The sequence below is a fragment of the Hyaena hyaena genome, unplaced genomic scaffold (assembly GCF_003009895.1).
Source record: "Hyaena hyaena isolate Hyena2069 unplaced genomic scaffold, ASM300989v1 scaffold_304, whole genome shotgun sequence".
Classification (NCBI taxonomy): domain Eukaryota; kingdom Metazoa; phylum Chordata; class Mammalia; order Carnivora; family Hyaenidae; genus Hyaena; species Hyaena hyaena.
Window position 1 is genome coordinate 2,030,118 of NW_024080937.1, and position 72,089 is coordinate 2,102,206.

At 36.8% G+C, this 72,089-nt stretch overlaps 1 long non-coding RNA gene across 1 annotated transcript; it reads right to left on the reverse strand.

The window, feature by feature from the left end:
- Nucleotides 1–27,715: 27,715 nt before the first annotated feature.
- On the reverse strand, nt 27,716–40,202 carry LOC120242428. Its single transcript, XR_005531070.1, has 3 exons — nt 40,112–40,202; nt 32,480–32,564; nt 27,716–28,108 (listed from the first exon to the last, which is right to left on the reverse strand). It is a non-coding gene; the product is annotated as an uncharacterized LOC120242428 (long non-coding RNA).
- Between the last annotated feature and the right edge of the window lie 31,887 nt (nt 40,203–72,089).

A 72,089-nucleotide genomic window follows, 5' to 3' on the forward strand; every position in this document is an offset into this window, starting at 1 on the left:
ACCTGGGTGGCTTAGTCGGTTAAGCGTCCGACTTTCGCTTAGGTCATGATCTCGCGGTTCGTGGGTTCGAGCCCCGCGTCGGGCTCTGTGCTGACTGCCAGCTCAGAGCCTGGAGCCTGTTTCGGATTGTGTCTCCCTCTCTCTCTGACCCTCCCTTGCTCACGCTGTCTCTCTCTCTCCTAGAAATAAATAAAAATATTTAAAAAAATAAAAAAGTAGTACTGAACATCCTGGTCAAAGTGATTAAGCAAGAACAGAAATAAAAGACATCCAAGTCAGAAAGGAAAAAATAAAGTTGTCTTTGTTTACAGATGAAATGATCTTATATATAGAAAATTCTAAGACTCTACCAAAGATCATTAGAACTAATAAATTAACTCTATAAAGTCACAGGATACAAAATCAACATACAAAAATTAGTTATGTTTCTAAACACTAACAATGAACTATCTAAAAAAAAGAAAAGAAAAGAAAACAATCCCATTTACAGTATCATCAGAAACAATTAAATACTTAGGAATAAACTTAACCAAGGAGGGGGAAAGATCGTAGTCTGAAAACTATGAGACACTGACGAAGAATATGAAGACACAAATGCAAAGATACCCCATGGTCATAAATTGAAACCATAGTATTACTAAAAAGCCCATACTACCCACATCCATCTACATATTCAATATAATCCCTATTAAAATTCCTGAATTTTCACAGGAATAGAAAACACAATCCTAAAATTTGTATGGGACCACAGATGACCCTAAATAGCCAAAGCAATCCTGAGAAAAAAAACAAAGCTGGAGTCATCACACTTCCTAATTTCAAACTATATTATAAAACATAGTAATCAAAACAGTATGGTATTGGCATAAGAGCTGATACATAGACTAATGGAACATAATCAGGAACCCAGAAATAAAGCCATAATATACAATCAACTAATATTTGATTGATAAGGGAGCCAACAATATTCAACGGGAATATAATAGTCTCTATAATAAATGTTGTTGGGAAAACTGAACATTCATATGATTTTTTTCCATTTTACAAAGATAACTATTCAAGAATTTCTAAATGTTTATGGGAAATACTCAGTTAAGAGAAGAATTCAACTGTACCCCAGAGAAAAGATACAATCAATTGAGCACAGAGTCTGTAAAGTAGGGAGTGTTACTCTGTGTAATACTATAATGATGGATACATGCCATTATATTTTTATCCAAATCCATAGACTGTATAATATCATGGTAGACTATGGACTTTGGATGATTATAATGTATCAATGTTGGCTCATCAATTGTAACAAATGTGCCAATCTGGTGAAGGATGTTGATAACAGGGAGGCTCTGCATGTGTCAGAGAAGGAGATATATGAGAAATCTCTGTACTTTCCTCTCAATTTTGCTGTGAACCTAAAATTCTCTAAAACATAAAGTCTTTACTTTTTTTTTTAAGAGGGAGTGTTGGGAGGCCACTTTCCATGAACCTCTAGTGTACCTGCTCTTGCAATAGAGACATTGACTACCTTTGTTATGGACCATCTTTTCAAAGATATCTGTATAGGAAATAGCCTTGAAAGATAGAGCCAGTGTCAGCCTCTCTAGCCAATGGCAAGTTTATATACTGCCCAATGTAATAAAGATAATCTCTCCAGGCCAAATGTCAGTCAGGCTTACTACCCATTTTACAATATTCGGGTTCCATAAGCTCAGGGTTTATCCATCCATCTATCTACCTACCTATATATCTATACATCCATCCATACATACATACATTTTGTTTTCAGGAGTCCTCTCTTGAATGTAGTCCACCATATTTTTAAGAGTCTTCTGGTCTTTATAACATCGTTCTACAGAAACAGGTGCAGGAACAAGCACAAATGTTGATACTCTGACTACTGCTCTTGCTCGGAGTAATTAACTATCCTTTGTGTCTGATCTAAGAGTCTCACATCTTCTGCCAGAATCCATGAAAGAGTATCAGACTAATTTGTTAGCTTGGAAGTTAGGTAAACTCTCAGACTCTTCACAGTTTTTTTTTTTTTTTTAATGTTTGTTTTTTCATTTCTTTTTTTTTTAATATTTTTTTATTTATTTCTAGGGGAGAGAGAGAGACAGCGTGAGCAGGGGAGGGTCAGAGAGAGAGGGAGTCACAGACTGAAACAGGCTCCAGGCTCTGAGCTGGCAGTCAGCACAGAGCCCGATGCGGGGCTCGAACCCACGAACCGCGAGATCATGGCCTAAGCGAAAGTCGGACGCTTAACCGACTAAGCCACCCAGGGGCCCCTGTTTTTTCATTTCTTAAAGAGAGAGACAGCATGAGCAGGGGAGGGTCAGAGAGAGAGGGAGACACAGAATCTGAAGCAGGCTCCATGCTCTGAGCTGGCGGTCAGCACAGAGTCTGACGCGGGGCTTGAACCCATGAACCGTGAGATCATGATCCAGGTCAAGATCAGATGTGTAACCGACTAAGCCACCCAGGCACTCCTCTCCACAGTTTTTAATGGGCGAGGTGGAGTAATAAAACCCAAAGCACAGGAATCTGGATCATCTAGAACTGCTTTAGGTATGTTGCCACAATAGCTTTCAGTTTGGTATCTATATAAGGCACTGTGTAGTTTGTTTTATATGGGTTATTATAACTTAATCCTTACCAATGCTATTAGAATTCCCATCTTACAGGTGAGCAACATGAATGCAAGTTGAACAAGATCTGACATTATTGAGTACCCAAGACGAGATTCAGACAAGGGCCTCTTGGCCGATCACAGAGTTGTGGTTCTTGCTTTTCTGCCATGTTTCTTGAATTGTGGTTCATACACTCATGCCAGTGCCTGAGGAGGGCTTACAAAGCGTGAATACCACAAGTATGCATGAAGGAAATTAAGAAGGAAAAAAAAAGACAATAGAATGGGTTTTTTATTCAGCTAAGTATCATCAATTAAAAAGTCTAACTTTATTCTGAGAACTAGTCCTTCCTTTGTTGGGGTAGAGGATGTTTACACATGCTTTTGTTAAAGGAATGAAAGTGATAGAAATTGCAGTTTTGTTTGGGGATGTCTTTAATGTCTTTCCTTGACAACATAAATGGCTGGCAACCCCATATTGGTCCTTTCATTTTTCCCCCTTCCTTTTCTATGAAATACTAAATTCTTAGAATCACTAGCTACATAGTTTCTCTTCTAAGTAAATATCATTGAGGATTTATTGCTTCCTAAATGGGTTCATAGTCTAGTTCCCATCCCAATGTGGTTAAATATGCCCATGTGCTGGTGTGTAAGTGTGCTTAAGGTTGTGGAGGGCATTGCCTCGAATCGTCTTTGGAAAACTAAACATAAGACTTTCCTTAGGGTCTCTTCTTTTTGGCTTTTATAATATTTGAGAATTCAACAGCCAGTCCAAGGCCCAACGTATGGCAGGTACTGAGTAAGTATCTGTCAAATGAATGAATATGTGAATACATGTAAGAATGGATGGGTTAATGAATTTTGAGGTTCTTGATTGTTTGGGAAATTTAGTGGTGCATATAACTGAGTATCCCTTCTCCTTTCATGGCAACAGGCTTGATTCACCGAGAACACTGTTCCCCTGTTTAAAGAGAAAGTAAGACATAAGTGGCATGCCTACATAAGCGACAGGGAGCTTAATGACATTTGATTCTTTTTTACATGTGAAAATATGTTCAGGATAGTAAGAAATACAACAGTCTTCTGAAGGATGTCCAAACAGGCAGAGAACTGTACTGCGAACAATCTACTGCCTAAACTATGTTTGCCCCACTCAAGGAAGCAGTGACTACCTGTTAGCTTCTAAGAAGGAACAGAGACGTTGGGTATGTTTTGTGATTGGTATTGAAGATTTACATTTTTTTTTCATATTTGACTTGTAACATCTTTAAAACATTTTGTACTTCTTAATGATTTAAAAATAACACTGAATTTATTAATTCTCAAAGTATGCAAATGAATTAAAAAGATCATATTTAGTGTGTTGTTAAATTTCCTGAATTTGAGGATGATTTGTTTTGCTAAGTCAAATGATCAGTATTTCCTTTTGTCTCGATTAGGTGCGATCATCAAACTTCCCTTTACAGTATTCTTTCATTTTCCTTTAAACTGCCTCAGAACTGGTGATTAACAGATTATTTCTGTGTAACAGGAAGTTCTTTGTTCTCTGCTCTTCTTCCTACAGACTGATTTGGTTCGTGTTTGCAATATAATAGTTCATAGCCATGGAAATACTATAGCATGACAAATATTAGAGCCAGTAAATAGGAGGGGGCCGAGGAGAATGGAAGAAGGCTTGTGGCTGGAAAGAGATCTCAGTTCCTAACCTTACACTCTGTCTTCCAGGGGGTTCTGCCTGGGACGTGAGCCTCTCAGACCTACACAGAAACACACTTAAGTAGTCCTCTCACTCTAGAATCACTTTCATGATTTCCTCTCCTCATCGGCATAGATCCCTCTTTCTCACATTTCATGACTTTGCTTAATTACTATCTCTCACATAATTTATATGTAAATTGTATTCAAAGCAACTACCGAGCATTCAGGAATAAAACAGGAAATACATCATAGCCTGCTGACTCAATGAGGTAAATGGGGAAAGGGACAGATGAGAAGGTAGAGGACATGAGCATATTTTATCTTGGCTCTGCCACTTATAACTCTAAATGTCTTTATCAGAAATGAGATAATATGTAGGGGGAAAAAGACCTTAGCAAACAAAATCACATATAAAATGCTATACACTAATCTCAATAGAATACCAAAAAAATGATTAAGCTATATTGTTCTCAGTCACATACATTGGTCCTTAATAACCCGTTCTTTAATTATATCACCTTCAAGTATATTGACAGACCAGGTTTTCCAGGTATGTATGACCTTAATGCTTTAAAACATGAACTATGCAAAGTCCTGGAAAGAAAAGTACTAAAATTAATTTGGCTTTGGCAGAAAGATGTACTTGCTGGGTGAATAAACAGGGAATTTTTAATCTCTAATTTCTGAGGTAGCAGAAACAATAGCCTCCCAGCACCAGGCCATCATATGCCTTGTAATGTCTTACTGAGCTAATTCACATCAGGAGTGGGCAACTGTGACTTCTGCTGTGGGTTCTACAAAAGAATAAAAAAACAATTCTCTTTACTAGGAAACAAATGGTCTGAATTAAAAACTCCTGTAGGTTTAAAACAGCAGAAGCAATCTAATTTTAAAAGGACTCTAAAGACACATTATTCTTCAGTGAGTGGACATAAGATGTGAGTAATTATTAAACTCATAAACTAGCTACAATTGGGAAGATAATTCAGTAGATGGGAGCTCTGTGGTCAAGCTCAGACCAGATCTGAAGATAGAACCCAGAAGAGCTGAGCCTGCTTACAAATGAGAACTGTGGGCGATGTGACCTTCCTTCCAGAACCCTCTCCCTCTTCTGGCATCCCTTTCCCTTATGTATCCCCTTGCTCTTCCTTGCCTCCTTCCCCTTCCTTTATTCACTCTCTTTTTTTGTCCCACATTGTCCAAATTGATCACCCAGACTCTTGCAGGTTCAATCATGCCAAAAACCATGCTGTTTCTTTTGTTCTAAATGGTCAGTGTTTTCTTTCTAACTTAACCTAAATCCATCAGGTAATTTTGCCACACCATTTCACTTTTACTTTTTTTTTTTAAATGTTTTATTTATTTCTAGGAGAGAGAGAGAGAGAGCGTGAGCAGGGGTGGGTCAGAGAGAGAGGGAGTCACAGACTAAAACAGGCTCCTGGCTCTGAGCTGGCAGTCAGCACAGAGCCCGACACAGGGCCCGAACCCACAAACCGCGAGATCATGACCTAAGCGAAAGTCGGACGCCTCACCGACTAAGCCACCCAGGCGCCCCTCACTTTTACTTTTTAAACCTTGTTATGGGTTGTATTGTGTCCTCTTGGAAAAGAAAAAAAAATGTTAAAGCCCTAACTCCCAGTACCTCAGTGTGTAACTGAATTCGGGAACAGGGTCACTGTAGATGTATTTAGTTATAAAAGGAATGCCACGTGAAGAAGCACCCACACGCACAAAAGAAAACAATGGGGAGACACAGAAAATACCACATAAAGATGAAGGCAGAGACTGGATTATGGTGCCACAAACCAAGAAAAGTCCAAGATGGCCAGCCAAGTACCAGAAGCTAGGGAAGAGATTCTCTGTCACAGTCCTCCAAGAAACCAACCCTATAACACCCTGATTTCCAACAACTAGCCTTCAGAACTGTGAGACAATACATTCTTATTGTACAAAGCTACCTACAAAGTGTGGGACTTTGTTACCACAGTCCCAGTAAATATGGATCCGGGCCACAATCTTACTTTATTTTTCTTTTTTTGAAAAATGTATTTATATCATCGTACTTCCTTCTCTAGGACATGAATAGCCCAATCCATAAATGCCTGGAATTTCTTCAGCTCTTCCTTAGTAAGCCACATTCTAACTGCTTTATTATGCTAATGTATAAGCAACCAGGCTCCAACAAATTTAGTTGAAAACCTAATTTTTTTAGAACAAGAGCAATAAATTTAGAGCTCACAAGCTCATAACTCAAGAATAATGAAAAAAATCAATATTGACATTTTAATTCTAACTATACAATGATTTCTTAGTTCTGATTATAGCATATTTGGGTTGAATTATGAACTTACATGTAGGAAAGGGAGCCACAAAAGGGTTGATTTAGAAACAACTGGCAAACAGAAAAGAACACTGGTTTGTGAGTCCGATGTTGATTTTTTCTTAACCTTAGCTTACTTAGCCTTACACTTCATATAGGACTTTAGTCATAAAATTTAATTCTCTAAAAAGTCGGTTTTCCCTAGCAAGGTATCTACCTGGCACATAGACAGCACTCCTTAAAGTTTGCCTATTACTTAATAAAGCTTTCCTTTTCCTGAATATTAAGGCACCTATATCTACCAGGGCCTTGCTATACCCCAAATCTTTTCAGCCAGTTATTTACAGGAAAAAAAGTTTACTCTTAACTAATCTGAAAAATCTTTATTTACTTAATAACAAAGCCCACAAACATGGCACTTAGAAAATCTTCCTAGTTTATTTCAGCGTGGTGATTCCTGAATTTTAATACAAGTCACAGCCAAAAAGTGAGGACACCAGTCAGGACTTCAAAACAAGACCAAAGAGTATGCTATCACCTCAGATAATTTAGTGCCAAATCTAAAATTAAGCTCATAAGCTCTTGAAAATCACTGTGAGGTTGTATTTCAGAGTTTGGAATGGATAGACCCAAGTCAACATGAATGGTAAAAGCATGATTTACATGGCTTGGTAAATTCTTAAAGCTCAAATTCTTAAAGTTCTGGTGCTTACAGAAGCCTATAAATATCGATAGAAATCCTATAAAGGACTGACCAGTGGGAAGTTAAAATGGCTGGGAGGAACATTTGCTTCTCGGTTTTATCCTGCAGTGTTCCATGCCTGGGCACTTACTGTATGCTACTTCATTAGATCAATCTGCACTGTGCCCCATATGGTGAATCATTAATCCCATTTTATGAATGAAGAAATGAAGTAATTCTGGGTCGTTTGTCAAAATCAGAAATCAGACCTGGGATTGGCTAAGCCAATAGTCCACGGACCCTACTAACCAGAACCAGAATTTTTGGTTCTGAATCTCTATCTGCCAAGCGGGGTGACCTTGAATAATCTGCTGAATTTGTCTGCATCTCTCAGTCTCCCCCAGGGTAAAGCTGATGTTTCATAGTAGATGATTTTGTAGGTTCCTTCTAGCTAGAGAATTTCTACTTAGAAAAACTTGAGTGCAAACCAGAACAGTAAGGGCCAAATAGCTAATTGTTGATTCCATTATGATATCCCATATGATTGCATCATGATTGTTTAAATTTGTTTACATATTCAGTAGAAGCTGTAGTACTGTTATGCCTTTAAACACAAGTTTTAGCTACATATCAGAATATTGTGTGCATCACTTGAATTAATTTCCTTCCTTAAAACTACAAATGAAGAAACTGAATAACACACTGAAAGAAGAACAAAGATAGAGGTATAATATTAAAAACTATCAATTTTATTTTGCAGTAATTGTAGAATGATATATTATTTCATCAAATCCATTCTAAGTTAGTCCCTCAAAACATATAAGGTTTTATTATAGTTATTTTAAGAAAGTTCTCAAAGAGACAAAGATAAGTGAGTAATCTGTCCAAAAAGTCTATAAACTGAATAAAATACTGTCCTAAGATAACAGAGATAAAATCATGTACAGCTTTGGAAATAATGAAACAAACTACTACCACAACCCTTATTTTATGTAACTATTAAAGTAAAACTTGCTTGATGACACATTTTATATAATATACCTAAGAAAACAATTTGGATGTATACAGTATCCTTTTGGCACACAATTACAGTGTTTATATCTTTGGCCTCTGTTCATTTAACCAAGAGGCAAAAATATGTTGCTATGGCTACAAACAAGCAATTTACTGTTCAGTGTTGATTGATAGGGAATTAACACAGTACTGTGAGGGTGAATCTTGATGAAATGGGCCCTTCCAAGACGAACTGAAATAGTGCCATAATCACAGGCCAAGAAATCTTGGCCAGCATCTTTGGATCCTGTCATCCCACTCAGTAAAAATGTTGCAAAACCCTGCCCAAGACAAACAAACACGTATGTGCCACTTGCAGAGGAACCAAAGGAAATGTGGACATTGAGATTCATCGAGAAGAGCAAACTGCCATAAAAACTGGATGATTTTTACATGTTGTGGAACTAAATGTTTACTATGATCTGACAATGTACAGAATACAGTACCAAATAGCATGAGAGCTTGTATGAATTCATAATTGCTCTGTTCCTTAGCCTGTGCTCTTACTATAGGGCGTGACTCATCTCTATAATCTCTTAGACATTTTGTTTCAGAGAAGAGGCAGCACCTCACAAAATTGCTTTGTGTTAAGTGTTCAGTATTTGTGTTCTGTATTTGGTAAAGTTGTTCCAATATGTAGCTGTCTGAGTTTTGAACTGGCCATTGCCCCAGTCATACTAATTCTGATTTAATTTCTCACTTATATGTCATAAATAGTATAGATAATGATGGTGACGGTTAATAACATATTTATTCAATATGCTAAACTAAACAAAGCTTTAAAAAAAAGTATCTAACCAGAGGACATGAGCATTCTTCTCTGACCTCCCTAGGGAAGTTTTTTTATTTATTCTGATTAGGATTTCAACTTCCTTGCACTATAATTTTGTAATCATAGTCATAAAAAGGTGTCATAAAAAAACTACACACTGAGCTTGTTTGCTTAACTGACTAGAAGCTTCTCTTCCATATTAAGTGTGTAATTGGATGCCAAAGAATGATAAATCGGTCTTAGAAAGTATGGTACATACAACTGCATAATGGAAATAACTCATTTTAATTTTCTTAATAATTATCATGATAATTTCTAAAACATGTCATGTCTTCAGAGTCTTAACTAAATGAAGAGGGTATAAAATCACCCATATAGAAAGGAATGTGTTCAAAAAACATTGCTTTATCATTGGCATATATGGAGAAAGGAACAATCTAGATATCTTGTGTAGGCATTTTAATTTAAATGAAGGTTATGGAATTAGGAAAATCTCCCCTCCACCATCCTCTGCCAGAGAATGGGGACCTTGTCCCTATCATCTGTGATGCCTTTCTTGTTAGATGGTTCTATGAAAACAATTCAAGGAGTTTGTCAGCTAACATATCTGATAACACCTGAGATCAGACATCCCTAAGGCCAAATGCAAATTTTACTTTGTGAAATAACCAATGACGAAGCTTTCAGTTTAAATACAGAATAACAATTGACTGACATGAACCATTTAGAACGCAATCAGAACAGTAAATTATTATTTTTTCTCTGAGTAGTTCAGACTGACAAGTGAAAGGGCATTTCAGTCTTGCTGGCCTAAGTTCAGATTCTGATGGGTTTTTAAAAATTTATTGGGCCATTAGGACTGAGAAAAATTTACTTGAAATTCAAGCTTTTTAAGAGAAAATTGTTCATGCTACAGGTGCAAAGCTGGGCTGCTGTACTGTACATGACTGAATCTCTGTCTTTCTGTTTCTGCTCACCATCCATAATTCTGTCTCCCTGTCCATCTGTAAGTGTTCAAAAGTAACACTATTTTTTATTGGGAGTAATAGAAATCATAGGATATAAAGTCCTTTTCCCTCACACACACACACACACACACATACACACACACACACACACACACACACACACAATTAAGGATTTGTTTTCTTTGCACTTGAGTTTTCTCCTTCCTAGAATCTAATAATAATTAGGGGGAAAAATTTGGCCATAGCTTGTTTTCCATAAAAGATATGTAAAAATTAGGGGGATATTTTAAGGAATAAAAATATTATATTTACATTTTCTCAAGAAATACTCAAGGTTTTATTTCCCAAACTTTAGTTACTTTCACACCACCTTTAAAATATTGGGCCTTTCCAGGGTACTTGGGTGGCTCAGTCAGTTGAGCATCCAACTTCGGCTCAGTGAGTTCAAGGCCCACATCAGGCCCTCTGCTGTCAGCACCCAGTCTGCTTTGGATCCTCTGTCCCTCTCTCTGTCTGCCCTTCCCTCGCTCGTCCTCTCTCTCTCAAAAATAAATAAGCCTTTTTTAAAAAAATGGGCATTTCCATGTATCACTTCTATTCTTATTTTTATGTTAAAATATCTCATTTAAATTCTTAAGTATATTTATTAGAGATGGAAATACATCATATACACAAAACATCAGTATCACTTGCCAGAAGTTATAGAAGAAAAGCATAAGAAGGAAAACAATTCTTTAAAGTGGTTACCACACTCTGAAATAATGCTGCTATGATTTAGATCTACATAATAAATGCAAATGGAAAGTTGAGACTACCAGAAGAGAAACCCTCACCTGGCTAGTGCACAGGTGTGCACATAGACACACACCAATTCGGGCACATACCCCACCTCTGGACTGGAACTGCAACTTTATCCAGAGACTGGGGAGCTGAGCTATAGGGCACATGTACCCTGCTCTCCCCACCTACCCGGATTTACTCAATAAATTAACACAAAACAATTTCTCACATACCAGAGTACAAATTCCTCTGCTGGGCACAAAAGCCTTTAAAAGCTTTTCTCTGCCAGAGCTGTTCTCCCCAGTGTCTTAAATACCTGAGTCTTTCCCTCACTCCAACAAATACATATCGTGTGCTTGCTGCATGAAAAGCACTGGGCTCCGTGTTGGGAATTGAGGGGAAACATGAAAGAATGCCTCCTTCCAAGAAGTTTATGGCTTGTGATAAATAAAGAGAAGTAAACAGAAAGGACAGATTAATATGAGGTATAAATTGAATGTGGAGCCCAGGCTTGAGGCTTATATTCAGCACAGTACAGAAGATAATCGAAAATCAGAAAGGGAGACTCGGATATCGCAAGAGCCAAGCAAAACATAACAAGCTAACAGGACTTTATGACAATACAGAGCTTAGAAGAAAAAGCCCTATGTGCAGGATTATTTCCATTAATAGATAAATCTGGCCTCATTGTCCACAATATTAAAAATAGTTAAAGTTTGCAGGGGCACCTGGAGGGCTCAGTCAAGTTAAGCATCCATCTTCGGCTCAGGTCACGATCTCACAGTTCATGGGTTCGAGCCCCATGTCAGGTTCTGTGCTGACAGCTCAGAGCCTGGAGCCTGCTTTGGATTCTGTGTCTCCCTCTCTCTCTGCTCCTCCTCCATTCATGCTTTGTCTCAAAAATAAATAAACATTAAAAAAAATTTAATAAAGTTTGCTAATCAATTACCATGTATCAAGCACTTAGCTAATTTCTACTTTAGAGCCACTTCCTACTATTCCTCAGACATGAGAAACAAGCATGTTTTCACCCCCAGAGTCTTTAAACCATTTCTTTTCTCTTCCTGGAATGCTCTTTTCAGATTTTACATGGATCATGCCAACACCTGATTCAGACTTCTGCTTACCTAAAAGAGTTTCATGTTATCCAATCTCAACCTCCACTCCATGCCCCTTTTTATCCTCTGGCCCTGATTTGTTTTTCTACATAGCACTTAATACTATTCCAACTCTTTTGCTTTTTTGTATTTACTTCTTTGTTTATTCTGTCTCCCTAGATAGTGTGTGAGCTCCATCAGGAGAGACATGTTGCTGTTGTTTCCGCCATCATGTCGCTAGGACCTGGCCACTGCTCATTGTGTCACATCAAAGGCTCTCAGTAAACATTGCTGATTAAACAAACAAATCTAATCTTAAAACAACTCAAAGAAGTTGAGAAAACTGAGAATTGGAGTGGATAAGCATATGTCTTAAAGGTAGTAAATGAAAGAGCTGGAATTTGAACACAAGTGAATCTGTGGATTTAAACAATTACACTATTGCCTTTGGAAGGAGTAAGAGTAATCCAAAGAGAAGTGTTCAGGTTGAATAAAGAACGTATAATCAGCTTAAAAATGGTCTATATGTGAGGGGCACCGGGGTGGCTCAGTCAGTTAAGCGTCTGACTTCAGCTCAGGTCATGATCTCGCAGTCCATGAGTTCAAGCCCCGGTTGGGCTCTGTGCTGACAGCTCAGAGCCTGGAGCCTGCTTTGGATTCTGTGTCTCCCTCTCTCTGCTCCTTCTCTGCTCACACTCTCTCTGTCTCTCTCTCTCTTAAAAATAAATAAACATTAAAAAAAATTTTAATTGGTCTATGTGTGCACAGACCATTGCAGGAATGGGTTCAGTTTTGTTGAGAGAAAGTGGAAAAGAAAAATGAAGGGTAATTGTGAGGTAAATGGTTAAATGTGCAAATAGGAGTCTCTAACTGCCTCAACATTAGAGAAAAAACAAAAAACAAACAACAAAGAACAACAAACAACAAAGGACAACAACAACACTAGAGCCATCAATCTTCTAACTTTCAGACACCAGAATTCTATGACTATCTTCTGCTATGACTGGTTGAAGAGGGAGAGAAAGACATTGAATCAGATCATACATACCTTTCTGAAATGGTTACATGCTCCCACTTGGGGTCACCGTCATCAAGTTGGAATGCAGACCTGCCTGCTCTGTCAACCTGAAGACTGAGCCACACTGCCCCTGGCCCTGGCCTGGCCTGCATTACCTTGAAGCATCCCTGCTATGATTATATTATGTCTTTTCTCTTCACCATGATAAAATATGCCCCTTTTTCCCAAGCTTGAAGCATATGTGAAGTTACTGAAAGCAGATTCTCCAAGCACCTTTTCTAATCAAGTTTTAAATTTCATAAATTATCTAAGTTTCACCTTCAGTGGAAGAACTATTTCACAGTTTGGTGAGTCACCATGAGCATAGTTTTCTCATGGTTAGAAAAAGAGGCACTTCCAACCCACCTTGAGACACACTGAGTAAAACTACTTTCCTATTAAACCCATAGAGTCTTTCGTACAAGGCCTAAGTTCACTGTCCCCTCACCCATAAGTTCATGGACTGTGGGACTGCCACCAGCCACCACTGCATCCTCAGGGGCCACAGAGTCAGTGTGCCTTTTTGCAAAAATCCTAACGATAGCCAGGGAAAGACTTGGGCACTGGGGAGAAATGAAGGCCATTAGGTGCCTGCAAGCACCAACCAGGTACTCAATCATGTTAAACGAAGGCCATAAAAACAGGCAGCAGAGAATAATAGAGATTTTGCACCCATCCTCCGCTAGCAGGCTGCCAAGAACATTGTTATCCAAATAAATCACTGAGGTATCATTCTACTTTAAATTCTGTCTTGGCTCCCATCTCCTTTTTTCAAAGACTCATTGGATGCTGTCTTAATTTATATTTTCAAGAGGACATCACTTCTCTCTACAATACAAACACAATATTATTGGTGACTGCATCTCAAGCAGTAGCAGAGCAGACTTCTAAAATGCAGGTGGGTACATTATAGAAGGATAAGTCATTTTTCCTCGAGGTGTTATCACCCTCAATTTTTCACTCTTTCCAGTTAAGAAAAAATGTCATTCCAGACTCCTTAAGATAGTGGTCACAGACCTGAGTCCCCGGCCTACTGGGGCACTGCGATAAATGAGCTGCTGTCACAATGTGAAATGGTGATGGGGTTATCTAATTGGTGGAACTACAAAGCAATTTGACCTTGGTAGATTTCATTTAATTTCAGTTGAACACACCTTTATGGAGTCTGACTGTACTGGGTGCCCTGCTAGGCATGTTCACACGGTTCCTGTTTTTCATCTCCAAAATAGCACCATGAAGGAGATATCAGGTACCTCATTCTTATGGAATAAAGCCAACAATCAGAAATGTTAAAGAATTTTCCCAAAGGGAAGAACTGAAATTTAAACTTCCAACCTTGGAGGGCGGGGGGTGGGGGGGCACCTGGGTGGCTCAGTCTGTTAAGTGTCTGACTTCTGGCTCAGGTCGTGATCTCATGGTTTGTGGGTTCGAGCCCTGTGTGGGGCTCTGTGCTGACAGCTCAGAGTCTGGAGCCTGGTTCAGATTCTGTGTCTCCTTCTCTCTCTGCCCTTCCCCTGCTCAAGCTCTGTCTCTCTCTGTCTCCCAAAAATAAATAAACGTTAATTTTTTTTTTAAGTTCCAACCTCTGAAGCCATACATGAAAAATTTGACACTAGGTGATTCCAATGTCTAGTCATGTGATAAAGTAGAGAAAAATATTTTTCTTGGATATTTGGAGAGTTTCATAACTGACGTTTATTCCATAGAGGGTTGCTTTTAATTAAGAACTTGCTACACATCCCAACACATAGCTGCAGCCTAAGCTGGTCTTTCTTCTCTATCATGAAGTAGTTATTTCCATCATAGCACATTTTTCTAGTCTGTAAGCATAGATACCTTGAAGTACTCTGAGTTTTAGCCTCTGTTCCATCTTCACTAATCTACTACCAAATTTTATTTTCTCTTTAAAATGTTTCTCAGTTTCATTCCCTTTCTTTTCATCTTAGATTGCTCACTCCAGTCTAGTCTAGCATCACTTCTGTACTGTATTACTGTCACAACCATCAAACATATAGTTCTTTCTGTAGCTTTTCACTCTGTCCACTGACCTCACCATCTAGAGACATCATAGGATGTGCAGAATCCTGAGCAAATATTATTTTGTGGGATCCCTATCTATGTAACCCAGTTGATTAAAAAAATGTGTTATAGAATTCATGGCCCCGGGTGAGATATAATGATGTATCAATAGTGATTTAGAATACTTAGTAAAAAAGAGATCATTACATATTTCTTTATTTCATAGTCAGTGCACATGAAGGTTCTTCATAGTGTCCAGGAACGCTCTTTTCCCTTTCAGGTTCAGGAAACATCTTTTCAGGTTCTTTATTTTCCTGACTAATTTGATATCTCCCACCATGAAAAAAAGGTAGTAATATTGTCACTACTCATAATGCCATTGTTGTTCAGAACCTATTTGTATTGAAACAATAGAGATTTCTTTTAATTCTTTTAACGTTTTTGTTTAGTTTTGAGAGACAGAGAACAAGTGGGAGAGGGTCAGAGAGAGAGGGAAACACAGAATCTGAAACAGGTCCAGGCTCAGAGCTGTTATCACAGAGCCCGACGTAGGGCTGCAACTCACAAACCGTGAGATCATGACCTGAGCCAAAGTCAGACACTTCACCAGCTGAGCCACCTAGGTGCCCCAACAATACAGATATTCTTGCTTTTGAATTTCCCTAATACCATTTATTTAATATTTGTTACACCATTGCTCAAGGTGTTCACTCTATCATTCATGATGCCATGTGTGAATACTAGTTTTCAAGGACTCTCACCAGTTATTACTGTGCATCACTCACTGATGATGCTCTTTAATGCAAGTCTTACCCAGAGCATGTAGAAAAATAAAAATGATAATTAATTCCTGATGATGTTAATTTATCATTCAGAATTTTATAGCATTAACATAAAAAAATGCATCTTCAAACCATGTGTTCTCTTGACCTTTTTGGCCCTAAACACTGTATTGCTAAAATGTCCATTAGTCTTTTCACTTTATTGAGGTATATTAAATATACTACATAGTTACTGTATTCATTTTGATGAGTTTGGACATATGCATATACTCATGGTACCATCACCACAATCAAGGTGATAAACATATCCATCACCTACAAGAGATTTCTTATACCCTCTTTTTTGTCTGTTTCTTTCTTTCATGGTAAGAACACTTAGCACGAGACTTACCCTCTTAAGTTATTAAGTGCAGACCACCATATTGTTAACTTTGGACATTGTGTTTATAAGCAGATCTCTAGAATTTATTCATTTTGTACAACTGTATTTATATCCACTGAACAACAACTCCCCATTTTGCTTATTCCCAATCCCCTGGCAACCACCATTTGATTCTCTGTCTTTATGAGTTTGACTATTTTAAGTACTTCATATAAGTGGAATCATTCAGTATTTGTCTTCTGTAATGGACTTATTTCACCTAACATAATGTCTTTCAGATCCATCCATATTGGTACAAACGATAGAATCTCCTTTTTTAAAGCTGAACAATATTGCATATATTGGAAGTCCTAACCAGGCAACATATAGAAATGACAGGGATCCAAAACACAAAGAAAGAAGTAAAAATGTTTCTGTAAATATTACCTTATATACGGAAAATCTTAAAGATTCTACAAAAAAAAGTTAGAATTAATAAAACAGGGTGCCTGAGTGGCTCAGTCAGTTAAATGTGTGGTCAGTTCAGTGTTCAGCTCAGGTCATGACCTCACGGTTTGTGGGTTCGAGCCCCATGTTCATTGACTGGAGGACAATACTGCTAAAAACCCATACTACATAAAAGAGCCTATAGACTCGATGTGGTTCCCATGTAAACTCCAACTGCATTTTTTACAAAACTCCAATTGCATTTTTTACAGTCCTAAAATTCATATAAAACAACAGAATACCCCCAAAAGCCAAAGGAATATTAAGAAAGAAGAATAAAGTTAAAGGTATTACACTCCCGGATTTCAAACTATATACTACAAAGCTAGAGTAATTAAAACAGTATGGTACTAGCCCAAAACAGACACATAGATCAACAGAACAGAATAGAGATCCCCAAAATAAACACATGCCTCTATGGTCAATTAATCTATGACAAAGGAAGCAAAAATATACAATCAGGAAAACACACTCTCTTTAATAAATGGTACTGGGAAAACGGGACAGCTACACACAAAAGGATGAAACTGGAACACTTTCTTATACCATAAGCAAAAATAAACTCAAAATGAGGCTAAAGACTTAAGTACAAGAAGTGAAACCATAAAAACACACTAAGCTCTTAGACATCAGTCGTAGAAATATTTTTTTGGGGATCTGTCTTCTTTGACAAGGACAACAAAAGCAAAAATTTTTTTAAAAATGGAACTACATCAAACTAGAAAGTCTATGCACGGTGAAAGAAATCATCATCAACAAAATGAAAAGGCAATATACTGAATGAGAAAAGATATTTATAAATAATACATTCATTAAGGGGTTAGCATCCAAAATATATAAGGAACTCATACAATCTAATATCAAAAAAGCTAATCTGATTTAAAAATGGGCAAAAGAGAGCACTTTGTGGGGATGAGCTCTGGGTGTCATATGGAAACCAACTTGACAATAAACTATTTGTAAATAAATAAATAAATAAATAAATGGGCAAAAGATCTGACTAAGCATTTTTTTCCAAAGAAAACGTACAGATGCCAACAAGCATAAAAAGGTGCTTAACATCACTAATAATCAGGGAAATGCAAAACAAAACCACATGAGATATCACCTCATACCTGTCAGAATGGCTAGTAACAAAAACACATGAAATAACAAGTGTTGGTAAGGATATGCAGAAAACAGAACACTTGTGCATTGCTGATGGTAATGTAAGTTGGAGCAGCCACTATGAAAAACAATATGGAGTTTCCTCAAATTAAAAACAGAACTGCCATGTGATCCAACAATTTTACTTCTAGGTATTTATCCAAAAAATGAAAACACTAATTCAAAAAGATACACGCACCTCTATGTTTTTTGCAGCATTATTGACAATAGCCAAGATATGAAAGCAACCCAAGTATCCATTAATAGATGAATGGATAGAGATGTGATACATACATACATATACACACACATACACATATGCACACACAAAATGACATTACTAGTCATAAAACAAGAATGAAATCTTGCCATCTGTGACGACATGGATGGACTTGGGGGGCATTATGCTAAGTGAAATAAACCAGAAAGAGAAAGACAAATACCATATGATTACACTTATATGTGGAATCTAAAAAAAAAAACAAAATAAATGAACAAACAAAACAGAAAAAGACTCACAGATACAGAGGACAAAATGAAGGCTTCCAGAGAAAAGAGGAATAGGGGGATGGTCAAAATAGGTGAAGGGGATCAAGAGGTACAATATTCCAGTTATAAATGAGATACGGAGGTATAATGTACAGCATAGGAAATATAGTCAGTACCATTATCACAACTTTGTATGGTGACAGCTGGTAACATGACTTATTGTGGTGAACATTTCATAATGTACACAAACATCAGATCACTATGTTGTACACCTGGAACTATGATATTCTATTCAATTATTCTTGAATTTTTAAAAAATTTTTAATGTTTATTTATTTTTGAGAGAGAGACAGAGAGTGTGAGCAGGAGAGAGGCAGAAAGAGGGGGACACACAGAACCCAAAGCAGGCTACAGGCCCTGAGCTGCCAGCACAGACAGAGCCTGATGCGGGGCTTAAACTCACAAACTGTGAGATCATGACCTGAGCTGAAGTTGGATGCTTAACTAACTGGGCTATCCAGGTGCCCTCAGGAAATTCAATTTCCTGAATTTAAAAGAAACAGAAACTTCAAAGAAAACAGGGAGAGAGCTTCATGACATTGGTCTCGGCAATGATTTCACGGCGATGACAGCAAAAGCATAGGTAACAAAAGCAAAAATAGACAAGTGGGACTACATTAAATTAAAAGGCTCTGCACAGCAAAGGAAATAGAGTAAAAAAGCAATCTACAAAATGGAAGAAAATATTTGTAAATCATAAATCTGATTATGGGTTCTAAAATACATGGGAAATAACTACAACTCAACAGAAAGATAAATAACTGGATTTACAAATGAGCATGAGACTTAAATGAACATCTCTCCAAAAAAGATATACATAGGGCCAAGTAAATGAAAAGATGTTCAACATCACTTATCACTAGGGAATGCATTTCAAAACTACAATGAGATAACATATCACACCTGTTAGTATGGCTAAAGAAAAAAACAAAAAAGATAACAAGAGTTGGCAAAGATGTGGAGAAATTGGAATCTTTGCATGCTCTTTGTGAAAATGTAAGATGACAGAGCCACTGGGAAAACAGTATGGATTTTCCTCAAAATTTAACAATAAACCTACCTTATGATCCAAAAATCCAACTTCTGGGTAACTACCCAAAAGAACTGAAACCAGGATCTCAAAGAAATATATGTATTCCCAGGTTTATGGCAGCATTTTTCACAATAGCTAAAATGTGAAGACAACCCAAATCTATCCAAAGAGGAATGGGTCACATTAAGATTTGATTGCACACTTGTCTTCTACATATCGTTACCGTTACATCCTCATTCATACCTGCTTTTTTCTGACCCAGCATAATCCGTCCTCTACAATCTCTACAGCCCCATTTCTCTCCCTTCTCAACTCACATCCTTCTCAGTTAAGCAAGCATTTTCATTTCAACCCAAGTATGTTCACATTCTTCTCCCTTACTTTTCTCATTCAAACTGTACTAACTATATCCATTTAAAAAGATTTAACTCAGCCCCTAAGTCCTCTATGAGTACATTAATTTGCACTGTTTTCTCCATTTTTATCACCATGCTGTGTTTAGAAGTCACTACGGGTCCATTTAGGATAAAAACTGGCTGCTTTTTCTTTTCTTTGTGTATGTGAACATATCAGTTATCTCTCTTCAATTAAGCTATAGATTTCTTGATAGCTGAAATATGTAATATACTTTCTGGAATCTCCTCAGTGCTTTAAACAATTTGTTTGATGGACTAATTCAATAAAGCCACAAATCATGAACCCAAAGCTGAACTTGCTATTTTATTAAAATAAGGCATTTCTTATTATTTAGGAATCTTGGTAAAAATAAATGATTAAGAAAATGGCAAGACAGTAGCCGATGGTATAAGGAGAAGGTGGAATTTAGAGAATGATAAAGAGAAAAAAAGAAAAAAGAAGAAAAGATGGTTTTTATGCTCACTTCCTCAAAATATATTTTATCTAAGAAGTCAGCCAGGTCTTTATTTTTCTCTTGGGAAGTCAGATGATATGTGAAGTGAAACCACTTAACTGTGATTTCCTGAAGACATGTAATGCCACAGAGAGCACTTTAAAGTGAAGAAAATAAGGCCAAGTCCTTATTAAGTGTATAAAAAAATGCATGGGAGATCTACAGGTTATGGAAGAGAAAGCTAAAAGCAAACACAAAAATCCTTACAATTTCTCTACTGTTACTCTACTAATTGCATTTTAAAACAAAAGCGAAAAGATAAAATAAGACCATTTATTTTTAAAGTCATTATACCTGTTCTGTATTTGTAACTTGTGTTATGGAAAATTTCAAACATATAAAAAAGGGTACTAAAACAAACCACATGTACCCCTCACTCAGGTTGCAATTATCAGCTCATAACAATTCTTGTATCATCTCTACCTCCTACCTTTCCATCCAAATACTTTCTAAGCAAATTCCTGACACCATACAATTTCAAATAAATACTTCAGTATGTGTCTCTAAAGGACTCACATTTCCCTTACCAAAAGAAAAAAAGAAAAAAAAAAAGGTGATTAAAAATATTTTTGTTAATGTTTTGGGTTTTTTTTGAGAGACTGAGAAAGACAAAGCATGAACAGCAGGGACAGAGAGGAGACACAGAACCCAAAGCAGGCTTCAGGCTCCAAGCTGTCAGCAAAGAGCCTGATGCGGGGCTCAAATCCACAAACTGTGAGACCACGACGTGAGCCGAAGTCAGATGCCCAACCATCTGAGCCACCCAGGCGCCCTGGTGATATTTTTAAGTTTACACACACACATTTCCCTATTATGAAATAGCCAATGTTCACATTTTCCAAACTGTGCTATGATTTTTCACATTTTGTGGATTTAAGATCAAAACAAGACCCATACTTTGGATTGGTTAATACGTCACTTGTATTAATGTATAAGTTCCTACCTCCATTTCATGTTGCATTTTTTTTCTTGCAATTGTTTCCTCGCAATAACTTACATGTACTCTATAAATTCCCTATAGTGCATTTTCCTGATTTCATTCCCTGTTGTATCATTTAACATGCTCCCATGGCTCTTCTATTTTCTCTAATTTAACAGATCTAGGCACTTGAATATTTCAGATTATAGTCTTTGGGGAGGAGGGTGCAAAGCCCTTCACAGGTGGTATTATAATTAGATACTTACTGATTTACTGTCTAGTTCTTTTTTTAAATGTTAGCAGCCATTGATGAACATGACTTCAATCAATCAGTCCCTTAAGAGTAGGAAAATGATGGTTTGTTAATTTTATCATTCTCTACTTGCTAATTAGAATATTTTTAGAAATAGAAATTTCCTCTCAACTATATCAAGGTAATATTTTATTAGCAAAAGTTAGATAAATACTTGATTCTTTATATTTATATATCCATTTTCTGAATAAAAAATACCTTTCATGAATGCAGATGCAAAAATTCTCAATAAAATACTAACAAACTAAATCCAACAACGCATTAAAAATCATTCACCACAATCAAGTGGGATTTATTCCTTGGAAGAGTGGTTCAATATTTGCAAATCACTCAATGTAATATATTACATTAATAAAAGAAGATAAAAACCAGATGATCGTTTCAATAGATGCCGAGAAGACATTTGACAAAGTACACATCCATTCATGATTAAAACCTTCAACAAAGTAAGACTAGAGGGAACATACCTCAACCATATACAAAAAACCCATGGCTAAATATCACACTAAATGGGAAAAAATGGAATAAATAGCATAAAATATTCTAGACACATCTTGCTTATTCCTACCCCCAGACCTAGAAGCAGCCATTTCTCCAGTAAGGACACACATATGTGCATATATACATAATTATACATGTATATTATATATTATAATATATAGTCTTATATATTATAAATACATAACCATATATTACAAATTTATATCATATATTATATATTACATGTAAGATATACTATAATATAGAGATCGTGTATATATAATCTTTTTAAAGACAAAGAAAATCATCATAAGATCATACTAATACTTCTCATTCAAATTCCAGAAAACATGGTTTGGCTTATTCACAGCAATCTTATCTGGATGTCTTTTTTTATTCCATGCAAAAGAGGCTGAGTCTAAATCTTACCAAGGCTGTTTTATCATAGATTATACACAAATAGTTTGAGAATAGCAATTACAATGAAACCACCAAAGATGTGATTACTGAAAACATAATTATACAATCAAATTACTGTGATTTATAGTTATTTGGAGTAGTTCCTATTGTTATGATTGTTACATCACCTGGAATAGTTCCTGTTTTTATAATTGTTACATAACCTGGATTTACAATTATGTTCATTTGTCTTTTAAGAATTACTTTCGAAAATTCAACTTTAGCTATTTTTAAACATTTATATAGTTACAAAGTCAAATATAAAGTGTGTTCAAAAAAGTGTCATCTATATTCCTTATCCCTTCCAAACTAATTTTTCCTTCCTCTTAAAGGAAACCTTTTTTTTTTAAATATTATGACTTATCATCTATTTAATGGTAGCATACATAAAAACATTTTTTCCACCTTGCTCCTTTCATTCATACTGGACCCTACTCCAGAGAACTGTATTTACTCTATTTGAACTAATAATAAATAAGTACTAAATTTAAATTAATTAACTTTGAGTAAAATTAAAAATTTAGTTTCTCGTTCTGCTTGTCTCAACAAGTCTGATCTAGCTACTCTTGCTATAGAGTATCCAACTCGCCAAAATATAAACTAATGATGAAGCTTCCCTGATATGGCATCATCCCTGAAAGAAATCACAATCTCATCCACGTGATGGCAACTTGATTCAGTTCAACCTCTTTCTCCCTAGAAATACAAAACTCATTCTGGCCAAAATTGACAGGTGCTCTAGGTATGGTTTTCCCTTTCCCTCCCACAGTTTATCAGCCATTTGAAGACTCACACAGTGTCTGAGCTACATATATGAGATCCTACTAAATAATTCCTTGGGCCAAAGACCTGTTTTTCATCCAAAGACAGGCAGCTCTGGCCAACGACTCTGGGTTCCACTGTGGCCCACCACATACTACACTGTCCAGAAGCTGCTTGCCTGACAGAACAGTCAAATGACTTTTTGAAGGCATATCTGAGGCACCAGATTAAAGACGGTACCCTGTGAGAACATAATACAATCCTTCAAGATGAAGTCCATCTTAAATTAACGGCCATTATATGGCCCCATGTCTGCAACAATTGGAATGTTTAAGTCCAGGAATCAAGGTGGTAGAAATAGGAATGAGTATGCTACCATTCATGGGGGGACCCACAGGAGGATTTGTACTTCACATCCCCACAATTCTTGGTTCCATATGTCTAGGGTTTCGATTACTGCCCAGCCACATTGGATCCCTTGTTCTAAGAGACCATTTGTCAAATACTGACTCCATACTGGCAAGATTAAGTGACCACAAGCATCATGAGGCTACTGAGTTACTACTGGATAAAAGGGTGAATATTTTTTGCACTAGGGTGATTTGCTAGGCATCTCTTTGTATTTGCATGCCAAGTGTTAATTGTAACTGGATAAGTATATTGACCATAGGCTAATAAGGGCATGATAAGCAGAGGCTCAGGCATTGATGTGAGGGTCTGGGTTATCTCACCAGGCAAGCCACATACACCATCAGAAGTGGATGAGAATGATGGGAATCTAGAAATGATGGGAATCTAGAATAAATGAAGATAATAACAACAATTTCCTTGGAAATCATTGCAGCAGTGGTGTTGGAGGAGGTCAGTGAGAAAACAAGACTACCAGTTGACCCTCAAGTTGGAGCCATTGGAGGCTCCTTACCCCCCTCACCTGTTCTTAGAATGTTATGTTCTGCTCACTGTTCCCACACAGGGCCCACCTCAAGGACACTACCCCGAGAGAGCAGTGTGTCACTGAGATCACATGTACTGTATATGTGACTGGAGGTTGCCCAAGACAAGTCTCATATATAAGTTCCTTTGCTTATTAAAACCACCAACTACCAATCTTGAGTGGTATGCCTCTTTCTTCAGTCTTTGTCCTCTGTGTATGGGGGCCAGTTTCCAATTTCACCCAGGGAACTCCCAAGGTTGTGAAGCAACAGTGGATGGTGCATTTCCTCTTATAAAGTTCCCCCAACTGGGGCTAACCAAAAACATAGAGAAGCTGTCAGCGAATAGAGAACACTTAGTGAGAGAAGTAGATCTCAGTGATACAAGCAGTGCACCTCTAAAGATACTTTTAGCGTGTCCCTGAAATCCCATTTATTAGGCAGTGTACCCATCTCCCAGTTAGTGGCAGTATTGGCTTTTAATGGTTCACACCACTGGCTTTCAGCAGAGGACTGCCCTAGGCTGATGGGAGCCACCTTGCTTAGAAATGCCTTGGAATTTATGCACCCATCCTCACTAGAGTTGGTCTACAGCCAATGACTATGGTATAATAGCTTAGCCCCTTACCTCCACCTGGATGAGACCACCTCTAGAGCACAATTCATGCTCCAAAGTGCTCCACAGAATTGGGCTCAGGCATGACTTCCCAGAAAACAGTATCTTTGCCTGGTTCCTTCCCCTGCCCTGCTGTTTTCCTTATCGTCTTGCCTTTTTCCTAACTAAATCCTCAAGCACTTCCAGAAAAAAATGTCTCATCTCAGAAAACCAACCAAAAATCATATTACTATCCCAAATCTGTTGTGTTTCTATAGGTACACGTACGTTTGTGACTGTGTAGCCTGAAAAGAAGCTAAGTGAATAATTTTGTGATATTCTAATTCTACCACTTCCAGTATCATTGGAAATGAGCATCTTGTGTAAGAGAAAGTAAACGCAGATGTAAGGTGATAGAGATTTTTTCAAAACATCTCATGAAAAATAAAAATGTTTTTGTATCTAAATTTTGATTGGAAAATAATCTTCATGAGATATTTTTTCTTAAAACGTTTTTTAAACATGTCTTAGTTCTGTCCATTAAAAAGATTTAGAAATTATGACAGATCCAGTGGCAACATGCTCAAATCATCTTGCAAATGCTATTTCCGGGGCACCTGGGTGGCTCATTTGGTTAAACATCCGACTTCGGCTCAGGTCATGATATCACGGTTCGTGGATTTAAGCCCTGCCTCGGGCTCTGTGCTGACAGCTAGCTCAGAGCCTGGAGCCTGTCTTTGGATTCTGTGTCTCCCTCTCTCTCTGACCCTCCCCTGCTCACACTGTCTCTCTCTCTCTCTCTCAGAAATAAATAAAACATTAAAAAAAAAAAAAAAGAAAGAAAGAAAATACTATTTCCTACTGAAAGTAACTCGGACTCCTTGAAGTTATGGCTGATTCTAAGTTCATGACAGGAAATATACAAGATGAACCCAAAACATACTGTCATAACAGGTAGCAAGGTGATTATGAAACACTACTAGGAGCAGCACGTGGGTGGCTCAGCTTGTTGAATGTCGGATCTTGATTTTGGCTCAGGTCATGATCCCAGGGTTGTGGGATTGAGCTCCACATCAGGCTCCACACTGAGCATAGAGACTCTCTCTCTCTCTCTCTCTCTCTCTCTCTCTCTCTCTCTCTCTCTCTCTCTCTCCCTCTCTCTCCCTCTGCCCCTCTTCCTGGCTCTCTCTCTCAAATAAAGTTAAATAAAATTATATAAAATTAAATAAATGAATGAATCAATGAATGAATGAATAACACTACTAGAAACCAAGTTAAAGAGTCTTGCACTGGCCATAGATGGGGTAATTATTTAAGGACAATAGCTGTAATAAATTGAAACACAACAAATATGCTTAAATTCATGAGTAATAATAATGCTAAAACAAAGAACAAAAACAAAACAAATTGTACATGGGTAGACAATGTTAGAGAATTAAAGTCAATTAAAATTAGAATAGCCAAATCTTTGAATTAGACCACAGACTTTATAAAGCTGGAAATGTTCTATCACAAAGTACTGCCTCATCTACTTGTTTAATTTCCTAACCAATTTTCAGGAGACTTTTATTTTATTTCTAAGGTTATATAATTCAATCAGGTAAAAAAATAATATCAGTTTCCTCATGATTAGATTCAAGTGATGTTCTTTTTTGTTTTTTTCTTGCCTGAATACCATAGAACTTGTGCTGTGTTCTCCATGTATCAGGAGCCACATGATGTTATATGTCTCAATAGTGGGAATCATTTTCTTAACTTGGTTAAGTTTCATTTTTAACTGAGGCACAGCTTACAACATAAAATTAACCATTTTAAAGTTTGCAATTCAGTGGTATTTAATGCATTCACAGTACTTCTTAACCACCATTTGTATCTAGTTCCAAAGCATTTTCAACACTCTCAAAGAAAACCTCATACCTATTAACCAGTCATTCCCACCTCCCACTAATACCACAAATTTGTTTCGTGGATTTACTCTTTCTAGATATTTTATGTAAGTGAAATTGTATAAAAACAAACAAAATCAAATGTAAGCATGTTGTTAATTTATACCTACAATACATCTAATTAAAATGTATTTTATTGGTATCTCCGTTAACCATATTTCTAATATTTAAGGATATGAAGTATAATTTTTGAATAATGAAATATGAGAATAACCTTGAATATCATAAGCCAGTATCTCATTTTACAGATAGAGTACTTGATTTTGTATCTCCAAGACATCATCCACATAACAAGGGTTAGATGGCATTTCCATTAGTGAGTTGACCGTTCGGAAGAGTGCTGTCTGTGGGTGCCTGTCCTTCCCTTTTTCCAACATGGCAGAAGGTCTTCTTTTTTTGTTATCACTGTCGCATACTGAGTTCTCATCCTAGCCTTTGGGTGTGTTGGAAAAACATTTTATTTTCCTTCTGCTTCATGAATTGATAGGCTTTGCTATGGCAATTATTTTTATGGCTCATATTCATTACAGTGAGGAAGTTACTGCGGTGGGACGCAGATGCCCTAAACTCTTGCCCAAACCTGTTTGCGGCTCTATGGAAGGAGGCCGAAAGTCTGCTAAGCTAGGCAGAACGAAGTAGTCAGTGGGGCGTATCATAAAAGCAATCTTGGAGAGAGCTGCCAGAGAGAGGGTTCAGGAGTCTGCTATGGCCAGGACAGGCTGGGGGCAGGATGTGGGGTGAACGATCATGGAGTTGAAAGTTCACAGATGGTTTACCATGACACTATAATCATATCTGTTTGATGAATGAAAAATGGGCATTCCAGGCAGCCCAGGAAAGTGAAACACACAAATCCTTTCACTCTGCAAAGGCAGAAACACTTAACAGAATTAAGAGGATAAAAGGCCCTTAAACTCCTAAGTGAAATTCAGTGAGCTAATAAGAAGAAAGAAAGCCCTATATAATCACACATATGTTAGGAAAATTTTAAATAATCTGTAACAAAAAAGAAGTCAAAAGACTTAGTTTGTCTTGAGAGAACACAGTGTTTTCTATGAGGAGACCGACTGTTGGCCAGACCCCTTTTAGGGTGAGGGGTACAATTCGGAATCTCATCATGAATGTGGAAAGATAGTCACCAAAACAAACAAAGCTAAGTCCGATCCAGCTGTACTGAATTCCATGAGTGTTTAAATTCTTCGATTGATCTGGAGCTGTCCGGTGCTTGACTTTCTCATGTATAAAATGGTGTATCTTCCTATATATCTCCTAAGTTTACCATCGATCCAATCAAATAACGTATGCACAGCAGAGGCCTCTGTTGTCTCACGGCACCTTCCTCCTGCTAAAACGACAGAGTTTAGAGGCTCATCCAGCACCCAAAATTCCGACCTGCCTCCTATCTAATCTTAGCAAGAATATTAGCAAGCTGAAAGAGAACAAAAGCTTAATGAATTAGTCTACATCCTCTATTCCCTTGGAAACCACAATTAACATTTGAAATAAGTAATCTCAAGGATGTGCTATTCCTAAGATCCTCCAGGTTCTAGTATATAAGAAATAAGAGACCAGAAAGCTACATCCCTTGATTACTTTGCTGCATTTCTTCATGGCAATTTCTTACAGGACTATAATTTGAAATGTTGACCTTGATCTCATGAAGAACAATTTTGTATCGTAAACAGAACTCATGTTCAAGTGCTGGTCCATTATGCTATAAAACATTCTTTGGGAAATCTATGTTAAAAGGGCATTTTAGCTGACTCGATCTACACTGTGACAGTAAGACCATGTCATCACCTCAGTAAGTATGGATTAAAAAAGTAGTCTTGCATTCAATATTAGAGACAACTGAGTTTTTCCTGGTGAAAGCATATTATTTTCATTTTTAGTGTGATGAGAACTACATAATTCTGTACAATTCCCTGTTTGATTCTGACCTACGGAGAGACAAAAGGGATCAATGATTTGGAAACAGTGAGGAAGCTGGACCTGAAGCTTCTCTTCCCCTCAGAAACTCAGATGCCCAAAAGGCTGTCAGGTGTTAGCTACAGGCAAACTGATTTTTCTCCAGCCACAAAACTGCTCTTTGTTCATCTCATAAAATGACAGAACGGTAATGAGGCAGGTCCCTTGCCTGGAACAAAGCCCCATGAGTGTCCGGCTAGACCCAGTCCACCTGTACCATTGCACAGGATTCAGAGACCACAGGGGCCCTCCTGACCATTCTGCCCGTGAGTTACAGCCGGCACATATTGACATTGCTTGCTCTTTTGAGTCCTCTTACTAGGAAACTCAGAGCTAAATCCTGAGGTGAAATGTCCTAGGGCTTTGATGTAAACATTTCAATATTCACTACGGTTCTTGTTTTTGTTTATTACAAATCATTACTTTAATGGTCCTATTATGTCTATTATTATAAGCCAGTTCAAATCTTTTTGGGAAGTAAACAGAGTTTAAATAATAAATAAGTGAAATAAATAAATCCCTTTTCTTTGCCCAGCATGTGCTATGTACTTTGGAGGACATGACAAAACATAATCACTGTTCTCCCAGAGATTCCAGTAGCAACTGGGGGATGAGAAATACACTTGTTAAACAACTAGAGAATATTTTAAGACTATCATTTTTACTGCTCAGTTGTCTGATACAGACTGTATCTACTATAGAGATTCAGAAAAACGTGAGTTCAATATAAACAGAACTGGCCTGAGAAAGCTGCATACACGGGATGAGATATGTTCTATTTCATGTCACTTCTCTGGTCCAGAGCTCCCAACCAGTATGCCAAGTAGATATTGATCACCTCTTCCCCCAGGGTAACTGGGCAGGACAGGAGGCAGCAAGAGCAGCATCTGGCTGGGAGCAGCTTGCTCTAAGCCTTTAATTGCCCTCAATTTTACTCGAGAGGGTCACATAAACATTATCATCTTCTTTGTGTGAAAAGCAGTCTCATGATTGGGTCTAGGGAAGATGAAACTATTTTACTGTATTAATTTCAGCTTCCCGTATTGGATTGCATTCAGTAAAATTTCCCTTAAACAGAATCCAGCTAATCTGAATCTTTCTGGCTGAACTGTTGGCTTTGCAAACAGTTTTCAAAAATTTACAGTCTCATAAAAATCAGTCGCTGCTCCTGCTTGCTGGAAGCAATTCTGGCCAACTAAGTAGTTCATTCACTCATTCTCTCTTGGGTATTCAATAGTTTCTTGTTAGTTGATTGTTGCTTCCATAAAAAATAATCTCTTTCCTTTCCACTACTGTTTAGGCAAGCTTACTTTCCATTACATTTGACATTAAAATATATGTGTCTATATGTAGTAATATTCAGATTAACATATAATCTATGTAGGTATATATATCTGAGAGTAACACCTTATATTACAAAAAAAAGAGAAAAATATACTTTGATTTATTATCAGTCATGAGGCTTCTACCTTCACATTTCCAGATCAGCCAAAAATTTAAGTTCTTTCGGTGAACAGAGTTTTAATCATTTTCATAACCCAAACAGCATCTTTACATAAAAACTACAAGACAGTGAAAACCAAAATAAACAGCAAACTTCCAAATGTTCATGTTTGGCAATGTAAAATATCTACAGATATAAATATTAAAAAATCAACAATTTGAAAAAAAATAAAGAAATGAAAATGAAAAAAAATATATATATAGCAAAAATATTCTGAGAACCAAAGCCCTCAGTGGCAAGGAAGAGACTTTAGATGTAGCTGTCTAGAATATCATTCAGTCCTTCAGGCGGATACCAAAGATCCTTCAAAAAAGAACCCAGTAGTAGTTTCCAGATGAAGATATCTGGCTTCGCATCCTTATGTACCTACTGGGAATGCTTCCAAAGTTCATGTCCTCTAGGCTTGTGGAACTTATCTTCTGTGTTACAACTAGTCAACTTTGTTGTTGTAGGGGAAGCAGCCAGAGACACTACATTATCAAATGCACATAGCTGTGTTCCAATAAAACTTGATTTATAGACACTAATAATTGTTTTCAATTATTAAATATGAAATAAATATTTTCAAATTATAATATTATTTTGATTTTTTTCAACAATTTAAAAATGTGAATATATTTTTACCATATGGAGTCTACAAAAACAAGTTGTTTTGAGCCCTCTGGATATACTTTCCTGACTCCGAGCCTACATCACTGGTTTGCAATTTGCGGCTCATAAACTCTACACTGGTCAGAGAGGAGAGTTTTGAGCAAAGAGGTATTACAAAGAATCTTCAAATGAATGAATGTCTCTAAACTAAATAAATATTTTGTCTCATGCATATGCTATTTTTTCAAAATTATGTAGATATAATTGAAATTAGTAAAACAAAAAATCATAGTACCTTCAAGGAATTTAACAAGATAGTACAAGATAGTGAAACAAATTTGAATCCATCTACTCCTAAAGAGTGGCTTTATTTGTGTCTGTTCACTAAGAGTGTATCAGGTTTAATCTTTAGAATGAAATGAGGCACAAACAGAATATGAATGAATGAAAGGAAGGAAGAGAGGGAACCAGGGAGGGAATGACAAAAGGAGGGAGAAAGATCTGAACAGGACAAGACCAAATAAGACATAAAGAGCATGATCTCATTGGGAAAAAGATACCAAAAAAATCAAAAGAGATAGAGAGATAGGCATTGTTTGCAATAGAGCTCTCATGTATCAAGTGATGATTTCTAATCTTTCCATGACAGATAAAACCGTAACATTAAAGCAACTATATAATAGAGTCACACATGTCATTACTTTTACAAGCACAATTTTTAAACCTAGATAACTCCTTCATTTACATGCAAAATCTTCCAAGGGTGCCAGGAATGTCAGCTTTTATGTCAAATGCAAACTTCCAATTGCAGAAAGAAGAAAAGTAACCAACAAAAAGGACTTGGGGCACTAGAAAGATTATAATTATGTGATAATTATAACCAATGAACAGTATAAGAGTAAGAAATAACATTTATAGAAGGACAAGCTGGTATCTAATAGAATGGATCCAGTTAACTTGGCAAGTTGGCAAAGAGAAAAAAATATTTCTGGAAACTTGAGAAAATTTAAAAAAACATATGATTTTTACAAAGAAACTTAATTATAGATACATTTGACTATGGCCACTGCGGTTTATTATGAAACCAAATTGCTAGCTAAAAGAACTGAAATCCAGCTGTGAGTAAATATGCTAAAATTTAAATATGTACCAAAATACAATTACATATGAATTTATCATATCAAACAATTTATTAAATGCTTCCCCATAATGAGATCTTAATAATCAATCTTTAAAATATCCCTACATATGATATTAATTATATGGTTTCTGTATATTAAAAGGACATATATGTGTCTGTATCTATCTTTATTGGTTTCCACTGTGCAAACAAAACTCAATAATATAAAAATGAAAACCAGTATGTTTAAGAATAAAGAAACTGAAAAATTAGAAAAAAAGAGAGAGTATATGCCGAGGTGAAGAAGTGGGAAAGATTAAGAAAAAAAAAAAAAGTACAAGCAGAGGAGAAAGAAAAAGAAGGAACAGTGGATGTTTGGGGACGATACATAGAGAAAGTATTGCTGTTTTACCCTCTCAAGCTGATATTCTGGAGAAGGGGTGTGGCAGACATTACTATCCATGATAAATTACATAGGGTTTGTACACAAATAATAGTTTAAGACACTTAGGTCCATAAACTTAAATCTGTACCTTCAATTAAGATTCCTCTGAATACAAGGCTTCATCCAATTCACTCAGTGGAGGAAAGGAAGAATTTCTGATTGGAGTGATTTGTCTTAAGACACAATGAAGAGGTGGGAGAGATGTTGTCATATCATTTCCAAATGATGTTTCCAGACCCCGGTGTGTAGTTAACAAGTAAACAATACGGGCTTTTATCCATCTCTTAACAATATCCTGTTTTAAAGCAGCACAGGCAATATGTATGTTTTCAATAAATGTGTTTATTCCTTTTTCTGCCCTATCCTTTTCCTTTTCTGTGGAGGGCTTTACTGACACCAGCACAGGCTGCCTGCTGTCCCATCAGGATCTAGTGTCCCTTTCTTCTCTAGTGGTAGAAGTGTCAGCTGGGGGACATAGCACACAGCTGAAGATGTGTTCCCCAATGTTCCTCATGTGGCCTTGAGACAGGTTCTGGCCATTAAAAAGAAAGTGGACATGACTTTGCAATTTGTGGGGTCCATCAGCCAAAAAGAGAACATGCTCCCCCCTACTCTTTTACTTTTTCCAATATTTTCCCTTTTCTCAAAGGCCATGTGATGACAGAAGCTAGACAAACTTTTCTCCTACCTTTATCTTCATGACTTACCTCACATCATCTCTCATAGCACAGATTACCTTCTAATAACATAATGCACATGAGTTACTCATTATATTCATGTTGTTACTCTTCTGTAGGAAAGGTCAGAGTTCAGCGGGGGATGGGGGGGGAGAGGGAGGAGGCGAGTCCTGTTTGTTTCCCTAGCATCTAAATCACCTCAAGATACATAGAATGTGCTCAATAAATAATTGAATAAATGAATATTCATATGAACAAAACCAGAAGAGCTTGGAAAACTAGAAATGTATAGACATTCTTGAAATCTCTAGTAGCAACATTTAGTTTGGATTATGACTTAACATGCCTACTTTGTTTAACTTCTCTTTCTGAATTTCTGCTTACCTAAAAGGAGGAAAAAGGCATAAATTGGTTATAGGATTCTTTGGTCTTTCAAGCAAGACCCAAAGGAGAAAGAGAGTCAGAATTGGGACATTTAAGAAAAAAAGGCAAAAACTAAAAAAAATGGAGGAAAAATGAGAGAAGAAAGGAAAAATATGTTTGGATTTGGCAGCGAACAATTAGGCAAATTTATACACACACACAGAGACATTGTGTATATATATTCACAACATCTTCTTTTTAAACTGCTGCATAATATTCTATATTATATCTTTAGCCAGTGCATAACAAATAATACTGCAGTGAAAATCCTTTTGTACAGCTCCCAGTGTTTTCTATAGAAGTTATCAGGAATTGAAGTACAGAGTCACAGAATACAAGCAATTTCAAAATTTTAGTAAATATTATCAAATAACCCTTTACTATCAGTAACCTGATATTATTTCACTGGAATTAAATTATTTTATATATAATATATAATTATTTTACTGGAATAATAATTTAAAAGCATGTAAGTAGTAGGCATTGTGTATCTCTATAAATTTTTACCCTTCTAAATGATGGGAAATATACAACAATTGGCTCCATGTCATTAAGGGAAAATAAGTTAGAAAGAAGTAATTGACTTCATTATATACCTTCTAGGATTAGGAACAAGTAGGCTTCAACCATTCATTGAAAAAATATGTATCTAGCCCATTATTGGTCAATCAGTCTTCCAATTATTGAGAATAGAATAGTGAATAAAACACAGTCCTTGCTAACAAGGAATTTACATTCTAGTGAGAAGGAACAGTCAAAACACAAATAAATTAATGACTGGACTATGACTTACGGTGACAGGTGTTGTGGAGAAATATAACCCTGGATAAAGAGGTAACAGCTGGTGGGATGTGAGGCTTGGTACCCTTTACAGGATGATCAGGGAGGGATTTTTTTGACAAGGTGACACTTAGATAAAAACTGAAGGATGCAAGAGAGTAAATCATGTGGATATCTATGAGAACGGTACTATAGGTTGCAGACACAGCAACAAAGCCAGTGTGGCTGAAGGGAAGGGATGAGGGGGAAGAAGTAAGAGAAGAGGACAGGGATTACAGGGTTGGAGTTTGTGACCAGAGGAGTGACACGATCTACCTTTCAAGGCACCTGTATTAAAAATAGAGTCTAATGGTGTCTGGATGGCTCAGTCAGTTAAGCATCCAACTCTTGATTTCAGCTCAGGTGATTATCTCATGGTTCTGTTCATGAAATCGAGCCCCAAATCAGGCTCTGCACTGATAGTAAGGAACCTGCTTGAGATTCTCTTCCTCTCTCTCTCTCTCTGCTCCTCCCACACTGGCATTCTCTCTCTCTCTCTCTCTCTCTCTCTCACACACACACACACACACACACACACACACACACACACACAATAAATGAACATTTAGAAGGAAGGAAGGAAGGAAGGAAGGAAGGAAGGAAGGAAGGAAGGAAGGAAGGAAGGGAGGAAGGAAGGAAGGAAGGAAAAGGAAAAGGAAAAGGAAAAGGAAAAGGAAAAGGAAAAAGAAAAGGAAAAGGAAAAGAAAAAGAAAAAGAAAAAGAAAAAGAAAAAGAAAAAGAAAACCCAACATAATCTAAGAGGGAATGGTAAAAGGATGGACCCAAAGTCCGTCCCAATCACTGCCAACAATCCTGGCCAGAGGTGATGATGGCTGGAACTGGGAGGTAGTAGTAGGCACAGTGGTCAGGTTCTTCAATTCAGATCAGATTCTCTTCCTTCCTTCTCTTCATATGCATACATTTTCCATCATAAATGCACAGAATATATTCACATACACAAAAGATACACATCAAGATATAAGCAACGCTCAATAAAAAATGAACAAGTGAAACTAAATTTTCCATAAAGTATCCTTCTCTTGTCTTGGAATAGACAAATGCAAAACAAGGCAACAGACCTCAACGATCAATCATGTCAATTTCTTAAATGAATGTAGGTTGTTTTCTGCTTGCAAAAGCCCAAGTACTAGTCCCTTTATTTCCTTACCAGACTTTTAGTCTTCTCAGCATATAACCAAGAGAAGTATTTAAGGATTATGCCTACCACTGACAAGGTGGGTCTTTGGACAGTGATTTATTAATTGTATAGTCCCAAAAGTCCCATAAATAATGATCATGGTGGAGCACCCGGGTGGCTCAGTCAGGTAAGCATCCCACTCTTGATTTTGGCTCAGGTCATGATCTCACAGTTTAGTTCCACTCTCACAGTGCAGAGCCTGTTTGAGATTCTCTCTCCCTCTCTCTGCTCCTCCCCCCACTCTCTAAATAAATAAACCTTAAAAAATAATAATAACTATGGAAACACAAGTAAATTCTTAATTTTATTAGAAGGTCTGACCAAGTATCAACATCTCCCCTGAGAAGAATTTACACTTACAGTTGAATCCAATTACCCCTTTACAGGACACTATTAAAGGAACAAATGTGGTAGTCTGTGAATGTGATGTACACATACGTGTGTACACATGTGTGTAAATAACAATCCCTAAGCATTAAAAGCACTCCCCAAATGACAGGTGTTGTTTTTTACTATCACATTAAGTAAATATTACTTGGAAAAGCAATTTATCTTCAGTTAAATACTGTACTTTTTCCCCCTCAAATAAAACACAAAAGTAGGCATATTCTGAAGGACTGAGAGGCTTACAATACTAGCCACCAACCATTTAGATCTCTTTATTTTCAATCTATGCTGTGATTCTGGAAGGGAAAGAAAAACAAAACAGAACCATGCAATTCAGCAGCTCCAGTGACAGGTTTTTCCTTGCCTGCTAATTGCTCAGTAAAGAGCAAGGTCTGATTTCTCCTGGACTATTTCCTCCTGCTATTAACAAAAAAAAGGAAAAAAAAGGCTATTATTTATTGAGCATTTATTATCTGCCTAGCATTGTCCTAAGACTTAACACAAAGCAGCTCTCTTGATTATCCCAATAATAATGATTAACCCCATTTTAGATGATGACATTGCAGCCAGAAATGTTAAACAACATTCCCAAATCTCTCAACAGGCAATGGGCAGACTACCAATGGCATAGTGACTGCAGAGACCTCACACCCATTATGCCACACTCCTTCCCATCTACACTTACAAGCTTATTCAATGACATTCTTGCAAACTACAGCAAACCTTCCTACATGGCTCACATCTTCTGTTGAACTTAATGCTTCATCTTTCTGACTCATTGAAAGAGTCCTGCCTTTACTGTAACAGGAAGTCATTCAATTTCTCTCCTTTTTTGAAACATGATAATTCACTTCTAAGAGAACACACTGAAAGGCAGCATGTGACTAACAAAGGGCTGTAGACCTTGAAGAGGCTTTATCTTCCTGTTTGTTATATCCTCTAATCTGCTCTGACAACAAAATTGATAGAGCACAACTAATCTCATTTTTTTCAATGGCCCTTTCAATAAAAACAAAAATGTAAATCATTTGATATGTGTGGATAGACACATAAATGTAATTTTCCAACCCCCCACCTCCATCCAGCCATCCCCTTTGCCATAGTGACAGCTGTTAAGTTTGCCCCATAATGTGTGATATTCATTTTTATCAAGTCTATTTGTCTCTGAACTTGCCTTTCATGGATGAGGACCTAATTACCCTTAGATCCTGTTATTCTCTTGTCTTGTCTATGTAAGCTGCTCTAATGAACCCATGGTGACAGGAAAAAGATAATTAAGACCACTGGAGAGAAGGGGAAATAAATAGGAAGAATAAAAAGCTACCATGGACCATATAAATCTGAAAGTCAGATGTTTTAAGGGAATTGCTTTCTGTTTATCAGGACCTGATTTTCAGAGTACTCATAATTTTATTTTCTTGTGTATTTCTTTTCAGTTCTCCTTTACATTTTTTGGCCTAATGAAAGGAACATGGACTAAAGAAACTAAGCAACTTACTTATTTCAGCCTCAGTTTCTTCATCTATAAAATGGAGGTAAACACACATTCAAAAAAGTTTGTTGTAAGGTGCAAATTGATTTATGTATATAAAGAACCTAGGGCAGAGAATGGAATGTAATACACACACATGTAAACATATACATGCTTAGTTGGTATCAATGTTCATGGTCATTCATAGTCACCTAGTATTTAATATGGGTTACATATAGAAATTTGGACAACCTGTCTAAAGAAAAAATAACTTTTATTAGCAAAGACCATATAGCCATAGACAAAGAATAATTTGAAGGATTAGTTCACTTCTTACTTAATAAACAGATTTAAAAAAAAAAAGCAAACCTGAAAATGCCACACTTCAAAATGGGAAGTTCTAATATTATTTCAGGTGACTTTCATTAAGTTCTGATAATTAAAAAATATAAATTAATACATATGGATGTCAAATCTAGGTCTAGGAAAGTTGAAGAAGACAATATAAGTGCTAATAACGTTTTCACATCCTGAATTGATTTCCAGTAAAGTGAATTTTAAGCAAAATGCATCTTTTATTCATATTTCTCACTATTCATTCAGTGATATTTCCATTTGGTAAAAGATTTTTCAAGAGATATCGCTAGTGAATGCCAAAACAGGGGAAAGCTCTTTGCTTTAGATATAATAAGCCTTTTCATGGCAATATCTATTTTATCTGCCTATTAAAGGTCTCTATATGCATGGCAATATTTAGTACATATACCACATAACAGTGAAAAGTCTCCAATTTATTTCAACCAAAGCTACCACCTTGTTTCCTTTTAGAAATGAAATACATTATTTGCTAAGGCGTCTAGGACTAACCATGTGATGGTGGGAAAGTTACACAACAACAAACCACTCATGTTCCTCATTGGCAAAACAAGATCAGACTAGATGTTTCTCTATACCCATCCAAACTTTTTTCACATTTATTAAACAGATATTAAACAATTATTTACTCAGTATATAGTATTGAACAGGGAGTCAGAAGAGAGAGAGAAAGGAAGAATTCATGCCCCTTCCACAAAGAATTTACCATCTGTCAGATACATCATCATGGCAGCCAAGCTCTGGTTCAGTCTTCTTCCCATAAAAGAATGAAGTTGTGTCCCAGAGCCTTAGCACTTTCATTAACCATGTATGACCATCTCATAAATTGACAGCAGATGAGAGTGTGGGCATAATTTACCTTCACTCATCACTACTACTGGGAAAGAAGGGCAGTGCCTTCTTCCCCCTAAAAGACATTTTTGTTTTCTTTGCAAAACAGAGATCACAATACTTCTGACATACAATTAATGCTTCAGATATTTGAATCCAGTTTAAATAATCACACTTAAATTATTTGATTCTCACACTGGACCTGCTTCCCTGGGGAGTATCTTGCTTCTAAGTCTCTAATTTCAGCAGTTTGGGAATAGCACTGACTTTCAGGCAGAGGTCTGAATTATAACTCCTATAATTCAGCTGCAGTGTTTGCCTGCAGTTTAATTTCACCTTTCTTATTTCTTAAGTTTATGATAACCTTGCTTTTCGTTTTTATTCACTGCTTCACACATCTGAAATAACAAAAGACGAAGGCTATACTTTCATTCCCCAAACTTTAATTTCTCCAACTTTCAAAGTTGAGTTTTAAAATTAAAATGTCTTGTTATTTTTCTACCACATAATCCAGAGTGCTTTTTATTCACAGCTTTAGAGAAGTTACCATTATTTTACCTTCCTTACTTTGTCTTTGAAATCCCCTAAATGCCCTTGCAATTTTATATGGGCATAAGACTAAAGTAAAATTTGAAGTATAAGCATCCTCTCTGCTGATCTTGAATATCCAGGGAGTTTCTATTGTGTGGCACAAAAATCTTAATTTATTGCATATTTCTATTTCTGGGAAAATACTGACTCTAATGGAACAACATAGAAATATCAAGTAAATATTTGGGGCTGGGGAGGCTATATCATTAATATTCCTCTATTTTACATTTATCAGTTTTATTTAAAATTGGAATTAATGCAATAATAATGAAAATATGAAGCTTCAAAAGGAGAAGAATCAAGCTACCTATTAATGTCACAGAAACCTGATAATGACTTTTATGTAACAAAATACACAAAAAAGTTGTTTTACAAATTTAATGGTATCTAATATGGTTACTGCATTCTTATCATTTCCTCTTAAAGAGTCTGTTCTGTCATTTTCTTTGTTTCATTTTATATACACTTTTATATGTGTATACATATGCACAAATGATGTGTATTTGTGTATATATATATATGTACACCCATACATATTTCTACCAATGTTCTTTACCATTCACTGTCTACTCTCTCCTCAGTGCAGGTCTTTCCTTTGTATATAACCCAACCTACTACTCACCAAGCTCAAGATATGGAGATGTGTTGAGCTCTTAAATGGCTTATGTCTCATCCAAGATAATTTGTTGGTGAAACACAGACATACGTAGCATTAGCATTCACTGTCAGACATTGAGATACAAAAAGTAATACTAACCTATTTTTTGGAACACAAAACAATGCACAAACTTCCATTATACTGACTGTTCAGTTGTCACCAGAGATTCAAATATATATAGAAAAAAAAGTGCTATTGCAGATAAAAAGACAGATAAAAGGGACATTGCAAACCAAAAATTGGAAGAATGTCTCTCTTTTTTGTAAGATAACTTCTTTCTGACCTCTTACCTTGTCTGTAATCCTCAAGCCATCTGTCCTCTCACATCAGTTTTCCCCCCACACACAGAAAGAGATAAATGAGATCCACATTCTTTTTCTTTTAAATTTGCCTGACGGAATTCAATTGAAATCATAATTGAAGTTCAGACATCTCTTAAAATACAGAACAAAACCACTCTTTGAAGTATGATTATAAAATAATAGTCTTAGATTTTAAACTTTAATTTTACTTATTACATTGTAAATTTGGTTCCATACTCTATAATATTCAAACTGTGGAAGTCATAAATAGAAGTAATAAATAGTAATAAAGAGGTAGCTCAAATTTAAAAAAAATAGTCCATCTTTTATTTTTATAAGATTTATAGTATCAAACTTCTGCCAAAACATTCCATAAGGAGTTTCATGTTTTGGCATAAGTCACAGTTAAAACAGTTACACTGATATACAAATTTTCAGTATCAATCAACTTATGAAATACAGACGTGACATTTTTGTTCTCAGAATCTCCCAGGGGCAAAATTAAGCTACACCTGAGACAATCAAGAGACCGCAACACAGTGACTAATGCACTTTACCACTGATATGTCACAATGGACCATGTTATCCTTCTACAAGTTTACCTCAGCACTAAATGCCCTTCTCTAAGCTCTAAACCTGGAGACTTCCCCTTACTCACCAAATTAATGCCTAATCTAATTTGATCAAACAAAGAATAATTCCAAAAGACATTATGTAAGTAAAGTCTTACACCATACCACACAAAGATAATGACATTTTAAAACAGAGAAAATATCCTCATTCTACTTTAATACAAAGACTACCAATCAGACAAGGAGCCCATCTAAGAATCATACAAAATCAAAATAAAGGATTTGCCTACAGAACCAAGTCACCATACAAATTTCACATCACCACTACGCCTCTGTGCTTGGCCCAGAGAATGTAGAAATTTCTGTTCTCTGATATTACACCTACCAAAAGATTGCAGTCTTTCAAATGACATTGTTCAAATCAATCTTATGACCTAACAAAAGATCGCAGTCATTCAAATGACATTGTTCAGAACACTGGCCTGCAAGTTTCCTCACCAACAATTTAACACATGGTCCTAAATGGACACATATCACATCAGCTCCCAAGTCATTAGGGTAGGATTTTTCAACCCTGGCACTGTTGACATTTGGGCCAGATAATTTTTCATATTGCATTTTAGGTTGATTATCAATATCCCTGGCCTCTACCATTAGTGCCAGTAGTACCTCCCTGTACCTGAGTGTGCCAACCAAAAATGTCTTCAGACACTGCCAAATGTACGCAGGATTGTGATAGACAGCATGCGCCAAATCGTCCCTGGTTGAGAATCACTCCATTAGCTTAATTGGTCACATGGTCTAACCTAAATATTTGAAGCCAAGAAATGCAATTCTACCAATATATCTCGTAGGCAAGGAAGTGGAAATACTTCATGACTATTTCAAGAACTATTTAAACACAGCAATGATTCTCAAATTCTAGTGCTCATAAAAATCACTCCAGGGATGCCTGGGTGGCTCAGTCAGTTAAGTGTCCAATTCTTGATCTCTGCTCAGGTCATGATATTGCAGTTCGTGAGATCAAGCCCCATGTCAGGTTCCGTGCTGATAGTGTGATGCCTGCTTGGGATTCTCTCTCTCTCTCTCTCTCTCTCTCTCAAAATAAATAAATAAACATTTTTTTAATTCACTCTAGCGAATTTTTTTGTTTTTTGTTTTAAATACTCTGGCGCCAGCTTTAGGGATTCTAATTCTCTAAACACAGGTAACTGCTTAAGTAGCACTGAAGATGACATCATTAGATGGAATCAGGCAGAGGACCTCACTCTGACTCTTACAGGACCTGGTTAAGGACAGTTAACAACATTTCAAAGAGAAGGAACTAGAGATTGATATATCAGCATCTACTGCATAGCCTTTAGAACTTTTATTATGTATAGTGAATATATTGTTTATTCATTCAACAAATATTTATTTAGCATGTATTTCAGCCTAGAAACACTGCAGTGAACAAAACCCACAAATTTCTCTACCTTCATCAATTGTATGTTAGTAAATTTAAAAATTCTCAACATTTTCTTCCTTCCCTACTTCCTTCTTTCCATCATTTTTCTTCCATTTCTTTGCTTTTTTTCTTGATTTTATAAAGTCCCAAAAAATAGATTTTATTGAGAGATTAGTCCATGTAAATACACGGTAGACTCTGTATGAATAATTGGATTTAAGTAACTGTGATTTCTTTTTATTTATTTTGTATATTGCTATATTCTCTTTATGTCCCAAATTAATTAAAAACTGCTTTTCTTATTGTTTTTTCTTTGAAAGAGTAAGCTTTTAGATAAGTTAACATTTCTTTAATTTTCTTTTAAAGGCATTGAATTTTTTCTGAATGTTTTGACTATAATCCTATTTCTGCTCACAGATTAAATGACATTATTTTATATACTTTTTTGTAATTTTAATTTTCCCTTTCTTTTAAGAATTATTTAAGAAATAAGGGGGTGGCTGGGTGGCCCAGTCGGTTAAGAATTATTTAAGAAATTTGCATTTCATTTGCAGGTGGTTATATCTATTATTTATTTTTTTTGGTGTTGTGAAAAATTCCTACTTAATTGCTTTAAGATCAGAAAATGTTTTCTGTAATATTTCTAGATTTTAAATTTATAATATCGATGGTCAATTCAATTTTTGTAAATATTCCATGGGTAGTTGAATTGATGACATAGTCAAAAAACCTTATTGTGGTTCATTTAATTTCTTTAGTTTCTGATATTAATCTCTGTTGACATTTGTATCTCTGTGTATGCATATGTATATTAGGGTTTTCTCCTTTTTTCATCATCAATCAGTGATTTAGCTTCGATCAAGAGAGGAGCCTAGATGGCGAAGTAAGAGGACCCTAAGCTCATCTCCTCCTCCCACAAATACAAATAGATAATACATCAGCATAAATAACCCAGAAAATGACTGGAAGATTGGCAGAACAAACCACAACTAAAAGTAGAGAAGAGGCCACATCAAAGAGGGTCAAAAGGGCAGAGACATGGCGCAGAGCAAAATGGACCACAACAGTCTGGGGGGCGGGTAGGAAGCACTGGGCATGAAGAAGGGAGTGAAACAGACTAGCATACCAGGACACCTGAATGGAGAACACAAATCCCCATAACATCATTTAACTTTGAAAGCAAGAGAAGACAAATTTCATGAGGTCTTACAACCAGCAGGACTTAAAATCTAGAATTTTAAATATCAGTGGGGTTGGTTCTGGAAGGGCCCCAGAGGGCCATGGGAGAAGGGTGCCCTTAAAGAGATAGCAGACAAACAGCCTGTGGAGTTAGAGTATAGAAGCAGCAGCTTGAAAAACACATAGGGCATATGAGAGTGAGAGCTATTTACTCATCTCAGAACGTGTTGTGGAGTGACAGAGATCACAGGAAGACCCCTCCAGGGACAAAGGAGCTGGCTGGTACCATTTTCCACCCTTGACCTTCAACATAAACACAGGGCTATCTGCAGGAACCAGAATGGTGGCAACATTCACTACCTAACTTGTGTATACCAAGCCCCACCCCTCCAACCTTTGGCAGATGTGCTCCACACAACAGGTCTCCTCCCCAAGAAGACTGGCACAAACCTTGCCAACACTGTATCTTTCACTCAGTGCTTTCAGGAGCTTGGTCCCAGTAGCAACAGCAGCTGCTGTGGCAATGGTGATGGGCCCTACAGAAGCCCTTGTTAGGGGCGCCTGGGTGGCTTAGTCGGTTAAGCGTCCGACTTTCGCTTAGGTCATGATATCGCGGTTCATGGGTTCGAGCCCCGCGTTGGGCTCTGTGCTGACTGCCAGCTCAGAGCCTGGAGCCTATTTCAGAGTCTGTGTCTCCCTCTCTCTCTGACCCTCCCCTGCTCACGCTCTCTCTCTCTCTCTCTCTCCCTCCTAGAAATAAATAAAAATATTAAAAAAAACTGTACTCCCCCCACCATGCAGCCCCCATCCTTGTAGAAGAAGCTGTAGGTCTCATTTCACAAGTAGACCAAAGCACACCTTGTTAAAACTGTGTGCCCCATCCCAGCTTTAGACCAAACACTACCCATAAAAGGCAAGGAGAGCCTCTGCAGACAACTAGACTGAGGGAAAAGGCAGCCAGGACACAACAGTAGAACACATGCATCACATATAGAGACTTTCCCTGAAACACCAGGCTCTAGGGAATAGGGAAATTTCACTGCAAGGTACCACAAGAACTCTTCTTTATAAGGCAATTACTTTCAAGAAAAAGAGATATAGCCGACTTTCTTAATACACAGAAATAGACACAGAGAGATAGACCAAATGAGGAGACATAGGAATATGTCCCAAATTAAAATACAAGATAATAGCACAGCAAGAGACCTAAGCAAAACAGATTTAAGGATAAGAACAGATAGAGAATTTAAAGTAATGATCATAAAGATACTCACTGGACATGAGAAAAGAGTGGAGAACATTGGTGAGGTCCTTAACAAAGAGATGAAAAAGAACCAATCAGAGATGAAGAACATAATAAGTGAAATTAAAAATACATGTGTGGAATAAATAGCAGACTAGAGGAAGCAGACGATCAAATGAGCAACCTGGAAGACAGAATAATGGAAAGTAATCAAGCTGAGTAGGGGAGAAGAAAAAAATTATGCAAAATGAGAATAGACTTATGGAACACAGTGACTTACTGCATCAAGCATAATAATGTTCACATGATAAGGTTTCAGAAGAAAAGAGAGCAGAAAATTTAAGAAATAATAGATGAAAACTCTCTAATCTGGAGAAGAAAACAGATATCCAGTTCCCAGAGATGATGTAAAAAATCAGCCCAAGGAGGTCCACACCAAGATATACAGTAATTAAAATGTCAAAAAGTAGTGATAAAGAAAGGATTTTAAAAGCATCAAGAGAAAAGAAGACAGTTACATACAAGGGAAACCCCCATAAGGTCATCAGCAGATTCTTAAAAAAAAAGATTGGGAGCCAGAAGAGAGGAAGAAGATATATTCAAAGTGTTAAAAGGGGAAAATCTGCAGTCAAAATACTCTTCAGCAAGGCTATCATTTAGAATAGAAGGAGAAATAAAAATTTTCTCGGACAAACAAAAGCTAAAGGCATTCATGACACTAAACCAGTCACACACACACACACACACACACACACACACACACACACAAAATGTTAAAGGGAACTCTCTGAGTGGAAAAACCACAAGTAAGAGTATGAAAAGTAGGAACCAAAAAGGAGTAACATTAAGTATATCTGTAAACATAAGTCGAGGCATTCACAAATAAAACAATGTAAAATATTATACCATATACCTAAAACATGATGGTGGGGAGAGAAAGCAAAGAATGTGTTCAAACTTAAGCAACCATGAAGTTAATATAGATTGCTATATGTAGAAGATATTATATCACAAACTTAATGATAACCACAAATAAAAAACTAGTAACAGATATGCAAGAAATAAGGAGAAAGGAATTCAAGTATACACTAAAGAAAGCAAGCAAGCAACGAAAGGGGAAAAAAAAGAAAAAGGATCAGAGGTAAACTACAAAAACAACCACCAACAAGAAACAAAATGGCAATAAATGCATACCTATCAATAATAACTCTGAGGGGCGCCTTGGTGGCTCAGCCAGTTAAGCATCAACTCTTGGTTTCAGTTCAAGTCATAATTTCAAAATTTGAGATTGAATCCCACATCAGGCTCCATGGTGATAGTGTGGAGCCTGCTTGGGATTCTCTCTCTCTCTCTCTCTCTCTCTCTCTCACTCACTCACTCACTCTGCCTCTACCCCTCCAACATTCTCTCTCTTTTTCTCTCAAAAATGAATAAACTTTAAAAAAGTAAAATAACAATAGCTTTGAATGTAAATGGACTAAATGCTCCTATCAAGAAAAAAAAAATAGGAATACAGAGTGGATTAAAAATAAGACCCATCTATATGCTGCCTACAAGAGACGCATTTCAGATCTAAAGACACATGCAGATTAAAAGTGAAGGGATGGAGGGCTGCCTGGGTGGCTCAGTCGGTTGAGTGCCGGACTTCCGCCCAGGTCATGATCTCATGATCCATGGGTTAAAGCCCTGCATCGGGCTCTGTGCTGACAGCTAGCTCAGAGTCTGGAGCCTGCTTCAGATTCTCTGTGTGTGTGTCTCTCTCTCTCTCTGATCCTCCCCTGCTCACGCTGTCTCTCTCTCTCTCTCTCTCTCAGAAATAAATTTTTAAAAATAAGTGAGGGGATGGAGAAACATTTATCATGCAAATGGATGCCAAAAGAAAGCAAGATAGCAATATTTACATTGGAACAAAATAGACTTTAAAACAAACACTGTAACAAAAAACAAAGAAGGACACTATTTAATGATAAAGAAGACAATCCAACAAGAAGATACAGCAACTGTAAATATTTATGCACACACTATGTGAGCACCTAAATACATAAGTAGTTAATAACAAACATAACAGAACTAAACAATAGTCAATAATAATAGAATAATAGTAGAGGACTTTAACACCCCCTTTACATCAATGGACAGATCATACAAAACAGAAAATCAACAAGGAAACAGCTTTAAATGACACACTTGAACAGATGGATTTAACATATATTCAGAACATTCAATTCTAACACAGAAGAATACACATTCTTTTCAAGTGCACACAGAACACGCTCCAGAACAGATCACGTATTGGGCCACAGAACAAGTCTCAACAAATTTGAAAAGACTAAAGTCATACAATGCATCTTTTCTGAACACAGTGCTATAAAACTAGAAACCAATCACAAGAAAAATCTGGAAAGAGCACAAATACATGGAGATTAAATAACATGCTACTAAAAAATGAATAGGTCAACCAAAAAAATCAAACAAGAATTCAAAAATTACATGGAGAGAAATGAAAATCAAAAGGCAATGGTCCAAAATCTTTGGGATGCAGCAAGAGTAGTTCTAAGAGGGAAGTTCATAGCAATACAGACATACCTTAAGAAGTAAGAAAAATCTGAAATAAATAAGTAATAGAGCTATAAAAAAAAAATAAAAACCCCAAAACAGCATAAGAAAGGAAATAATAAAGTTAGAGCAGAAATTAATGATATAGAAATTAAAAAAAAATAGAACAGACCAATGAAGCCAGCAGCTGCTTCCTTGAAAAGATCAACAAAATTGATAAACCTCTAACCTGACACATGCAGTGAGAGAGAGAGACAGAGAGAGACAGAGAACTCAAATAAACAAAATCACAAATGAAAGAGGAGAAATAACCATCACAGAAATACAAATGATTGTAAGAGTCTATTATGAAAAATTACATGTCAACAACTTGGGTCACCTAGAAGAAATGAATTCCTAGAAATATATAAACAACCAAAACTAAAGCAGCAATGATATAGATTCAGTAACCAAAAAACTCCCAATAGACAAAAGCCGAGGGCCAGATAGTTTCTGAGGTGAAATCTATCAAACATTTAAAGAACAATTAATACCTATTATTCTCAAACGATTTCAGAAAATGGAAGAGGAAGGAAAACTTACAAATTCATTCTATAAGGCCAGCATTACCCTGTTATCAAAGCCAGGTAAGACACCACAAAAAAAAGAGAGAGAGAGAGAAACAGAGAGAACGAGAACTACAGGCCAGTATCTCTGATGAACATAGGTGTGAAAATCCTCAACAAACTATTGGCAAACCAAATACAGCAATACATGTAAAAACATCATTCACCACTATCAAGTAGGATCTATTCTCAGGATTCAAAGGTGGTTCAATATTCACAAATCATAGAAAGGATAAAAAGCATATGATCATTTCAATAGATGAAGAAAAAACATTTGACAAAGTAAAACATCTATTCATGATTAAAACCCTCAACAAAGTAGGTCTAGAGGGAACATACCTCAGCATAATAATTGTCTTATATGAAAACCTACAGCAAACATCATACTCAATGGGAAAAAACTGAGAGCTTTTTTTCTCTTAAGGTTAGGAATAAAACAGAGATGTCCATTCTTATCACTTTTATTCAGTGTAGTTCTGGAAGTCCTAGCCACAGCAATTAGACAACAAAAAGGTTGGGGGGGGGGGGAAGACACCCAACTTGAAAAGAAAGAAGTAAAGCTTTCACTATTTGCAGATGACATGATACTACATACAGAAAACCTGAAAGACTCCACCAAAAAACTACTGGAACAGATAAATGAATTCAGTAAGACTTTAGGATACAACAGCAATATATGGAAATCTGCTGTATTTCTGTACACTAATGATGAAGCAGCAAAAAGAAAAATTAAGAAAACAATACCATTAACAATTGCACCAAAAATAATAAAATACCTAGGAAAAAACCTATCCAAAGAGGTAAAAAAGCTGTACTCTGAAAACTATAAAACACCGATGAAAGAAATTCAAGACAGGGCAAAGAAATGGAAAGATACCCCATGCTCATGGATTGAAAGAATATTGTTAAAATGTCTATATTACCCAAAGCAATCTACAGATTTAATGCAATCTCTATCAAAATACAAATAATATTTTTCACAGAGCTAGAACAAACAATTCTAAAATTTGTATGGAACCATAATAGTAATAACCCTGAAAGACCAAAGCAATCTTGAAAAAGAAAAACAAAACTGGAGGTATCACAGTTCCAGAATTCAAGTTATATTACAAAGCTGTAGTCATCAAAACAGTATCATACTGGCACAGAAACAGACACATGGATCAAAAGAACAGAATAGGAAGCCCAGAAACAAACCCCAAATTATATGGTTAATCTTTGACAAATCTGGAAAAAATATCCAATGGGACACAGTATCTTCAATAAATGGTGCTGGGAAAACTGAACATAAACATGCAAAATAATGAAAATGGACCATTTTCTTACACCATACACAAAAATAAACTCAAAATGGATTAAAATGCATTGATACCTGAAGACATAGAAATTCTAGAAGATAGCATAGACAGTAATTTCTCTGACACTGGTCATAACAACACCTTTCTAGACAAGTAGTGTGAAGCAAGGGAAACACAGCAAAAATCAACCCCTGGGACTACACCAAAATAAAAAACCTCTGCATAGTAAAGAATATAATCAACAAAACTAAAAGACTGGGTGGCTCAGTTGGTTAAGCATCCAACTTTGGCTCAGGTCATGATCTCACAGTTCGTGGGTTCGAGCCCCACGTCGGGCTCTGTGCTGACAGCTCAGAGCCTGGAGCCTGTTTCAGATTCTGTGTCTCCCTCTCTCTCTGCCCCTCCCCCAGTCATGCTCTGCTCTCTCCCTCAAAGTAAATACTAAGACAAAAAAAATTTTTTAAGAAAACAGTTTTTTACTTCACTTATTACTTTTTCTGTTTTTACTATTTTTATCTCCATCAAAGTTTTCCTCTAACTCACCTTATTGGTCCTATTCACACTTCTTGAGTCAGATCATCTTTTTGTTATTATTTTATTAATATTAGCATTTAAGTGAATAAAATTTCTTTTGAATATTGTTTTGTAATGTTTAAATCATAATTATTCTCCATACATTTTTGTCTTTCCTTTTAGAGTTAAAAGAGAGCTTTTGTTTTCTTTTTTCTTTTTTTTTATATTTTTATTTATTTCTAGGAGAGAGAGAGAGAGAGAGAGAGACAGCGTGAGCAAGGGAGGGTCACATAGAGAGGGAGACACAGACTCTGAAACAGGCTCCAGGCTCTGAGCTGGCAGTCAGCACAGAGCCCGACATGGGGCTCGAACCCACGAACCGCGAGATCATGACCTAAGCGGAAGTCGGACGCTTAACCGACTAAGCCACCCAGGCGCCCCTTGTTTTCTTTTTTCTACAGTGAAAAGAACTTTTGTTTTATAATTTTGTTCTTGAGTTCTAATATTACTGCAGCATGACTAGTGAATGTCATCTCTTCTATTAATACCTTTTTGAGTTTGATAAGTTTTTCTTTGTGGCCTGTTTTGTGTTTTTAAGTCCTTAAATATTTTCTGTATTGAGGGAATAGAGATGGACATTATTTGAGTTGTTTCCTTTTTTTAAAAATGTTTATTTATTTATTTACTTATTTTGACAGAGAGAGAGAGAGAGCAAACAGGGGAGGGGGAGAGAGAGAGGAGGGAGAGAATCCCAAGCAGGCTCCAAGCTCAGCACGGAGCCCCATGTGGGTCTTGATCTCACAGCTGTCCTCAAGTTGTGAGATCAAGGCCTGAGTCAAAATCAAGGGTCAGATGCTGAGCTGACTGAGCTACTCAGGCGCCCTCCTCCTTTTTTTCTTTTGCAAGATTAAAATATTTTCTATTGTCTTTATATTGGAATAAGAGTTTGTCAAGTATAAAATTATTGGGGAGCACTTATTTCCTTGAGGACATCGCTCTAATACTTCTAGATCCAAACGGTATAACAAAAACTCTGAAAACTAAACACACATTGAGATCATCATCCACAAAAGGAGAGATAAAACTTAAAATTCAAACCTAAAGTAATAGTTATCTACCACATAAAAGATCAATAGTCTCTCCAGAGTATGTTAATGGACCAAAGTCTCACAACACATTATTCAAAATGTCCAAACATAGGGGCGTCTGGGTGGCTCAGTCAGTTAAGTGTCTGACTTCGGCTCAGGTCATGATCTCACGGTTTGTGGGTTCAAGCCCCACATTGGGCTCTATGCTGACAGCTCAGAGCCTGGAGCCTGTTTCAGATTCCGTGTCTCCCTCTCTCTCTGACCCTCCTCTGGTCACACTCTCTCTCTCAGAAATAAATAAAACATTAAAAAAATGTTTTTTAAAATGTCCAAACATAATCCAAAATTATCAACACAAAAAGAACCATGAATATATAACCAACATTCCAGGGAAAATAAAATTAATAGGTGCCAACAGCAAGATGACACAAAATGCTGGAACTATCAGGAAAACATTTTAAAATAGCCCTTACACCCATGGTCATTACAGAAATGTTAAATACTATTGAAATCTATAAAAAAAAAAAAAAGAAACTTTCTTCAGAGAAAAAGTAATTATAAAAAGTAACAAATAAAAATATGAGAAGTAAATACACAAGTCTGACCTGAAAATGGAGCTTCAAAATACATGAAATAAAAACCAATAGAAAGAACAAAAGAAAATGAAAACTCCACAATTATAATTGGAAATATTAGCATGCCTTTGGCTATAATTATTAGAATAAGTAGACCAAAGGTCAAAAAGGATATAGAAAACCTGATCAACAGTATCAATCAACTTGTCCTATTTGATATTTATAAAACATTCTATCTAATGACAAAAAAATACACATTATTTTCTATTGCAGTTAGGTATTTAACAACATCAGCCACATTCTGGCACTATAAAAAGGCATATAAATAAATGCATGAATGAATGAATATATGAATGAATAAAACCTTAAAAATTTTAAAAGAATTTTAATGATTGAAAATATGTATCATTTTGTATATAAATTTGGCTGAAGAGAGAAATTAAACTAAGTATTAAAAATAGAAAGATATTTAGAAAATGTCCCACATATATGAAAATTTTAAAACACATTTCCAAATGGCTCATGGATAAAACTGAGTCTCAAAGGAATTAGAAAATGTTTTGGGGTGAATAAATGAAAATAAAATATATCAAAATTTGTGTGATACAGCTAAAACATTTATAGCATTAAATGCTCACATGAGAATTAAAAACAGTCTCAAAAACAATCTAAGTTTACACTAAACTAGAAAAATAAGAAAAAAAAATGAACACAATAAGCAGAATGAGTGTTAACCTTCTCTGTTCCAACAAGTTTTTTTTCTGTATTATGAATGTTCTTACCTCATATCTGGAACTTACTGGTACTACCCTGTGTTCATTCTTGACATGTAAACAGAAAACAAGATGAGTTTACTATAAAGGATAATACTTTTGTTGGGGAATAAAACTTTTTTCTTTACTCCTCTAGATTCTTTTGACTTTTATTAATTAAAGTAACAGAAGACAGATTAACAGGAGAAAACAGATTTCATTACATACATTCTGAAATACGATACCCACAGGCAGTCAGGCAATTGAGGCTTATATGGAATCCTGAGAATTAGGGAAGGGAACAGGGATCTGAGACTTCAAAGGCAAGAAAGACATTTAGATAAGAGTAAATGTGTGGTGGGGTGCCTGGGTGGCTTAGACGGTTAAGCGTCCGACTTTCGCTTAGGTCATGATATCGCGGTTTGTGGGTTCGAGCCCCGCATCCAGCTCTGTGCTGACTGCCAGCTCAGAGCCTGGAGCCCATTTCGGAGTCTGTGTCTCCCTCTCTCTCTGACCCTCCCCTGCTCACGCTGTCTCTCTCTCTCTCTCTCTCTCTCCTAGAAATAAATTTAAAAATATTAAAAAAAAAAAAAAAGAGTAAATGTGTGGTAAGCAAATGTCGGCCCCTGTCCTACAGAGACCCTGGGACCCTGAGAGCCATGTTACCACCAGACCCTGCAGAACTTCCTCAGCTCACCACCCCTAGTCCATTTTCTTTGTAGGTATCATCTCTGGTGAGAGCTCTCTTCCTAAACCAGGCCTCCTCTCTCAATCTGTGTAGGCAGTTAAGGGGCAAGTAAAAGCTTTTCCTGAGTATTCTGTACTTTGACTGACTTCAGCTCAAAGTACTCCACACTGCCAAAGTGGCACATTTGGAATAGGATCATTCTGAACACTTTCGTTTTGAAATAGTAAAACCCATTCTGCCAAGGTTAAGAAGTTTTCAAGATAATCAAACATTCACAAAAGGGAGTCTTCCAGTGACTCAAAGTCGTCATCAGAGCAAAATTTTATAAGTAATAAAGCATCCGGCTGTCCTATACTTGGCTAAGTTGAATGATCCAATCTTAAAAAATAAAAATCCGAGCCATTAAATTTTATTTTATCCAAAACTAGGAATATGGAAGAGAACAGAAATTTTCTTATGAAATTTTACTTTTGTGGTTTTTGTATTTTAAGGATTTCCCAAAACTTGACCTCTTGGGATGATTTGCCTTAATCTCATGACATACATATAAGAAGCCACATTGAGGGATAAAATTCTACTAGGTTTTTAAAATCCATTTTCATTAAAAGAAATTTTATGATTAAAAAACTATGAAGAATTATAATCCTGAGTTTTAACCCTCACAGTTGAGAATTCTACTTCACCATATATACAGCAAAAACATTCCACAGCCAGGCTCAGTTTTTCAGAAACAATTAAAAATCATACATTCATTAATAAATTTCAACTCAATTTTCTGTAGTTCTTTTCATGATGTGCTTCACTTCATTAATTTTGTATCCATTCATTCAATAAATCTAACTTTAGTAACTGTAATATTCCAAGCACTGTCTCTGATCAGTAATAGAATAAAGATATCAGTTTAGTGAAGACTGGTAAATGCAACAACAGATATAAGCACTCTACTATTGTGTAACACATGAGAGTCCTAGGAAGCATGGAAAAATAACACCTACCACACTGCGTGGTTTGGGGAATTCTTCTCAGGAGGGATATGTAGGTTGAGTTGTTACATGATGAAAAGGATTCAAGAAGCTGAAGAAGCTTGCACAGGACTTTCTGGGAGGAGAGAGGATTACATACAAAAGGCACTGAGGCTTACATACAAAAGACATGACTTTGAGCACTGAGTTATGTACAGAATTGTTGAATCACTATGTTGTACACCTGAAACTAATATAACACTGTATGTTAACTACACTGGAATAACAATAAAAATAAATAAATGTGCCCCAAAATCCAAATAAACAACAAAAAAAATACATAAAAAACAAAAACAAGACAGACATGACTTAGAGAGAACTATCGGCACATGGTTTAGCAATACTAGAGCACAGGGCAGGACAGATGGACAAAGGTCAGATCAAGGTAGGAAAAAGACTTAGATTTTATCCTGAAGGTCATAGGAGGCAATGGAAAACTTTTATAAAGAAAAGGATGATCTAATCAGATCTAATCAGTATTGGAAGATCACTCAAGTGGTGACAGACAGAAAGTAAGCCTGTTGGGCAAGAGGCTATTAAAAAGAATTTTACAGCGTTTCAAGTGATAAATGATTAAAGCCTAAAGGAAGACAACGGCAGAGAGAATGGAGATGAGAGTTACTAGAGTTATTTAGGATGTATAACTAATAGGACACAGGGCATGGCTGCATATGATTGGAGGTGAGAAGGGACATTAAGAAATGATTCGGGGATGATTTCTAGGCTTAACCTAAGTATCTGGGTGATTAGAGTCCTGTTAACAGAGTAAATATGTTCGGGACCAGATGAAGGAAAAGATAATTAATTCAATTTTGTGTATATTGAGATGTGTTGTCTGTGCAGCACTATCCAGAGACATCTGGATATCTGGATATACGGAAACATAAAAAAGAGATCTATATGTAAGCAGCTGATTCACACCAGTGGTAGCAACCTGAGTTGGTCTGATACTATAATTTTAAGAAATAAGTGTTTGTCCTTTGTCCCAGTTCTGACACACAGCTCCTAAAACCTTTGGAATTTCCTAAGTGTTGAGAGCAGTTAGTGTCTTTTGTGTTAATAAGGTGACTTTTGGAAAGCACCTAAGAATAATGCTGGTGGCCAAAAGAACCAACCATGTGATTGGAGTTAGAAACTTTAGTTCCACCCCCCTAACCTCCAGGGATCTGAGAGGGGCTAGAGGCTGAGAATAACTAAAGTATTACTGAAATAACCCCATCAATATGTTCTTTTCCCACAAATTCCCCTAAATAATCTGTTGGAGTATTAACACTGAAATATTACCTATCCCCTTTCTCAGTATACTTGAAATGCCAGATAAGCTTTCTAACCACAGAATTATGTTAGGAAATTCAACTGACACAAGTATTAAATTCTACATTAACTCTGGGCTGATGCACACATTTTACGAGCCCCCATTCTCCCTTTCTTATAAACATGTATAGGCAATTCATTCAGAGGCTTCAAGTGGTGTGTCAGTCTCAATGATGGCAGCTATTCATGGTTTTTGAGAGTTCCAAAAAAGAAAGTGAGAAGTTGTTTTGGAGCCTTTGCAGAAACACTAGTTCAGGATGATGGGAGACTGGACTCTCAAAACCACCCTTCGTGAAAGATGAGCAGCCTGTCAATGGATCAGAAATGCCAGGCCCATCTAAGGATTCCAGTTCCGACTTTAATGACCTCAGGCTCAGCTATATAAGAAACAGGACTCATTGCTTCCAAGGCCTCTAGCCTCATTTATCACTTATTCATGTGTCCTCAATCAAAAGGGACAATGGTGACATTTCACTCTGACAAGAATCTAAACACTAAGCAATATAAATCAAATTATTCCCTTCAAAAATCTCTCACTTTATGAACTACTTGTGATCCCAGTATTTGGTCCATGCTTTATGAAGACACAGCAGCCTCATTGGGTCTGTCCTGCCATTTCTTGTTTGTCTTTTAACTACCAGGAGCCTTCCTTAGGGACATCTCGGCTTGGAAGATCTGTGACTGCCTTGAAGCTCTAGCTCACCAAGGCTAATTAGAAAGCTAAACCCATTCTCCAAGCATCAAACATACCCAAGATAATGTTATCTACAAAAGAAATCTGCATATTTTTGTTTGTTGCCAATGTGTGTGGGTGGGGCTTTTTGCTATGAGATTTAGAATTCACAGGACTTTGGTTTAGAATCTTGCACAGTTGCTTTTTATTTAAAATTATAGAGGATCAATCACATTTCTTAAAAGTCCTATGTATCATTGCTTTATTTTCACTTTTGCTTTTATCTATTTTTTCTTTCTAAATAATCAGAACAGGAAAATTCTTCTAAGCTTGAATGCAGTTTTAGTCTCTCTTAAATGTTTGATTGATCTCTGTGGTTTACCAACCCCTCTGTGCCTACAGACTTGAATATCAGGTTATTAAAAAAAAAAAAATTCTGATCTAACTAAAATGCCACAGATGGCACAATGGATAAGATCCTCTGCCCATCAGAAAACTCTTTTTTAATCCAACATCATCTTAGTGATCCACATTGTTTAACGAGGAAGAACAGGGGTCCTTGGGTGACTCAACTGATTAAGCATTTGACTCTCAATTTTGGCTCATGTCATGATCCATGACCTAAGCGTAGAGCCTGCCTGGGACTCTCTCTCCCTCTCTCTCTCTATCTGCTCTCCCCTACTAGTGTCTGTGCATAGTCTCTCTCTCAAAATAAACAAATATATAAAAAAACAACTAAAAATAAAATAAAGGGGAAGGGCAACCAGAAATTGTAAGAAGTGAGATTGTAAGAATTTTATTAAGAAATTAATTTGCTATTGAGAGGATAGACTAATTTAGAACTCATACCAAGTATTTTCATATTGCTGGAAGGTCTATTAAGAGTCATTTATATTATTAGACAAATTATTCAATGCAAAAAAATGCTACTGGAATTTTGAAAATAGCTTTTAATCCAAAATAGTTGGAACCTATGCTGTGCAACATAGCTATCACCATTAATTTCTTTAATATGAAGAGAGTTTACAAAACTAATAGAGATGCTTTTAGCCAGCATGGTAAGAATATACTCCCACCACCTTGACCATAATGCATTTGAAGGGCCTCTCCTCCTTCACATTACAAGCTTCTGCATCAAACTCTGGAGCAGTTGAATCTGATTAGTAGACTATGTGTACCCTATGCCTGGGCTATAGCATCAAGGGAACTGGGGAGAGCTAGTCTTTGACATTTTCAACTTCAGTTGCAGGGGGCAGACTCTGCCATATAAAGGATGTTTTCCAAACACAGGAAGAGGGTACAAATACTGGCCAAGAGGAATGACAAATGCCCTAAATGGTTGTTTTGAGGGTTAAATTAGTTTCTGTATGTAAAGTGCCTTGTGTGGTGTCTGGTACATCAAGAAATGTTAGTTATCTGCTATCATAAAATTATTTTATATATATATTATATAAAATATATATAAAATATATATATATATATATATATATATACTGTGTCTGTGTACATAATTAACATTGTAATATACCCCAAATATAAAGGATGGCATTATTGACATTTTAATAATATCTGGTATTATAAATGCTGTGTTCCCTTTTTCAGGCATAAAACTCATTAACATCTTGAATGGGCAAAAATCTGATGCAGATGCAGAGGAAAGGGGCCTTCTGGGTGTAACTAATGGTTTGAGCTAAACAGCAGTTTTCAAACTTTAATCTGCACAAGATCACCCCGACAACTAGTTTAAAATTCAGTATGTGAGGGACTGGCTCCAAGCATCTGCATTTTAAATTTAGCACCCCACATTATTTTTATGGACATTAAAGATTTTGAAAATTAACGTCAGAAATCCTCAGAAAAGACTGCATTTGCCCATATCTACATATTTAAGGTGAAAACCCTTGAAAGCCTTTTGTCTCATCCTCTGGGAGTCCTTAAAGGCATATCAGCTAGTATCTTGGCTATCAAGTAATTGTTCTTTTTATCTTAAATTATCCCATAAAGAAAAGAGGACAGAATGATGGCCCCCAAAGGGCAGAAACTCTCAGAAATGGAAAGGAGCTGAGTCAAGTTATGCCTCTTGCCTGGTTTGGTGGAGGGTTCTGCTCATCCCTACCCCTGCCTCTCTTCTCTACCTCTAAAGATGCTCCAAAGAGGGCTGGACCCAGGTAGAAGAGATATTTGAACTCTACTTGGCTGTGGTGGTTGAATATAGGGAAAGGGATATGATACACTTTTTCAAGAATCAGAAATGGATAAATTCCAGATCCTAGCATTGTTTTCTCTTGTTAGAATCATTTTCATCGTGATTTGTTGGAAATTACTGCTTTGACTCTTATGTCAGCCCACTCTAATTCATTCCAACACTACTGCCCAACATTCTTTGAGATATAAGATTTTGATCACTCCTAATTTCTGCTTAAGACATCCTCTTTATGAGGTCTACTCAAGAATTATTCTAAGATGCCTGCAACCAAATTCACCATATCCAAGCACTTCATTTTTAACCTCTCTCCACACTTCCATATAGAGCATATGTTGCATGACAATTCTGACATGAGTAGTTCACCTAGATTCTTATATGTAGGCCATATCGGCCAACTAAGACCAAAAATTTTCAAAGGAAATTTTCACTTCTCTTCCACTTATTTGATAATCTTTTATCACCTATTTAATATCTCTGTGTACTAGTTTGGTTCTATGAACACAGCAGGAAAAGAAGGAAGAAGAGAGAATCACCCAAACCATAGGAATCATAGACTCAAGGCTGATAGGCAGCTGACTGATAGCAATTTGGTTACTTCTATTATTAAATAGCCACTGCCCCAAGCCTCTCCATGCCTCCATGTCACCGAGACTTCCCAATCCCACCCACAAAGACTTTCCTTCACTTCCTCATGATCTAGCAAATAAAAATTAATCCCTTACCTAGGACAAGGGGTCACATGGGCCCTAAACCATTGCTGCGGCCCATGTTCATGCTGATAGGTCAATAATCATGGCACATCAATTTTTAATATTCTAATTATTATCCCTAGACAGATACAGATCTTCTGTGAATACAAACAGTTTTTTTTTTCTTTTCTAATCTGTATGCATGTCATTTTTTTTTCTCTTGCCTTATTATACTGGGCAGTGTCCTAAGGATAATGTTAAGTAGGAGTAGTGGTAGCACATAACCTTGACTTGATCTTTACCCTACGAAGAGAAACTTGTGGATACCTTTTCAGTTAGAGGTCATTTCCTTCTGTTCCTAGCTTCCTGAGGGTTTTTATCATGCATGAGTGTTAAATTTTGTTTGACATTTTTGAGGTAATCATATGGGTTTTTGTCTTTAATCTGTGTAGTGACTTTGTAATGTGTCATATTTCCCAGAAGTTCATTCTCTGTGTTTTCCAGTTAGAATGAGGCACATAAAAAGTTTTTCCATGACCTTTGGAAGATAGAAGTGAAACAGCAATAATTTTGTTTCTTTGTTTGGAAGTTTATTGATGTTTTTTGTCTTCATACACTTTGCTTATCTATGGAGTCACTGCATTGGCATGAGACATCAATCAGGCGTGCAAATGTATGTACTTTTACCTGGTTTCTCCTTCAGTTTTTCTGACTCCTGGGAAAGGTGTATGTTACATTCCAGGAGGAAAGATGCCAGATTCTCCTGGAAGATACGGACATTATAAGGCTAGAGACAGCAAGTTCTGACATGACTTCTAGACCATCTTCTTGAGTTCCAGCTTCTGCTTGTGGCCTCCAGTTTCTCCTTGTTCTTCTCTACTTTACAGAAATGACTCCTTCCTGATTTTTTGATATGGCCTGCCCTACAGACTCCAAATTCCAGCATTATACAAAAAGGAAGTCTTATGGCTACTACTTAACAAGCTTCCACAATTGTGGAAAGTCGAATTTATTAATGTGTGTGTCATATATATATTATATATATTACATTATATATAATGTGTGTGCCAAATTTATATATATTATACATATATAAACTGGTTCTTTGTTTATATATATAGCACACACATTTATTAATTTATTAATTATAAATATATAATATTTATAATTATAAATTATAACATATTTTATATATATTTATTATATATATTTATATATATTTATTATATATAAATTATAATATATATATTTATAAATTATAATATATTTTATATATATATATAAATTGGTTCTTTGTCCTGGGCTTCTTGGAATTGGCCTTTAATTTGATTATATGTAAAAGCATTCATGATCCTGTTTCCAGTATTAAAAAGGACCTGTGGCCTATGGCATGTTATAGTGAAACATTTATTCAAATTATCACCATAGGGTACATGTGCCCCTATGCATCAGCACTCCTATATCCAATGTTTATAGCAGCACTTTCAACAATAATCAAATTATGGAAAGAGCTTAAATGTCCATCAACTGATGAATGGATAAAGAAGATGTGCTTTATATATACAATGAAATACTACTTGACTATGAGAAAGAATGAAATCTGGCCATTTGTAGCAACGTGGATGGGACTGGGGGGGGTATTATGCTAAGTGAAACAAGTCAGTCAGAGAAAGACAGATACCATATGTTTTCACTCATATGTGGATCTTGAGAAACTTAACCGAAGACCATGGGGAAGGGGAAGGGGGGAAAAAAGTTACAGACAGGGAAGGAGACAAACCATAAGAGATTCTTAAATACTGAGAACAAACTGAGGGTTGATGGGGGGTGGGTGAGAGGGGAAAGTGGGTGATGGACACTGAGGAGGGCACTTGTTGGGATGAGCACTGGGTGTTGTATGGAAACCCATTTGACAATAAATTATATTAAAAACAAACAAACAAACAAAAATTATCACCACAGGTATGTGTAGTCAAAAGCTTATAGAAGGAAAGATGACCATGTGAGAAATTATTTGTTGCCACAGAACATTTTGGTGAAAATAAGGAGTATGACGGGAGTTGGTTGATTGCCTTCAAAAGAGTTAAAGAATTTGAAGGAAAAAAAATGAGGACCTCAGTGCTTAAATTTACGGTTCACATAAGGAACCTGAAAAGTCCTGTGTTTGTCCTAAGAGAAATTCTTATATCCTATAGCCTAACCCCTCTCGAAATCTTAATCTAGGGCCAAGTTTTCTAAAAACAAAACTCAAAGTCTAATCTGTGCATGATGAATTTATTTTACAAACTGATTTCTGATGTCATATGGTCTCTTGGTAAAGTTATTTGGGAAGGAATGGGTCACTGAAAATTGGAATGGTAACTTACAGGCAGATTGCAGTAAGCTTGCATCTTTGCTACTAGAAGCAGCCTTTTCATTCCTGTCTAAGATGCTTATTCTCTCCTTGACTGAAGAAACCCACTGGCCACCCTGAGACAGACATCTTGCACAGGACCCCTGATCTTCCTCATAACTGACTCCCACCATCTCTCTTCACTTCTAGACCTATAACTAGACTCACTTGTCAGGTCTCAAAGAATGAGATTCAAAGTTGACTCACTTAGGGATGTGATACACACCAAAAGAATTATATGATTTTGCCAACTTATATTGGTAGAAGCCTGAGGAGTATGAATAGTAATATATCTTAAGAGTGTGGGATCAGGGTGAAAAGAATATAAAAATAGATGAGGCTGAATTGATTAATGTCAGCTCATTAAGTAAAGATTCCATATTTACTTACTTGGACTGAGCAGAAGATAGATAGCTCTTGGTGACAATGGATTATCACAAACGTTATCAAGTAATAGCGATGGCTATTCCAACTGTGGTTTCATTGTTGGATCAAATCAACACATTCCCTCATACTTGCTCTATTGATCGGCAAATGTTGTTTTTTGTATACCTGTCAGTAAAGACCATCAGAATAGTTTCCTTTCAGCTGGCATGACCAGCAATATATTTTCATTATCCTATATCAGGCCTGTATCAACTCTCAGCACTATGTTATAATCTAGTCTACAGAGATCTTGATGGCCTTCATTGCAATGGAATCATGCTGGCCCATTACACTGATGAAATTGTACTGACTGGACCTGCTTAGTGGGAGGTAGTGACTACTCTGTACACATTAGTAAGACACTTCCAAGCCTTAAATAAATCCCCACTAAGAATGGGGAATAAATTCCCAAAGATCTCAGGAGTCTACCACATCAGTGACATTCTTTCCAGGCTGAAGAACAAGTTAGTGCCTCTGACCCTACTAACACTAAGAAAAAAAGGCACAATATCTAGTGGACCACTTTGGATTTTGGAGGCCACATATGCTTCCTTTGGGCAAGTTATCCTGACCTATTTACGGGAGGACCTAAATACTAGCACGTTTAAATGGGTCACTGCATAGGAGAAGGCTCTACAATTGCCATAAAAGTTGTTCCACCACTGAAATTATATGACCTAACAGATTTGATGATGCTTGAAGTGTGAGTGGTGAATAAGGGTGCTGGAACCTTCTGCAGACTCATAAGTAAATACAGCACAGATCTTTAACGATTAAAGCAACCCCATACTATTCACTGCATATAATTATTCTCCTTCTGAGACTGTGATTGGGTTTTAATAAAAACTAACCATGGGCCACTAAGCTATATGTGATCTGAATTGCTAATCATGAACCGGGTATTGTTTAACCTACCAAGATTTAAAAGTTGAGCATTAACTCCATCATAACATAGAAGATGAAAGTGGGCTAAAGCAGACCCAGAACCCACAAATAGTAGGCTTTGTTCCTACTTTTTGTTCCTACTATTTGTTTGTTTCTTTCAACAGACACCTATGGCCCATGAAATTCTTTCTGATCAGCTGACTAAAGAAGAAGAAAATCCAGATTTGGTTTATATATAGATTGTCCTGCACAACACATAGGCATCAACTGAAAGAGGGCAGTTTTAAACTTATAGTCCCATTTTGGGATAGCTCTGCAGAAATGTGGTAATGGGAACCCCTCCCCTCCCCATAGGCAGAATTTTGAGAAGTAAACCTGGTAATTCATTTTGCCTAGAGGAAGCAAACCATAGGCTATGTGACTCATGGTTTGGCAGAAAGGTCAGGGACTTGGAAAAATCTAATGGAAAATTTGTGACAAGAAGATCTAGGTAAGAGGTATGTGGAAGAGACACAGAATATAAAGATATTTGTATCTCATGTGATGCTCACCAAAGGATGAGCTCAACAAAGAAAGATTTCAATAATCAGGTGGATTGGATGACCACTCTCTGTGGATACCACTTGGTTTCCTTCTCAAGCCCTCCTTGTCATTGGCTAGTGGGGTCATAAACAAAGCAACCATGATGGCAGAAATGGAGGTTATGCATGGGTTCTGCAACATGGATTCAATCACTTTGGAAATTGGCCAAACTGCAAACTTGCCATTTAGAAATAAAATTTGGCAAATTAGCTTCTGGAAACTTGCTTTCGGCAAACGTATATTTAGCTAATGGACCTACAGCTAATAATATGTGATTCACAAAAGCCACAAGAGAATATCAGAAGTGTTATTCATCACCTTAAGGCCACAGATATCACATTTATTTGACTTAAGAGCTTTATAGCTCAAAATCAAGGTTTGCCAAAATAACAATAATAATTCTCAGAACTTAACTAAAATTATTTGCCGAACTCTGACCTTGGGGGGGTGGGGGGGATGTGTATATTCAGTTGTTAAAATGATTAGAAAAATTTGAGACTGTGATGGTATTTAAATTTTCATGGGTGTAAATTTCTGATTTGGGGGTCAAGGAAAGTTCTGCTTCACTATCTACAATCTCTTTTATTAAAGTTTTTTTTTGTAGACATATATGAAGGAAAACATCATAACTCAAATTATCTATATCAGATTTTCTATATATCCAGTAGAGAATTTTACCTTTATTTCATATAATAAAATATCTCCTAAAGATTAGTTGTGAGGCAGTTCATTACTCTCAAGGGAATGAGGTCTGGCCCAGCCTCCCACCTCCCTGCCAAGATGAGAGAACTTTAGCTTCAACTTTTCTGGCCATAATATCTATGGATTCTCAGTTCCCTAGTCAAGATAATACAGTTTATTGCTTACAAGAGGAGGGAATCAGACCCAGGGGCTATCAAGAGCATTATGAAAGAAAATGAACATTGCACTGAAAATATTTCTGCCATGTAACTATCAAACAAATGTCAGAGGTCAATATCTTGAGAGAAGTTCCTTTTTTAAGTAGTAGGAGATATCTCTCTTATTGTCAGAGTATTTTGTTTACCCATGGTATTGAATGGTAACTTTTCTTCTTAAAGGGACATTTCATTATTTCCTTTAAAAAGTTGGCTTCTTCAGGTTTTCTAAATTATGCAGTCGTCTGCTTTTGAGTCTTCTGGGGAAAATCCAAAGCTCAAATAAGCAGGCTTCCCTGGTTTTCAGAGCATAAAGGGTATTATATTTTTCGGATACCCTTATAACATTCATCATAATTTGTGAAAATTTGTGAAATTTCATATGAGATTATAAACAATTTTTAGAATTCCCCTTTCAAGTAAAAACGAAAATTTGTAAAGAAGCATGAGTAATGACTATGATGGTTCAACTTTTTCATTTATGTAAAGTTGATAATATTTTTTACTACTTGACCAGCTAGACATAGGGCTTCATAGTTCTAAGTTCATGTTCAGTAATGATGAATGTTTTCTATGATATACCTTCAATTTTGTCTGCTTTTCCTTCATAAGTACCCAAAATCTATAAAAGAACTGGAAAGAATTAGACAGGTATGATAGATTTTTTTAAAAATAATTACAAATTCTTTCCCTGAATTCAGATTTTTAATGTAACACATTTGCAATGTGACACCCTTGCAAAAAAAAAGGGGGCTCCAGATTCTCCCGTATCAAAGAGTCCATTTCTTCACCCTTTGCATCTGGGTTGGTAATGTGACTAGCCTTGACCAGTAGGACACTAGTGAATACAATACAAATAGAGACATAAAGAGTGTTTGCACATTCTGTCTTCTCTTCCCGAAGTGCTCTTGAAAAACCCATCTGTCACCATGTGAACAAGCTCAGGCTAACTTACTGAAGGATGATAGAGGCATGAAAGGATTTCATCCTATAGTTGAAGTGGAAGTCCCAGACATGCCAGAGAATGTAGCCAAGAAGAGCTGAACCTGACCCTTATCACAAAGACTTCCCAGAAAGCCTAAGCAAATTGCCAACACATACAATCATAAACTAAATAAGTGGGATTTTTTTAAGCCACTAAGTTAGGGTATTTACTGCATAGCAAAAGATAATGGACACTGAAAACATCTGGTTGTCTCAGATGCTGGTTGTTCTAAGCATTCTGACCATAAGGGCAAGAGTCAGAGTCTAGAATTTCTAAGAGGCCAAACTTTTGAATAGCCATGGCCTCTGATCTTAAATTAAACAATAGGGCCATAATTAGAGGCACTGTTGAGTACTACCTCTATGAAATAAAGTATAAACTTTGACATCAGACAAGCCTGAATGGTTGGCTCTGCTATGCTAATTTAAGCTCATTATCTCATTTCATTCTCTATGATCAGAGTCAACCTCTATCAATTAGGGATGTGTGGGTGATAACACCTATCTCACAGAAACGTTAAATGAATTAAATGAAATAATATCTATCAACTATTTGTAAAGTACTTGGTAAATGACGATGAATGAAATTGTAGTTACACCATCACACAAATAAAACAAAAGTCAGGAGCCAAGAGGAGAAATGACATATACCAAAGACCCCTCTGTAGGCAACATAACTGTAAGGTCTATGCTATGCTCCTTAGAAACTGCTAACACACTTGGCTCTTGTAGGAATGGCTGCCACATTAACGTGAACTTCCCTCCACTGTGCCCCAATCCACCCCCTTTCCCTCTCCTTCCTCCACAGGTGCCCAGTGACTTCCTGCTACTCAGAGTCTGCCAGTCAGGCACCTGCAAACTTATCATCACCTAAGCAGGTCACCACCATGTGGGACAAGTCTCTTCTCTGCTCCCCTCCAGTAGCCTATTTACTATTATCCCCCCCCACACACACCTTACCAACTCCTTAAGAAAACTAATCTATTATAATACTTGGTAATAAAACATGGGTTACTCCAACCCCTGTTCTAGGGACCATCTTTTTAAAACTGTTTTCAGGAGCCCATGTCTCTAGGCTGGGAAGGTGGAGGCCTCAAGCAGGCTTGTGTAGGGTGGCCATGGCACTCCATCTTTGGACACCCCAAATTTTGTTTTAGGGTCACTTTGCCATTGCTTCTGTTGCTCTAAATTCTGAGATCTAATTCAGCAAGGAAATATATGTGAAGAGGTACACTGTAGAACTATCCATAACAAATCCTGCCAGATAAAGTGTTTTTTGTGTGATTTTCACTTAACTATAACAACATATTTTTAAATTTTTTTAAGTTTATTTATTTACTTTTGAGAGAGAGAGAGGGAGGGACAGAGAGAAGGAGAGAGAGAGAGAGAGAGAGAGAGAGAATCCCAGGCAGGCTCCACACTGTCACCAAGGAGCCTGATGTGGGTCTCAAACTCACAAACCGTGAGATCATGACCTGAGCCAAAACCAAGAGTCCAGGCGCTTAACCGACTGAGCCACTCAGGAGCCCCATAACAAATACATTTTATAAAGGAATTCTCCACTGAATTTGGAGACTGATTTTGGTAATTGTTTTTGTTAAAAAGCCAAAGGCCAAAATGGCTTTCATGTGGTTGTTCCTAACTTTTGAAAGCATATATGTCTATGTAAATAAAAACAAACAAAATATACATGGATACTATGAATGGCAGTAAACCTTTTTTTTTTTTAATGTTTTATTTATTTTTAGGAGAGAGAGACAGCGTGAGAAGGGGAGGGTCAGAGAGAGAGGGAGTCACAGACTGAAACAGGCTCCAGTCTCTGAGCTGGCAGTCAGCACAGAGCCGGATGCGGGGCTCGAACCCATGAACCGCGAGATCATGACCTAAGCGAAAGTCGAATGCTTAACCGACTAAGCCACCCAGGCGCCCCTGAATGTCAGTAAACCTTTAACTGCTAAAATTACTCACGTATTTGTATGTCCCCCTTCTTATCTGAAAGCATTTCTACTATATTTAACATAGATCTGTACTACAGCAAGTGACAAGCTGATCAAGAGGAAATGCAGGAGAAAGACTATGCAACAGTACCAAAGCACAGAAAGATAAGCAACCTTTCCCGAGCATCCCAAGGTTATTTCACATTGGAGCCCAAATGAAATATCTAATTAGAAACAGCATGAGCAAGGGAGAAACTAGACTCAGATGCTTTTTAATTCAGCTGGCACGGTACCTGTGTTCCCAAGCCTGCCCTTTTGTTCTCCTTCAGTGGCAAAAGCCAAAGCCAGTCTCACACCCAGCTGGGCAGCACGGCTCCACAGCGCAGTGTGAGCCCAGGACAGCAGTTTGTCCCGAGGCTCCCATACCTATCAGCCTGCCCCACAAGTGCACTGCCTACAGCTCGAGCCAAAATGCACGGGTATGACTTGAAGCCTCAAGGGAGATACTATGAGGAAGAAAATTTCCATGGAAAAGCAAGCACATTGTTAAAGCATTACAAGGCATTAATTAGGTTCGTGCGAATTTCTATTCATATTAATTTAGAGTACAGATGTTTGAATCCTGTGGGAATGAAACAGATTTTCAAAGTTGAGCCAAAAAGCTCAAACCATGAAACGAATTTGAGGGAAACAATAACACCACTACTGTCGTCAGAGTTCTGAATAGCTGAAAGGGTGTTCATTGGGTTCCGGAGGCTGAGACAGGGAAACATGTAATAATGGCCATGCATTTTAGTCTATTTGGGCTCCTATAACAAAATACCAGAGACCGGGGGGCTTAAACAACTGAATTTTATTTCTCACAGTCCTAGAGGCTGGGAAGTCTCATGATCTAAGTGCCGGCCAACTCAGGTTCTGGTGAGAGTCTTCCCAGCTTGTAGATAACTATCTTTTTGCTATGCCCTCACAAAACAGAGAGAAAGAGTAAGAGTGAGCAAAGCTCTCTGATCTCTTCTTATAAGAGCACTAATCCCACATGAAGACCCTACCCAAAGGCACCACCAAATATCATCACAGTGGGGCTCAGAACTTCAACAGATATACTTTGGGGGTATACAATTCAGTCCACAGAAGACTGGGACATCTGTGCCAGAAAAGAACACACCCAAAGAAGGACAAGGATATGTCAAAAGAATAGAAAAGACAACTTGACTAGGTGCCCTCTAGCCAATCAGGGATAAACTGAGCTTATAAATAAACAATGATAACAATGGATTATAACCAATGTACTGAATAAAAAAGATATAGCCCATACATATTTAAATAAATAAATTGAAAGTTGATGAAACGATGAGATATTTACAAAGTACTTTTCTCCAGAATACCTTATAGTGAATAACTACTATAAAGGCATCACCTATATCAAGTGATCAAAGCAAAAAGCATTATCAGTGATGGGACAAATCAAAACCTTGCACTACCTGAAAGGATGCCATGAAAGTGAATACAGCACCATTTCTATGATATTCCTGCCAAAGAGGCATAATACTCATCTGATCATAAGGAAATATCAAACAAAACCAGAGAGACATTCTAAAGAATAAACCAGCCTTTGATCTTCAAAAGTGCCATGGTATAAAATCAAGGACAGACTGAGGGATTGTCCCAGACTGGAGGAGATTAGACACATGACAACTAATTGCAAAAAGGGATTATGAGCTGGGTCCTTTTGCTACAAAGGGCAGTAGTGGCCAACTGGCAAAATCTGAATGGGATCTATGAATTACAGTCATAGTGTATTGTTAATTTCCTGATTTTGATCATTATAGTACAATTATATAAGAGAAAGACCTTGCTTTTAGGAAATACTATCAAAATACTTGAGATTGATGGGGCATTAGGTAGGCAACTTACAGATCGTTCCAGCATTGTCAAATGTCTCTGAGGTTTGGGGGTTAGGGGGCAATAATGTCTCCAGTCTAGAACTATTGGAATAATCCAAAGAGAACATATATTAGCTGGGCTTCACTTGAATGTCTTTAAACCTCTGCTGTAAAACTACCAGTAAACTAACAACTTTGAAGAAAGTCATACAACAGTCAATATAAAGACAGATGTAGCAGAAAATCCTCTAGTATCACCTAATTATTACTATCGTCTCCTTGATACATATAATAGCAAATCTTGGAGATAATCATATCCAGTCCAGTTTCTTCAGTTTACATATGAAGAAGGACCTATCTTTTTTCTTACTTTCTGACAGCACCTATAAGGCCCAAATGAGTTCACAGCAGAGCATCTGGCTCAGTTAGACCTACCTCTAATAGGACTTTTTCAAAGGCCTCCTCCTGAAGTATTTGCGTAGGATACACTAGTTTTAGCTTTACTTTTGATATTTTTCAGTGTAACATTTTGCTGTTGTTCCATTAAAGATGGCATTCCTTACATGCTTTCTGCATGCTTACCTGTCCACTCTTATTTCACCAACTCAAAGTGTTAAAAATTGGATGACATACTGAAATGCTTACCAGTTCCTCTCCTTCCACAGCTCTGTGATTACCCATGAGAGAGCCATAATGGATAACACAATTTTAAAAGGTTGAATATTTCTTCTGATGCAAAGCAACAGAAGTTATGTTCTCTCTGAAGCTAAACATGTATGGACCCAAAGATGATGCTCTATGGGAAATGCTGATCAAATGCAATGATGAAAAGAAATACTATAGTCCTGCCTTCTAAGTGTTGGGTGGTTCCTTCTAAATCACTAGTTTCCTTTCAATCTCCAACAGCCAAGAGGTATGCCAGGAACAATGATCTGATCAGGCCATTTATCTGATCAAGCTGTTTTATTCTCCTCCACAGAGAAAGTACCTTTCCAGCCAGAGTCATCTGTCGTCTGTCGTAATGCATACCAGGGGTTTTACACTTCACTTACTCATCTAACAGGTTATTTACCCAACAATACAACCATGTGCCCAATATTGTGCTAGGTGCTATGAAGAAGTCTGAGTTGGAGTTTTCACATTTTAGTTGCCTTAACCTAAAAAGCAAGATCCCCCCAAAAAACCTTAATGCTGAGAGCAAATATCTAGGGACTATAAACCAATAGCAACAACAACAACAATAATAAAGGTCTGGACATAGTTTAGAAAAAAGAAAGATTTAAAAAGAGGAAAGTATACTTGGACAAAAGCTTAAGTGTCATAAAAATGGGTTTTTTGTTACATGTTGAATGTTTGTGTTCTCCCAAAATTCATATACTGAAGTCCTAAACTCCAGTATGATAGTATTTGGAGGCAAAATCTTTGGGAGATAATTAGGTTTCTATTAGATCATAAGGGGGGACCCTCAGGATGGAATTAGTGTCCTTGTAAGAAGAAAAGAATATCTATCCATCTGTCTCTATCTTTATCCCTAACTTTCTTTCTTTTTCTGTCTCTCCACGTGCAAGCACCCAGGAAAGACTCTTTCAGCATACAGCAAAAGGGCAGCTGTCTACAAGCCAGGAAGTAGGTCTTCACCAGGAACCAAATGTATTGGTATCTTGATCCTGGATGTCTAGACTCCAGAACTGTGAGAAATAATTGCTGTTTAAGCCACTCAGTCTATTGTATTCTACTATAGCCTCCAAGCTCACTAAGACACTTTCCTTCCACCGTATCAAAATTCTATGTACCTTCTGTCCATGTCACTGTGATTCTTATAGCATGATATATGTCTTCTGTATTCTTGTAGAATGAGAAAGGCCATCTGGCTACCTTTATTCTTATAATAACATCACTAACTTTAAAATCAAGTGACCTTTCCTTAGATCACAATGTAGAATGCACGTGGTACAAACAGCTTATAATCCCCTATTTACAAAGCTAATGAAGTTAAGGTTGGTCTCTTAATTTTATTTGCCTTTTCATTTTCTCAACATCAAGGAAAAGAAAATTAGATCAAAATTAATGTTTAGGCTCAAGAGACATTGGACTTCATGCCTAGTCTCTTTATTACTCCAAATGTAATTAAGTATGTTGACTTCAATAAATGTACCTTCTGCTATGCATCCATCGATTTCAACAGTAATGAGTTTGCATTCATTATAATTTATTTTGGCCAGATAATTAATACCACTCTTGTTTATTTCTTCGATCATGAAAAAGAATGAGTGTTTGCTTATTTGTTTGCACATGTTGATAATTCAATGGCCTATTGTATGCTACTAAATTGCAGTATGAAATAAGGTGCAGGCTAAATGGGAGCTTCAAATCTCCCATCATTGATCTACTGCTCAGGTCCAAGAGCACTGAAAGCATATCTTATAAAGACCCAGGTACACCCATTTTTATTCTAATCCAATGTAATGGGATTCTTAAAACATTAAGCCACTAGGTGGGCATCTTAAGAATAATTAATCATAGTTTAAATGCCTAAGATTCACCTTGGGGCACCTGGGTGGCTCTGCATGGTTCGTGGGTTCAAGCCCCGCGTCAGGCTCTGTGCTGATGGCTAGCTCAGAGCTGGAGCCTGCTTCGGATTCTGTGTCTCCCTCTCTCTCTGACCCTCCTCTGCTCGCGCTGTCTCTCTCTCTCTCTCACGCATAAATAAAAACATTGAAAAGAATTTTAAAAAATAATAAATAAATGCCTAAGATTCACCTTGAATTATGATCAGATACTCTAGATTACAATATTTTCATACATAATATATAATTCTTGAGCTTCTACAAAAATGCAAATAATTCTTGGAATGCTTATAGAGCCCTTGACAAATTTCCAATATGAAAGAAATAGACTAATGGTAATACACAAGGCCAAAGGAGAACAACACTGTTGCCAACAGATCTTTAGTTCAAAGTCATTCCTATTTTAGGAACCCGGAGTAGACAATTGTAACTATATGCTTTCCCCATTACATCAAGACTGGCAATACCTCTGGAACTTTATAGTTCTATCAATTATCAGCTAGAAATTTAGCCTCTCACATCCTTAAGTAATATGCAAATAAATATTCAGGAAACACCAACTTTGACCCAGAGCCAGAATTCTCTATTAAATCATTCAATGTGTTTCTTGGTGGGATACGTTTTATTAACTTTTTCTTAAAGGTCTAAATAATTTTTCTTCTGAAAATTTTCAGATTGATGCCAACAGTCCTTTCTTTAAATTATTCCCTGAATACATTTCAGTAGTTTTTCACTGTCAAACATATCAAGAATGTAAAAATTCTCAGAGCCACCTGGGTAGCTCAGTTGTTTGAACACTCGACTCAATTTCAGCTTAAGTTATGATCTCAGGGTTGTGAGACTGACCCCCACATCAAGCTCCACACGGGGCATGGAGCCTGCTTAAGATTCTTTGTCTCCCTCTGCCCCTCTCCCCCACTTGTGTGCTCTCTTTCCCTAAAATAAAATTTTAAAATAATAAAATATATTTTTTTTTAAATGTAAAAATTCTGCT